A 72,089-nucleotide genomic window follows, 5' to 3' on the forward strand; every position below is an offset into this window, starting at 1 on the left:
ACAAGCAAACAGACATCGCACTCAACCTACATTCCCATGCAAATCAAATGCACAAAATTACTAAATATCCACTGGGAAACCCCAACAGAGACCTCTATTTCACTATGAAATAGCTTCTTCAGAGGGATTTCTTAACACCATAAATGAACTAATAAAAGACCCAATAACTACTGTGAAACCCCACTGTTTAAATTTAATCCTCAAGACATATAAGATTCACATTCCAATAAGGATTAATTATACAAATGCACTTCAATAAGACCACCTGAGGTTTTAGCTTCACATAGTGCAGGCAACAGCATAGCTCAACCCAATTGAAAAATTTGCTTTAAAATTCCAAAATTATGTGAAGATGCCAACTAGACCATCTCCCAACTCACGTCAGAACCTACATTAGCATACTGATGTTCCTTATTTTATTATTTTTTTTTTTTATTATCCATATGAGTAGGTTGGTTGCCCTGGCTAACAGGCCATACCCAGGATTATTTTTGCATTCCTTGACTTAAAATAAGAAAACTGCAAGTTTATATTATACTTCACTACTGTCCTTTTCCCATTTAATGTTCTGGTGAATTCACTGTCTAATACTAGTAAAAAGGTTAATTACTGTTTTATTCTAGTCCGATTATTTTATCTGGTCTGTGGTGCTCCAAGTGAAAGATTGTTTGGAAAGAGCACAGAATTGTGGTATCGGGTAACCAAGACCACATGTCATCCCCCACTCAGGCTAAAAACCCAAAGATAAACCATATTAGCAAATTTAATTTCTCATGGGGTACTCCCCACTGTCAAACATAGAGGTAACTTATAGTCTAGACCAAGAGGGTTGGGGTTCCACATTTATTTTATTTAATTGATAATCTGCTATTCAGGCACTTCAAAGCAGCTTTGATTATTGTTTCAGGAAACAAAGAGATTTGTGCCTGCTTGTCCTGAAGGTATGCATATGGGAGTGGGAATGGGAGTGGGAGTTGGAAAGTTTGAGGGTGAGAGTGTGGGAGTGGGAGTAGGGTTCTGGGGTGGGAATACAGTGCTGTGAATGGGGATGGGGTGGTAGGTGGGGGACTTTTCAGCTTCTCCAAGCTGAAAAGTCCTAACCTCTTTATAGTCTTTCCTCATAGGGGAGCTGTTCCACTCCCCTTATCATTTTGGTAGCCCTTCTCTGTACCTTCTCCATTGCATGCCACAGCTGGCAGCCTTCATCTACAGACCCCACTTATATCACTTCTCAGGAGCAACTCTACCATCCATATCCATCCTGCAGCTGTTACCCCCGCCACTGCCCTAAGTGTCCATGCCCATTGACAGCACTGCAAGTAGTGGAGGAGCACCAGTCTAGGCCAGTCCAAGGCTGCAGAGGCACCTTCAAAAATTGAGGGCACCCTAGTAAGCTTTAAAGCAGGGGTCCCCAAACCTTTTACACAGGGGGCCAGTTCACTGTCCCTCAGACCGTTGGAGGGCCGGACTATAAAAAAAACTATGAACAAATCCCTATGCACACTACACACATCTTATTTTAAAGTAAAAAAAACAAAACGGGAACAAATACAATATTTAAAATAAAGAACAAGTAAATTTAAATCAACAAACTGACCAGTATTTCAATGGGATATGGGCCTGCTTTTGGCTAATGAGATGGTCAATGTCTGGTTCCATATTTGTCACTGCTAGCCGTAACAAGTGATGCAAGTGTGCATTAGTTAGTCTAGATCTGGTTGGAGATTTCAGATGTTTCATTCTGGAAAAAGTCTGTTCACAGACATAAGTGCTGCCAAAGATGATTGCCATTTTGAGTGCATGGTTCCTGAGATTAGGATATGTCTCAGAGGGGAGAGATGCATAGAAATTAGGCAAGCTGCTTGACTTGAATGCGTCTTTCAGAGAGTCACAATTCTGCAGTTCAGCCAATTCCATTTGGTAAATTGTCTCCACATTTTCAATGTCAATAGAAAATGGGTTACGGAAAAGCTGTATGTCCTGTTCATGGAGATGAGGCTCTTTAAATCTGAATTGGAACTCCTTTTGCAACTTTTCCAGTGAACCCACACATGTTTCTTTTGGGAATGCAATCAAGGGTTTTTCCGCTAACAGATTTTGAGTTAAGGGGAGATGGCAGAAATGTTCCTCCTTCACTTGTTTGATAAGGAGGCCTAATTTTACTTCAAATGCTTTCACATGTGATTGCATATCACAGATGAGCTTCCCCTTTCCTTGAAGTTGCACATTGAAACTGTTAAGTAGCTCTGTTACATCTGTCAGAAAGGCGAGGTGCCATTTCCATTCTGCATCATTGAGCTCTGGTACTTCTTTGTTTTTTGAAAGCATAAAAGCTGTAATCTGTGGAAGTAAGTCATAGAAATGTCTTAAAACTCTCCCTCGACTCAGCCAATGGACTTCTGTGTGGTACAGAACATCTTCATAGGCAACATTTAGCTCAGACAGAAATTCCTGAAATTGTTTGTGGTTTAGTGCATTAGCGCTAATGAAGTTAACACAAGATACCACAATTTTCATAACAGAGTCCCACTTCAGTGATTTACTACATAGCGCTTGTTGGTGGATGAGGCAGTGTATGGCTATTGGATGAGAATGGTGACGTTTGTCCATCTCTTGGTTAATGCGAGCAATTACTCCTTTCTTGGACCCCACCATGCTAGGAGCACCATCAGTTGTCACACTGGCTAGTTTAGCCCAGTCCAGCTCCAAATCCTTCACAGTTTGGGAAACCTTTTCATAGATATCCTCTCCTGTAGTTGTTCCTTTGATGCTTTGCAGTGCAGCAAGCTCTTCTGTGACTTCGAAATTGTCATTCATCCCACGAATAAAAATTAGAAGTTGTGCAGAATCACGAACATCATTGCTCTCGTCGAGTGCCAAGGAAAAATAGGAAAGTTTTCTTGCGGAGTTTTGCAAATGCTGATTTCAAATTGTCTCCCATTTCTTCAATCCTTTGTGTAATTGTAGATCCTGAAAGACTAACTGTACTAAATAAGTCTGCCTTTTCTGGACACATCTCTTTGGCAACAGAAAGAAGGCACTCTTTAACAAATTCTCCCTCCACGAATGGTCTGCTAGTGCACACTATTAGCTTGGCAACTTGAAAACTTGCTCACAGTGATGAAATATTTAGCTGCTTCTGCTTCACAAAAGTATTTTGCTGAGTTGTCAATGTATTTTTCAGTTTTAATATTTTATCTTTTCTCACATCTCCGACCAATCATATTTATCTTTATGTTGAGTTTGAGACGCAAATTGTATTCTTTGAACACAGACACTATATTCTAGCATATCAAACACACAGCTCTTTCCTTGTACTGCATGAAAAAGTAATCATAAGTCCACTGTTCTTTGAATATCCTACATTCCGAGTCAATTTTTCTCTTTCTTGACATCATTGTTTCCTAGGGATTCAAAATTGCTATTAGTAAAATACCAATAGATATATATATATATATATATATATATATATATACAGCCCTACAAAAACAATATACCAACAATAATTTTGCCCACACAGAGGCATAAAGACTGCACTGCCCATCAATGCAGCCTGATCTGTGTCCATCAATGCAGCCTTCCTAGTTCACATCATTTCAGCCTCACCAGTGGCCATATTGGTGGAACTCCACTTTTACCTCAGGCTCACACTGGTGCAGTGATGTGGGGCGCCGCAGTCGCAGACCAGATGTGCGTCATATGACGTGCTTCCGGAGCCGTGACTCGTGCGTCCTGCATCACCGGAAGTAGTACTGTATGTGAGCGACGCCGCGTTTTGCAGCGCTGCCACATCCAGTACTCCAGGAGCACAGGATGCAGATGCATCCTGTGCTCTTCTCACTGACCACCAATGAAAGAGTTGCCCCTTCCGGAAGTGCGGTGGGGGCCGGTTAAATGGCCTCAGGGGGCCGCATGCAGCCCGCGGGCCGTAGTTTGGGGACCCCTGCTTTAAAGCTTAGTTCTATATGCACAACATCATCTTTTGCTGTAAATAAATGCACCTTCACTATTGAAAATGTCTTTGAATCAAAGTGTTTCTTTCCACTACAGCCTGTAAGCAAATCTGGTGATGTATCTTCTGCAATTCCTCAGTGCTCAGGTTATATGCCTTCTCCCCCTCCTGCACTTCAAGATGATTATCTAGTCCATCTGGGGGAGGCAGATCTCTAGTTTTGGCAAGGTTATGAAGCATAAAACAGGCTAGAAAGATCTCACAGACCTTAGTAGGTCTGTGAGATCTGTCCAAGCAGCGGAAATGTGTTGTGAGCAGGCCAAAGATTCTCTCCATGACTGCTCTGCTTTGCTACTGAGTTCTGTCATAGTGCACATTTGCTGCAGTCTGTGGGTATGCCAGCAGGATCACGAGCCAGGTATTGTGTGGATATTCTCTGTCACTTGTAAAGGAAAAGGAAGAGAAGAGCTGAGTGATATATCCAATGGTGGTAGGCAGAGGGGATGTTCCTAGATAGAAACATAGAAATACATAAACAGAAGCTCGATGACTGAAAAATAACATATGGCCTATCTAGTCTGCCCATCTGTCCAACTAATTTAGCTTTCCAAGTCCCATCACTCCCTTAAAGATCCCCTATATGTATCCTATTCTTTCTTGAATTTATTTACCTTTTATTTCCACCACCTCTACTGGGAGGCCATTCCATGCATCCACTACCCTCTCTGTAAAGAAATATTTCCTAAGATTACTCCTGTGTCTACCCTCTTTCATCCTCATCCCATGACTCCATTATTCTAGATCCTCTTTTCCTTTGAAATGTTGCAGATTTTGGTATCACTGGCAAAAACACAAACCTTTCTCAATATAACCCTTCTACTATGTCACTCATAAAAATATTGAAAAGAATCAGTCTAAGGACTGATCTCTGAGACATGCCACTAGTAACACCTCCCTCTGCAGGACTTAGGAAACCAGTCCCTTATTTCCTTTAAAAAGTCCTGGCTTCAGAATAAAACTAATCTCCAGGTCCCAATTTGGCTCAGAGCAAGCTCTTAAATTAGCAGTGTGACATTAACTAAGAAAATCTGACATGAAACCAGTGTCCTCTTTTAGGTGGTTTATTTGTCTCAAGAACAAATCTAACAGAAATCTAAAAAACCAGTTTGCTCTCCATATCCTACATAAACAATTCATTATATATTTTACATTTTCATTACCCATATACACAGTCAATCAATACATTATTACCCATTTATTTGCAACATATTCTCATGACATCTTCACCTCATAGAGCCAATCAGGCAGGAGATGTATTCCTTCATATAAAAATATACTGATTAGTGTGCCCCTTTCCTCCATCTTAGATCTTATCCTCCATTTTAGATCCAAGGACAGGCTGTCCTTTTGCCTTCCATCTAAGATGGAACATCATGTAATGTTTTTCACTCTTTCCACAGAAAAGCATGTTATCTCCTATGAAAATGGGGAACAATTTGTTTTAATTTATGCTCTAATACTCCAGGTGCAGGCTTAAAATAATGACATTTCATTAATTATGTTAATTGCTTTTATCCAAATCATCTGGAAAAGTAAAAATGCAGTAAACAGTTTCAAATGTTATAGGAGCAAAAACGAATGTACTAAGGTAATATGCTGCTTAGTGAAAATGTATCTTGTTTCAACTATATAGATATAAAAGTAGAGAGGAAGAAAAAAGAGTGAATAATGTTTCAGAGATGAAAAGTAAATAGACAAACAGAATGACATTGAGAAGTGGCAAAGCAATAAGGGATGAGAAGAGCTAGTGAATCGAGGAGAAGAAAGGAATAGCTGATTATAAACCAAGGAGCTAAGATAAATGAAAGAGAGGATTATGCAGAAAAACAAAGTGCACACACCACTTATCATCATAAGTAAATGCAAAGCTAAGTGACAGTGAACTAATACAAGGCCCATTGACTTGCTAGAATATTATAAATGTAGTCCTGACCTTAGTACAAGAAAGAGTTTATGTCATCCTAAAGCCCTAGAGTGATGAAGCAAGTAGGAAACGCTAGTAGGACGTTAGGAAGACATCCAGTAATTACAGAGAGGGTCTGAGTTCATATCAGAGATAAAAGGGGGAAGGAGCAACAGGGAGCTTGTTCCACTGCTCTAAAAGAAGGAACAGAGAGCAGTAAAACTGTTAATTACCTAGAAATGTGTAGAGTTTAAACCTCAACTACCAGAAGGGATGTAGTGCAGTGTTTGCCAAAAAAGGAAGGCGGTAGTCATTCTGAAAGAGGGAAGCTGACTGTTCTATTCAAAACTATAAATGGATACCAAGAGGAGAGATATAGAGATTCTGGAATGATGTAAGTAAAAGATATTTTCATTTCTGGTCCCTGAGGCAGATCCTGCTGCTTCTAGCAGTTCTACACGTGACTAGCAACAGTGAGGTCAATATTCAGTAAGCCAGCAAGTGGACAATTTATCCAGCTAAAGTTAGCAGATAACCTTTCACAGATATTCAGTGGGAGTGAATATGTGGCTAAAGTTATCTGAATACATTTCTCAGGATAACTTTAATTTTAACAGTTATATGCTGAATATAGCAGGTTAAATTAAAAAAAACAAAACCCTCTGGAGGTGAGCAGTCCTGATCACCTACCCCCCTATTTACCCTCAAATTAATAACTTTTAAAATTTGGACTCATAAAGACATTTAAATGACTGATTCTGGACACACTCCTGCCTGCCCCACTGGTAATCCCTACGCCATCCTCCAAATTCACACAGAACTTCCAAAACCCCAAGGACAATTCGAGAACAGCCTGTGTTACTCTTATAGCAATGATAGTAATATACACGTCTAACCTTGCTGTCGTGTAAGATTCTGACAGCAATGTTAGTAGGAGACATTACTAGCATTGCTTTCAGATGAATTCACGATGCCACTAAGCACACGATCAGATTCTGTTCTGGCCCCTGGCTCATCTGTTATGTTTAAGGAAGGATGTGAACCCCTGGGCTGAGATAAGCGATGTCTACACCCACAGGGAGGAGCCCCATGAGCCTCACCATCATCAGGCATAGTCTCAGTGGCGTGGCACCCAGCTAGAAGTAGAGACTTTATTAAATAGGAAGGAATGTAATGTCCACAGTTTTAGCAATATGGAAGTACCGTCCTGGGCAATGGGAATTACCCAGAATGAGACACAGTGGAGAAGATCTGCTAGTGGCCAGTGGAGCGGGGTACCCCGTGGATCCCCTCTGGTGAGCGTAGGCACCTCAGGACACAGATCTGGTAGTGGCTTGTGGAGCAGGGTATGCCGAGGAAGTCTGTACAGTTGATATTGGTAGCGATGCCGAAACCCGGAAGTGGTTCTGTGCAGATGGTGAGCAGGAATACTATAGAGTAGGAAGGATGAAAGGCTCTCACTGAAGAAAGGCGGTAGTGGCCCGAGGATCGTGGTATGCCAAGTAGGGTCCTCAGTGTAGTACAGAAATGAAGATGTCTGTAGAAGTACTCAATGATGCTTCCTGGAGCAGGGTAAGATCTGAGAAGCAGATCCAGCAGCAGACAAGCAGAAAGGCCCCCCGAGGAGCAGATAGCCAGGAACACAGGGGAGCCCCCAAGGAGCGGGTACTCAGAGCATCCAATTGCCAAAGCTGAAACAGGAACAGGAAGTCCTTGAATGAGCAGAGTACAGCAAGACGGAACTCTGTGCTAACTCGAGGAAGGCAAGGGGTGGTTCGATTAAATACACAAATGGGTTGATGTCATCGGGTGGGGATGCCCCCAAGGTTCCCACTATGACATATTCAAATAAGGCCCTTGCAGGTGCACACGTGCCTAGGTAACTCTGGGTCCAAGATGGCGTCCGGCAGCGCCCACACTGTCCCGGGAATTCCGGAGAGGTCGGCATGAACTGGCAGAAACTGCCATTCTTCCTAGACTTGATGGAGCAGGGAAAAAAGAGGTGAGCATGAGAGGTCGCAGCCGTCTGCGACCGACAGGCATAATAGTATCTTTGTTGTTTTGGGGGTTTGGGGAATGGGTTACAAAGATGGTTATGATATAGTTTACGAACACAGTTATCACATAAAATAAGTCACTCACAAAGAAAATAACCACTAAGTAAAACTGAAGATCTCAAAATTAATAATATTCAGGGGGTTTTATAAATTATATACAGCCCCAAAATGGAAGGACCCCCTTCAGAATAAAATCCCTGTTTCTGAAAACAACCAATTAAAGTTATTTTTATTTGCACAGTCCATTCAGTCATTACTCTATCAGCAGCAATATTCAGTTTTTCTACTTAGCATGAGCTCCATCCAAACTGTTGCCCACAACAAGTTATCCAAGTTCTCTAATCAATAACAGTTTTCAGGTATTCATTTCAAAGATCCAAAATGCCTCTCAGCATACTCTACAATCAACATCACAGAACTACACTCATCATCCTTGTGTATCTTTTCAATGAAATGTGATACTATTAGTGCAATGAGAATCGCATTTAATGCTGTTTATGTGAAGGTCCTTTTTTTGAAAGATTACTTAGTTTTGACAAAATATCACATAGAGTCAGGACATTAAATAAAATATACAACACTTTTTAAATTACATTGCATAAATAATTTAAGTGAATATATTTTGTATAATATTACAGAATAAACAAAAACAAATTTATTAAAACAAATTTTACATACAAAATAATATAACAATAAATAAATGAATACTTGTATGAATCAAGTATGAAGTAATACAAATTTTACTTGTCAGACTACATAAATGTAAAACCCCAGAACTACAGAACCCCCATGTAAGTTTGCTTTGAAAATTGGTGTAACAAATATTTGCTAGTTAACTTATGTATGCTGTTACAAAATTATCCTAATAGATGGCAATTTTCAAAAGCCACTTACCTAGGAAAATGGCTATTTAATCACATAAAAGGGCTTTTTGAAAATTGTTCACCCTGTTTACTAGCAAAAGTATTCACGTTGTTCCATAATGCACTAACTTTTACCATATTTTCATGGAGGCACTTGAGATAGGGTTAGGACAGGGGAGGCAATAAACATGCATAGCTTTGAATTTTCAAAATTATGCACATTGAGGTAGGTTTTATAAGCCTTGCTTATGCAAAAACAGCCACATCAAGAAAAGGGGGCAGTGCATACCAACGCACAACACCTGATTTTCCTTGCCAGGCAGGAGAGAGGGAGTGAGAGAGAGAGAGAGAGAGACAAGAGAGAAAGACTTTATAGGCTCAGCCTGACATTTAAAATATGCACCATTGTAAGGGAGGCACTTAGATTTGGGGTGAGTTTTCGGGAGGGTTAGGATTTGGGGGGGGGGGGTCATATTACCGAAACATTCAGAGGTATTCATTGTAAAATTGACATCATTAAAGAATTTTAGACTTTATAAGCAATGAAAATTCTAACAAGAGGAGTTGATTTGTATACTGCAATCTTTGCATTGAATAAATCAACTCCTTTTTATGGCTTATAAGGGCTAGAATTCTATAATGATGTCAATTTTAAAATTAATACTTCTGAATGTTTCTGTAACCACCCCCGAAACCTCAACTCACCATCCAACAATTCACCCCGAATCAAAGTGCTGCCCTTACCATGGTGCATATATTAGAAATGTGAATTGTGTGCCTGATCGTCTTAACGATCGGGTTCAGCTAGAGGGGGGAAGAAATCTGATCGTGGGTGATGTGGGTGATGTGAATCGGAATTGGTTCCGATTCACATCGTTATTTTTTTTGTAGTGAGGCCCGACCCTTTAAAATTAACCCCTTACCTTCCCCCACCCTCCTGAACCCCCCCAAAACTTTTTACGATTACCTGGTGGTCGAGTGGGGGCGCGGGGACCGATCTCCCACTCTCGGGCCATCGGCGCTATTTTGGCTGCCACTCAAAAATGGCGCCGATGGCCCGATAAAAAAAACCTCCACCCGACCCTTTAAAAACGACCCCTTAACTTCCCCCACCCTCCCGAGCCCCCAAAACATATCTGGTGGTCTAGTAGGGGTCCCGGGAGCGATCTCCCATTCTCAGGCCATCGGCTGCCACTCATAAAGATGGCGCCGATGGCCCTTTGCCCTTACCATATGACAGGGTATCTGTGCCATTGGCCGGCTCCTGTCACATGATAGGAGCACTAAATGGCCGGCGCCATCTTTAAAGATGGCAGCGGCCATCTTTACGATGGTGGTGGCCATCTTTAAATACGGCGGCAGCCATCTTTAAGATGGCGGCGGCCATCTTTACGAAGGCAGCGGCCATCTTTAAAGATGGCGCCGGCCAGCTAGTGCTCCTACCATGTGACAAAGCACACAGAAGATCTGAAGACTGACCACAAAACTGATGGAGAAGACAAAGACCAAAAGAACCAAGGAAAAAGACACTAGAACTGAAAATAGGAATGAAGACCAGGGATGCAGGAAGCGAACACTGTGATCAACTCACTCTACAAGGGAGATCTGTTGCTCAGGCACTGGAGGAGCATCTGCAGAGGCCTTTTTTAAGCCTGAAGAGTGATGACATCAAAGGGTATCTCCAGGCTACTGGCTCTTTAAAACTGAAGAGAACAGGCACATGCATGTCCTAGAAGGAGTGGGGCCAAGTAGTGTTGGCAGTTCCTGCCCTGAGAGTTGTTATTGGCATGATGCCATGTTGCAGTGGGGCATCTTGCCATGTCAGAGAGAGAGGAAGCCTGGCAGCACCAGGGGATAATGATGGAGACCCAACCTGAGGGGTAAATGTGGAGATCCACAGGTTCCACCATGGACTGCCAAATGTAACAAATAGATAAGCAAACAATAGAAACAAATGACGTATATGCCCAGAATGACCATGCTCCACCAAAACTGTGATAAAGTCTCATATCCCCTTACCTTTCCTACTTTGCCATCCATCCCTACATACTAACATAGTAACATAGCATTGTGGACAGAAAAAGACCTAATGGTCCATCCAGTCTAACCAGCAAGATTCCCATGACGGCAACTTTTGCACTGTGCAGGTTACCCCCAAGTGTCCGCCAAGGGCATTAACTGAAGCTTCATGTAGTTTACCTCCATGTGTCTGTTAAGGGTAGTAACTGCTACTCTGTGCAGGTTTCTCCATGCCTTATGTTAAGAATAGTATACTTACAAACAAGACCACACAACTTCTCAAACCCATAACATAAGAACATAAGACTTGCCATACTGGCTCAGACCAAGGTCTATCAAGTCCAGTCCGTCAAGTTTTCAAAAAAATGTAGCAAATTGTAAGGCAAGACTTCCCTTGGCTAAATTCGTGTTGGTTTTGTCCCATTAAACATCAGACTCACTGGTCTGTAGTTTCCTGTGTAACCTTCTAGTCTTCAGATACCATAGCTAATGTTATTGATAGATTACAAATCTCCAGTGTCAGGTCTGAAATTTTATTTCTCAGTTCTTTTAGCACTCTGGGATGTATACCATCTGGTCCAGTGATTTGCTACTCTTTAGTTTGTTAATTTGCCCTAGTACATCTTCCAGGTTCACTCTAATTTGTTTCAGTTCCTCTGAAACATCACCTTTGAATATCATTTCTGGCATGGGAATATATCTTTCGAATCTAATGTAATTAATTTAGAACAATGGCTCACTTCCTCAAATTCTTAATGAAATAAGAAATTGTTTGATATCTTTGAGGATATTTGCTCAAAAGCAATAACTTAGACTTTATTTTTTATCGAACAAACTCTCAGGGATGGTATCAGAAAAGGTGCTCACAATCTCACAGGCTCTTGCCCTATACAGGGCTACAACCCTTCTCATGTATCGGCACTGCTAAATCGCGTCATCTACCATTTCCCTTGAGAGCGTTCAATTGTTTTTTACTTTTATCCTGTTTAGCTTTTTATAGAATATAACACCCAATAAAATTTATCCTTAAAAATAACACCCCTCTATTAAGTGAATTTGCGTGATAGAATTACTTATCTTTTTGTTTGCGTTCTCATTGTTTGTTGTACCAATATTTATATTGCGCTCTCTGTCAGCTGTCTACTATCCTCCCGCTTGCCCGACATTGACAATGTTTTGGCGCGACGAATGCGCCTGCTTCAGGGGCTTACTGCTCAATACCTAAAAAGACAAGTTTTATATTCATTGTGTTAAAATTCTTAAATTAATTTTACTATTCAAGTGATATTGCTAACAATGGTACTCACTCTTCAGCTTCGCGCTATCTCACCCGATCCTTCTCGGCATTCAAATATGGCGCTTAGACGCTTTCTCTATCCTCTTACCGGAAGTTAGTGTTTATATCCTGTTGTTAATTAAAGCACCTATCAATTGGATTTCACAGATATACCGACCAATCTACCTCTTTGTTAAGACCAGCTGGCACTACCGTGTTCAACTTAAAAATCCACTTTTGCTCGCGCTGTAATAGGCGCAAGTAGTATAGGCGGGAGGGGGCGTGGCTACGCCCCCATTCACTTCTATGGGGAGTGGGCGGGGCTTAGACCGGAAGTGAACGCTGATTGGCTGCGGAAGGGGTGGGGCCTGTGGCGGAAGGGGTGTGGTTGGGGGCGTGGTAGAGGGTGGGAGGGGCATGGCTACGCCCCCATTCACTTCTATGGGGAGTGGGCGGGGCGTGGGCGGGGCTTAGACCGGAAGTGAACGCTGATTGGCTGCTGTCATCCTTATCTCACCTGTCAATCAGTTTGATTGATCGTGTACCCATTATACTACTGGCGCAGGTTTAAATCCCCTCTTCTTTCATCCGGTTCCATTACCTCCAATACCGTACACTTTAAACTTGAGAAATTATGAGATTGTTCTAAACAGTGCTGTACCAACGGGGCTTCTAATTTATTACGTTTAAGGGCACTTTTATGTTCTATCAAACGAGTTTTCAACTGTCTGGTTGTTTTCCCTACGTATAATAAACCACAAGGGCACCAAATAGTGTACACCACACTATTTGGTTAATTTTCTTATTGGTTTAAACCAATAAGAAAATCTACTTGCAATTCCATTTTTGTGGTGTACACTATTTGGTGCCCTTGTGGTTTATTATACGTAGGGAAAACAACCAGACAGTTGAAAACTCGTTTGATAGAACATAAAAGTGCCCTTAAACGTAATAAATTAGAAGCCCCGTTGGTACAGCACTGTTTAGAACAATCTCATAATTTCTCAAGTTTAAAGTGTACGGTATTGGAGGTAATGGAACCGGATGAAAGAGGAGGGGATTTAAACCTGCGCCTATTACAGCGCGAGCAAAAGTGGATTTTTAAGTTGAACACGGTAGTGCCAGCTGGTCTTAACAAAGAGGTAGATTGGTCGGTATATCTGTGAAATCCAATTGATAGGTGCTTTAATTAACAACAGGATATAAACACTAACTTCCGGTAAGAGGATAGAGAAAGCGTCTAAGCGCCATATTTGAATGCCGAGAAGGATCGGGTGAGATAGCGCGAAGCTGAAGAGTGAGTACCATTGTTAGCAATATCACTTGAATAGTAAAATTAATTTAAGAATTTTAACACAATGAATATAAAACTTGTCTTTTTAGGTATTGAGCAGTAAGCCCCTGAAGCAGGCGCATTCGTCGCGCCGAAACATTGTCAATGTCGGGCAAGCGGGAGGATAGTAGACAGCTGACAGCGAGCGCAATATAAATATTGGTACAACAAACAATGAGAACGCAAACAAAAAGATAAGTAATTCTATCACGCAAATTCACTTAATAGAGGGGTGTTATTTTTAAGGATAAATTTTATTGGGTGTTATATTCTATAAAAAGCTAAACAGGATAAAAGTAAAAAACAATTGAACGCTCTCAAGGGAAATGGTAGATGACGCGATTTAGCAGTGCCGATACATGAGAAGGGTTGTAGCCCTGTATAGGGCAAGAGCCTGTGAGATTGTGAGCACCTTTTCTGATACCATCCCTGAGAGTTTGTTCGATAAAAAATAAAGTCTAAGTTATTGCTTTTGAGCAAATATCCTCAAAGATATCAAACAATTTCTTATTTCATGGGAATATATCTTACATCTTCCTCAGTGAATACTAAAGCAAAGAATTCAATTAGTCTCCTTGCTATGGCTTTGTCATCGCTAAGTGTTCCTTAGGGATGTTTCCTGTTTTCTGCTTTCAGATCCTTTTTCCATTTCTTGAAAGATGTTCTTTTAGATATTATATCCGCTCTCAACTTACCTTTCAAAAATACCAGTAGTTGTTTAGCCTTCTTTCCACCTTTTCTAGTGCATTGAATACATCTGTTCTGGGCTTCCAAGATGGTATTTTTAAACAACAACATTGCCTGAGCTAAACTCTTAACCTTTGCAGTTGCTCCTTTCAGATGTTTTTCTAACCAGTTTTCTCATTTTATCATAGTCACCTTTTTGAAATTTAAATGCTGTGGTAGTACATTTCTTTTTTGCGCTCCCTCCAGTTATTAAGTCAACAAAATTACCGCAATATTTTTACGTGCTGAGCAGCCTTCCTGCTAATTCAAAAAATGCTGCTTTTATGCTCTTTACTTTTGTACTTGGCCACAGAAGCTTTATCACGAATGTCTGTGTATCAGTACCCCAGACCATAAAAGTCGGAGCCATGCATTGGCTGTCTTCAGAATCCAATATCCTTTTTACCCTGCCCCTTCATCAAAGCAGAGAGTAATGTTGCAGTTGTGTCTAAAACATCAAGCCTATTTTTAATGTTTTATTATTTTAATTAGCTTTTTAAATCACTATATTTTATTTTAATTCATTGTTTTTTGTGCATTGCATATTTTATGGCATATTGTTATTTTAGTTTATTTTCATGTTTTATTATAATTTATATGTATGTTCCCTTGCAAATTGCTAGGACCTATTTTTACTGTTAGGTGATTCATAAATTTTAATAAATGTAAATGTAATTGATTAAGGGTAGTAATAACCCAATCCTTATTTATAAAGGTACTAACTAATAGGGATGTGAATCGTTTTTGAACAATTAAAATTATCGTCAGATAATTTTAAAATCGTCCTAAATCGTCAGAGTGCACGATACAATACAAATGCCCCCGATTTATCGTCCTAAATCGTCCTAAATCGTTAAATAGGGCACGGGAATTATTTGGGGGAGGGCGGGAAAACCAGCACACCAAAACAACCCCTAAACCCACCCCGACCCTTTAAAACCAATTCCTTACCCTCCCCCACCCTCACAAACCCCCCCAAAATGTTAAATTACCTGGTGGTCCAATGGGGGGGTCCAGGCGCGATCTCCCGCTCTCGGGCCATCGGCGCCATTTTGGCTGCCACTAATTAAAATGGTGCCGATGGCCCGATAAAAAAAACCCCATCCGACCCTTTAAATCGACCCCCCTTAGCCTCCCCCACCCTCCCGACCCCCCCAAAACCTTTTAACATTACCTGGTGGTCCAGGGGGGCCTCGGGGGACGATTTCCCGTTGCCAGGCATCAGCTGCGCTAAAAAAAAATGGCGCCGATGCCCCCGGCAGGCCCCTGTCACATGGTAAGGGCAAAGGGGCATCGGCGCCATTTTTTTTTAGCGCAGCTGATGCCTGGCAACGGGAAATCGTCCCCCGAGGCCCCCCTGGACCACCAGGTAATGTTAAAAGGTTTTGGGGGGGTCGGGAGGGTGGGGGAGGCTAAGGGGGGTTGATTTAAAGGGTCGGGTGGGTTTTTTTTTTTTTAGCGGCGCTGGCCTCCCTAAAAAAAAAAATTAGCGATGTGAATTGGAATCGGAAACGATTCCAATTCACATATCTTAACGATCAGATTCCCCCCCCCCCCCCCCCCACAGCCGAATCTGATCGTTAAGACGATCTGGCACACGATTCACATCTCTACTAACTAATGTTCTGTGCAGGTTACCCCATGCACACCTTTCTTCATTATCATTCTCAAGCCTTTAGGAAACCACCTTCAGATCGGCAGACACTATCACCCAATGTCCCTCTCCCAATCTGTCTTTTATCCCCCACTAGCTGTACCCGGCCATGCGTTGCAGTGGCAGAGCCAGGTTAAGTGGAAAAGAAAGAAAAGAGAATGGGGATAACCGTCCCCTGACCCCCCCAAACATGGACGCAAGAACATCCCCACGCCTCCCCCCTACAGGCCCGCCGATACCTGTCAAAAATGGTAGTCGGTGAGCGGGCGTTCGTTCCGGCATGGAAGTATTAGCGCCGGGCCCTTGGCAGCCAGCACTGAAACTGTCTCCAATGGCTGTTAGAACTTACTCTGTCAGTGGGGTGGAGCAATGGGAGCGGTCGTCTCGCTCAGATAGTAAGGGCGAAGGTGCGCTGGTTGCCAGTCCAGAAAATGGCGTCGAAGGGCCCTCGCCCTTACTATGTCACATGGGCTACTGCCGCCATTGGCGTTCCCGAGTGTCCTAGTAAGGGACAGAGCCGTCGGCGCCATTTTGATTGCTGGCAGCCGATGGCCGTAGTATATGCGATGTGTCACGGAGTGGTGTTGCCCCCCCCCCCCCCCCCGCAGGAGCAGCCCGAACTATTCTGCCGTTTTGCATGCATTCTGAGGGTGTGGGCAGTAAGTAGAAAAGTCATGGGTGTGGGGGGTGTGAGGAGGGTCTTTTTGTGTGAGTTTGTAGGGTATGGGAATTGCAAACATGTGGCATGTGAGTGGCCTCCCGGTGTAGCATGCTGGTATTTAGTGGGTTTTTGTGTGTTTTGGGAGGGTGTGTGAAGTAAGTACAATTGGCATGTGTGCGGGGGGGGGGGGGGGGTGTGAGGAGGGTGGATTTGTGTGTGGTCGGAGGGTGTGTGAATCCCAAACATTGGTCACGTGTGTGTGGGGTGTGAGCATTTGTGCAAGGTGTAAGACCTTGCGCTTACATCCAGCAGATGTCGCTGTTTTGTGGAACCAAATTTTAAAACTTTTTTACCAGCCCCCAGTGTGACATATATGTAATGTAAGTGTAGAAGATCCTTGCCGTATGTGAGGTGAAGCTTGTGTCCAAATTTGAAAGCAATCGGTTCACGCGTTGCTGTGGCTGAGCCTGGTTAAGTTGAAAAAACAGAACAGAGCAGTATAGGTTACAGTTTGTGTGTTTTTTTTTTGTTTTTTTTTGTACTCCAAATGAACAGCACCAGCAAAGAATAGTTTAAATATGCAAGCACACCTTCCTGGCTCCCCCCCCCCCCAACCCAGCGAAATTGAGTAACCCACGCTACAGCCCCCCTCTCGGGAGATGTGGAGAATGAGTGCCCCCCCCCCCGTGAAAAACGCACGGCGGAAAATAAGAACGGTCCCCCACTGTGCTCCTCCCTGGCTACCTGTGTAAACTGCCAGCCGGTGGCAAGGGTGTGTGCTAGGGTTTGTTCCGCCGGCTGCCATGTCGCAAAACCTCACCGGTGAAAGGGATGCATCAGGATTCGTGACCTAGTAAGGGCAAATGTCCGCTGAGGATATGGCGCCGACGGGCTCTTGCCCTTACTATGTCACATGGTGTACCGACGTCATTGTTGTCTCCATATAGCATAGTAAAGACAAGATCCGCCGGCGCCATTTTGGTTGCTGGCATCTGACGGCCCTACTGAATGCGATGTGTCCCGGACCGTTCCTGTGGTGCCGGCGGAGAAGCACGGACCTGTTTCAGGTGTAGTGTGTGTGATCGGAGTGCAGTGCGTGGGTGGGTGAAAGAGGGTACTTTAATTTAAAATCGGAGGGTGTGTGAAATGTGTGGCTTCCCAATGTAGCAGCCAGGAATTCATGTTTTGGTGTGTTTTGGGAGGGTGGGTGAAGTAAGTGACATGGAGTTTCATCTACTCCACCCCATCTATGTTCTTGTCAACCAGCAATGGTTTTTCTTCAGGGTCTTTAGTGAACACCAAACTGAAGTATTTGTTTAATATTTCTGCCATTTCTTCATCTCTCTCCACACATTGTTCCTTGTCACCTTTCAATTTTCTATTCCACTTCAGAACTTCCTTCTTTCTCTGATATATCTGAAAAATGTTTTGTCACCTCACTTTACCTCTTTGGAATTCCATTCCTCCACTTGACCTTTTGCTTTCCTGATTTCATTCGTCATCTCCCTCAGTTTCACCAGGTATTCTTCCCTGTGTATCACTTTTTGGGATCCTTTTTACTTCTTGAATGCTGTTCTTATTGCTTTTATTTTTTTTCATCTTATTCCTTTGAGAACCAGATTGGTTTCTTATTCCTCTTACTTTTGTTTACTTTTCTAACATATAGATTTGTTGCCTTTGTAATGGCTCATTTTAATTTGGCCCACTTTTGTTCCTCTTCACCTATTTTCTCCCTGTCTTCCAGTTTTTCTTTCAGGAACGTCCCCATTTTGACAAAGTCTGTATTTTTAAAATTCAAAACTCATGTCTTTGTGTGACTTCTCTGTGTCCTATTTGCAATATCAAATCATACCACTTGACCTTAGATTTCTTGATCCTGAAGAAGCCTTCTTGTAGCATGTGGGAAGGTGGAATGCATTTGCAGTGAGGAGCAAATAAAAAGGCCAGATAAGGAACCTCATTTCCTTTTTATCTCATTGTCAGTCAGTCCTTGGCACACTTTGCCTCCCTGGGAAACCCATCCTTATGCCTCAATCTTATTCCAAGCATATTGGGTCAAGGTCCAAAGCTAGGATGACCCCACCACCACCACCTTGGGTAGCCATTCATGATCATGAAGCCAGCAGGGAGAGTATCAGGAAATTGGACACTCTCTCAGAAGAGGTGGAAGGGGGACTAAAAGACAAGCATTCCTATCTAGTGAATGTGACAGAGGTCCAAGGTCAGAATTCTCAAGAATTCAAGGAGGGAAAGCCTCCTGAGGTTCAATGGGGAGCATCCTGAGAAGTTGGAAAATAAGATATTTTCAGGCAGAAGAGGTGGTTGTAATTCTTCACCTGATCAGGAGAATTCTTGGAAAAGTGTTCAGTGAGATGGGATTTTGACCTTAGTGGATGTCTGAGAAATGAAAACCTGCTCAACTGAGGAAGGCTCCTGAGGATTTACTGTTTGAAAGAGGATTAAAAAACAAATCCAAAACAAACTATACATCTGCTAAAATATTATTTTTGTATAATGACCATCATATAAATAACCCAAACAGATTAAATCAGTTAGGATCAAAAATTTTTATAATCATAGGTCCTGTTGCACTGGGAGTGGACCCTTGGCCTGGTGCAGGATTGGTAAGGTCCTCCGGTCGGACCCGGAGATCGCCTGCCACTAGGAGGCGGAGCACAGGGGGAGACAGAGGCTAGCTGGAGCTTTGCCAATAGCAACCCGGGGTTCCCTCAGGTTGAGCCCGTGGTTACCCAGGCCGCCTGGTCTTAGGTGGGCCTCGTAGGGTCTCCTAGAGAGATAGTTCAAGGGAGTGCCCACCACGAACAAGGGTGCATGGACGGTATCTAGATAGGCAAGACCAGAGTTTGCAGGAGGCCAAAAGAGAGTGTCCGAGTGTATAGTGAAGATCAAGGCCAGAGTATCAGTCCAGAATGGTCAGCCAAAGCAGGGTCGGTAACAGAGGTCAATCTGGGTGTAGTCAGGTCAAGCAGAAGGTCAAGTTCCAAGTGGTAGTCAAGAGTAGTCGGAGTTCCAGGCAGAGGTCAGGGCAGGCAGCAAAGAGTAGTCAGGGTTCCAGGCAGAGGTCAGGTCAGGAAGCAAGCAAGAGTAGTCAAAGAACAGGCAAAGGTCAGTACCGTGAGATCAGTTCGAAGGGTACTACCAGGAATGGAGAGACGAAGGAACAGAAGACTCTGGAACAGGATACGCTGGAACAGGAGACACAGGAGACGCTGGAACAGAGAGACTGGAACAGATACTGGAACAGGAGACACAGGAGCAAGACACTGGAACACAGGAAGGCAAACTAGAGACACCAGAGTGTACAACCCGATTGCCAAGGCCTTGAGTTAGGGGCCGGGCTGAGGTATATACCTTGCATGAGTGACATCAGAATTGGGCACCGCCCAATGTCTTCCCATGCTTGGCTCTTTAAATTAAGCTGAGCTCTGCGTGCATGCACTAGGGGGTGGGGCTGACACCGAGGAGGACGCCAAGCCCTGGCGCGAGGAGAACTATGATGCCAAAGACCGTGAGGGAGCCAGGGACGCCTGTGGAGGATGCAGTCAGACAGAGCAGGAACTTGAGGCAACGCTGGTAGAGGGTCGCGCCAGGTAAACAGGCCCGGTCATGGAGCCAACACAGCCGGGGAGCGCAACAGTACCCCCCATTCTAGGCCTTCCCCTTACTGGCCTGGGCTTTTCAGGATGGAGACGATGAAATTCAGCAAGGAGATTCTTGTCATAGATGTGATGGGAGGGCTCCCAGGAATTCTCCTCCGGTCTGAAGCCCTCCCACGACAGGATGTATTCCCAATGACCTCTGTATTGGTGAATGTCCAGAACTTCCTTGACTTGAAGTATGTCCTCAGGTTCAGCCTCAAGTTGACTGGGAGTGGGAGCTCTTCAAGAGGTCCAGAACAACACCAATGGTTTCAGCAGGGAAACATGGAAGGTGTTATGGATGCCCATGGATGCAGGGAGTCGTAGTTGATAGATCACAGCTCCAATGCGTCAAATTATTGGAAACAGTCCAATAAACCTGGGGGTGAGTCGCTGAGAAGGGAGTCTCAGCCTGATGTGCTTGATGCTTAGCCAGACCTTCTGGCCTGGCCAGAACAAGGGTGCAGTGCGACGATGGGCATCAGTAGAGCGCTTAGCTCGCTTGGCGGCTTGGAAGAGGGTCGCGCCAGGTAAGCAGGCCCGGCCACGAAGCCATCGTGGCCAGGAAGTGCAAGAGATACCCTAAGATAGTTTGGAAGAATGTTTATACTCGTGTGCCATTTGCTAATTGAGATCTTTTACTATCTTATAAGTCAAGAGAATCAGATCTCACATATGTATTAAACTATACAGATAAATCTTGATTGATAGGGGCTTCCATTCACCGACACTGGCATGTTTTGACTGATGATTTTAAGTTCCTTCCATTACAGCTTACAAATGGTGTAGAAATTTTAGTGAGATGGTAGTTTCCTCATATTTATCAGTACATCATCCAGCCATAAAACCATAGAATAGGCATACTACACATGGATCTTGTGCAATTTGTTCACTGAATATTCATGTAAATACTCGGTGTCATCACTGATAAGATTTCAACTTGTAAAGGGATTACCATCTGTTTATCTTATTTTGTTATGTATATGACAGAGTGCCCCTGTTATCTTATTTATGTTGGTTGGATGAAACGTCCAATCAACACACATTTTACAGAACATAAGAACTGTTTATCTATGGGAAAGGTATAAGTGCCTATGGAATTGCATTATATGGATAAAGGTATTTGCTTTCAGACCTGTTATGCTCAGGCTTGTGGACCCTTGGCCGACAAGAGGGTGGTATAACTTTCGGAGGGTCCGTAGGCTCTCTCGTCGGGTGGCGAGGCAGAACAGGAGGCAGGACCAGCAGACCCTTGGCACTGGAGGCTGAGGCGAACACGGAGGTGATGAAGAGGCGAGATGAGGCGCTGTGTCTTCCCCACTGGTGGTCTGCGGTCCCCCCGGGAGGAGCCCGTAGGGACCTGACCGCTGGGACTTAGGTGGACCTAGGGAGGTCAGGGTGACGGTGCAAGGGCCAACTGGAGCTTCGCCCTGGAAGCCCGCGGTCCCCCCAGGAGGAGCCCGTAGAGACCCGGGACTTAGGCGGGCCCTTGGAGACGGTAGTCTTGAAGAGGTCCTAGGTCGAGTGTCGTCGCTCACCAGTCCGAAGTCGTACGCCAGAGAATCACCACTTGCCAATCCGAAGTCAGGAACCAGAGAATCACCGTAAGCCAATCCGAAGTCAGGAACCAGGAAGACGAAGCAGGAACCAGAAGCCAAGCTCGAGGAACTCACCGAAGCAAGCAGACTGGACAAAGCTCACAGGAGACGTTGCCAAGTCGAGGAATGAGCAGAGGAAGCCTCCTTAAATACTTCCTCTGCTCTGGATAATTGGAAGCAGGTGAGTATCATTGAAGGGATCAGGTCCCTTTAAATCCAGCAGGGGGGCGTGGCCTCGCGTCTAAAGATGGCGGTGGCCATCTCGGATTTCCTCCGAGGAGGAAAGCCAGCAGAGCACCATGAGGGAGGAGCAGGGACGGCTCCCCAGCGGGCGACAAGAGTGCGGACCATCCCTGGGGTGATGGCCACCGGCCCCAGGGAGCATTTCAGAGGTTGCCGTGGCGGGTTACCGCCACGGTGGAGGTAGGGGGCCGCGCCCGTGGCCGTCCACGGGCGTGGGACACAACAAGACCTACGTTGGACCATAGAGAAAGTGGCACCATTACCTGGAGGGGAGGGGGGGCGGTAATCTAGTGTTTCTTTACAATTTTCAGGACCAATTTTGGATCTTCACCTTGTGCTTGGTATCACCCAAAAGAAAGTTGAATGGAATATTCTTATTTAAAAGGTCTTTTTATATATTAAATCCACATCCTTTGTTTTCAGGGATATTGTGGTTCAATGATATTGACCTCAAGTTTGAATATTAGTGGTGTGCATCAATAAAACTTTCATTTCATTTTGTTTTCCTCCCTTTTTTGTGTGTGTTTCATTAGGAGCTTTTGTGTATTTTTAAATTTTTCATTTAGTGCAAACTATCTCAATTTAATGCGTACTATTTCAATTTACTATGCATTATTTGAGTTGTAATAGTGAACAGTAACTCAAAAAGTGTGCATTAAATCGAGATAGTGTGCATTAAAAGGAAAATTTAAAAATACAAAATTTTGTGAATTTTTTATTATTTCAGTTTAGAAATGAGATGAAATAGGCAATGTTGTTGATATTGCCTATCTCATTAAAAACAAAAGCACATCCCTAATGAATATTTAGTCAGGCATTTTATTACCAATATTCCATCAGCAGTGCTAGATCATTTTGTGAACCAGTGAGATTGAGACAAGCTGTCATTGGATGTTTTTGAATGGCAATAGCATTATTAATGCTTCTATTTGTTTCCTCCATTTAGAAACACTGTGGAAATTAAAGTCTGTGATTTGGTGCTTGTAAGAGTCTGCAAGATTGAGGACCTAATGCTGTTTCCCTGACACAGAGTCATTTTGAAATATGAATTATTCATGCAGGAATCTGGTCATTATGTAAATTGGATTTCATTGCAAGTTTTTTGAGTGACTTTCCTGCAAGATAAACAATTTCAAAATAATTAATTCTGCATTTACAGTGCATAAGAATACATCTTGAGTGTGAGATATGCACTCATATTGGGGATAATGTCACATGTGGTATTATAAAAACTAAAAACTGGACTCTGGATCTATGATTATTTGTAACCCCGACTGATCAACTCGGCTTTATTATATAATGTCACTCATTATAAACAATATTTTAAATGATTTGTAGTTTGGATTTGTTTTTTTGGGGGGGGGTTTCTTCCTATGTTTTTATTAAATTATTACATATTCTTTTGTTATCCATTCCTGAGATTTGTTTGGGGTATTTTTATTGAAAGAGGTGTCAGCCAGAAGCTCACCAGAGTTGGAGAAGATACTGAGAAATAAAGAGGAGGGCTCTTTTCAGAGAAGGTACCTGGGAAGACCCAAGTGAGGAGGATTTATCTTTTAAGAACTGACATGTTTGGGAGTGCAGCAAATTCCTGCTGAAAGTGATTTTAGATTTTGTTTAACTGCCTAGTGCACTACTCATTAATGTGTCAGTCCTTTAGGATTTTATTTATCTTGCCATTAGTACCAGTAAAGAACTTTTAATTTTTTAACAACAATTTTGGTGTATGAGTGATGCTTTTTAAGAACATAAGAAATTGTCATGCTGGGTCAGACCAAGGGTCCATCAAGCCCAGCATCCTGTTTCCAACAGAGGCCAAACCAGGCCACAAGAACCTGGCAATTACCCAAACACTAAGAAGATCCCATGCAATGACTATTCCCTAAGTAAACTTGATTAATAGCAGTTAATGGACTTCTCCTCCAAGAACTTATCCAAACCTTTTTTGAACCCATCTACACTAACTGCACTAACCACATCCTCTGGCAACAAATTCCAAAGCTTTATTGTGCATTGAGTGAAAAAGAATTTTCTCTGATTAGTCTTAAATATGTTACTTGCTAACTTCATGGAATGCCCCCTAGTCCTTCCATTATTCGAAAGTGTAAATAACCGATTCACATCTTCTCGTTCAAGACCTCTCATGATCTTAAAGACCTCTATCATATCCCCCCTCAGCCGTCTCTTCTCCAAGCTGAACCACCCTAACCTCTTCAGCCTTTCCTCATAGGGGAGCTGTTCCATCCCCTTTATCATTTTGGTCGCCCTTCTCTGTACCTTCTCCATCGCAACTATATCTTTTTTGAGATGCAGCAACCAGAATTGTACACAGTATTCAAGGTGCGGTCTCACCATGGAGCAATATAGAGGCATTATGACATTTTCCGTTTTATTAACCATTCCCTTCCTAATAATTCCTAACATTCTGTTTGCTTTTTTGACTGCTGCAGCACGCTGAGCTGACGATTTTAAAGTATTATACACTATGATGCCTAGATCTTTTTCCTGGGTGGTAGTTCCTAATATGGAACCTAACATCGTGAAACTACAGCAAGGGTTATTTTCCCTATATGCAACACCTTGCACTTGTCTACATTAAATTTCATCTGCCATTTGGATGCCCAATCTTCCAGTCTTGCAAGGTCCTCCTGCAATGTATCACAATCCGCTTGTGATTTAACTACTCTGAATAATGTTGTATCATCCGCAAATTTGTTAACCTCACTTGCCATATTCCTTTCCAGATCATTTATATATGTATTGAAAAGCACTGGTCCAAGTACAGATCCCTGAGGCACTCCACCGTTTACCCTTTTCCACTGAGAAAATTGACCATTTAATCCTACTCTCTGTTTCCTGTCTTTTAACCAGTTTGTAATCCACGAAAGGACATCGTCTCCTATCCCATGACTTTTTAGTTTTCTTAGAAGCCTCTCATGAGGGACTTTGTCAAATGCCTTCTGAAAATCCAGATACACTACATCTACCGGTTCACCTTTATCCACATGTTTATTAACCCCTTCAAAAAAATGAAGCAGATTTGTTAGGCAAGACTTCCCTTGGGTAAATCCATGTTGACTGTGTTCCATTAAACCATGTCTTTCTATATGCTCTACAATTTTGATCTTGAGAATAGTTTCCACTATTTTTCCCGGCACTGAAGTCAGGCTCACTGGTCTATTGTTACCCGGATTGCCCCGGAACCTTTTTTAAATATTGGGGTTACATTGGCCACCCTTCAGTCTTCAGGTACAATGGATGATTATTTTAATGATAGGTTATAAATTTTAACTAATAGATCAGAAATTTCAGTAACCTAGGATGCATACCATCCATTCCAGGTGATTTGCCACTCTTTAGTTTGTCTATCTGGCCAACTACATCTTCCAGGTTCACAATGATTTCATTCAGTTCGTCTGACTCATCACCCCTGAAAACCATCTCAGGAACTGGTATCTCCCCAAAATCCTCATTAGTAAACACAGAAGCAAAGAATTTGTTTAGTCTTTCTGCAATGGCCTTATCTTCCCTAAGAGCCCCTTTAACCCCTTGGTCATCTAATGGTCCAACCAACTCCCTCACAGGTTTCTTGCTTTGGATATATTTTAAAAAGTTTTTATTTATGAGTTTTTGCCTCTATGGCCAACTTCATTTCAAATTCTCTCTTCGCCTGTCTTATCAATGTTTTACACTTAACTTGGCAATGCTTATGTTTTATCCTATTTTCTTCAGATGGATCCTTCTTCCAATTTTTGAAGGATGTTTTTTGACTGGGCTGATGAGCAGAAGATCCCTAGTGCGGAAATATCCTAAGGAACTTGTTAGATGAGTTCCCCACGTGAGAACCCTGGTAAGTCATGGGGCCTGTCTTTGGTCATGACTATCCTAGGGTACCCCTTTGCTCAAACCAAGCTCAGGACATGGGCTACATTCATAACTTACACCCTGTTTAGCAAAAGGTAAAGTTACACATGAATAACAACCTAACATTCAAATCTAATTTATGTGGGTATCTTGAGTTCAAGAATCAAGTTTTTTGAATGTACTGAAAATGACAGGGAAATTTAACTCTTAGGGCTAAATTTCAAAAGCTTGTGCTAAAATGCTCATATATGCGAGTATGTAGACCACACAGGAGCAACATGGATTTAACAGCCACTAATTATGCATGCATATGTGCATGTGCTGGTTAAAAAAAGGGGGGCAGAAAATAGTCAAGGCATGGGCATTTCAGGGTGGGACCAATGGTTACACTCAAGAATCCATATTTTAAAACGCGAGACTGCAGCGTGTAGTGGCTTGTTAGTCATGGCCTGCCTCTGATGAAGTGTAAGCCTGCAAAAATTACTTTTTAGACCTAACACAACAGGGTGAGTAAACTGGAAGACATGCAGGCTGAAAAACCAGAGGAGTCTGGATGACTTTGAGATAAACTGAGCAAACTGGTGTTATGATAATGTGTATTTTGTGAATCCTTGGGTGCTATAGAGATGGCCACGCCTACAGGGAGGAGCCCCGTGAGGAGCCACAGCACTGGGCTAGACTCGTACATACAAAACACAGGCAGGTTCTTTATTATACAACTTGAAGATCTCCACCAGAAGTGGCAGTAGTGAGGCAGTCTGTGGTTGTAATTAGAGATGTGAATCGTGTGATCGATTGTCTTAATGATCGATTTCGGCTGGAGGGGGAGGGAATCGGATCGTCACGGTTATGTTTTTTTAAATATCGTGTAAATCGTAAATCGGGGGAGGGCGGGAAAACCGGCACACTAAAACATCCCTAAAACCCACCCCGACCCTTTAAAATAAATCCCCCACCCTCCCGAACCCCCCCAAAATGCCTTAAATTACCAGGATCACACCGGGACCCCCCAGAGGGGGGGTCCCGGTGTGATCTTTTACTCTCGGGCCTCCAGTGCGTTGTAGAAATGGCACCGGCACTACCTTTGCCCTGTCATATAACAGGGCAAAGGTAGCGCCGGCGCCATTTTGTGTTTTGTCCCCCAACATCAGGAGTGTAGGAGATCGCTCCCGGACCCCCGCTGGACCCCCAGGGACTTTTGGCCAGCTTGGGGGGGCCTCCTGACTCCCACAAGACTTGCCAAAAGTCCAGCGGGGGTCCAGGAGCGACCTCCTGCACTCGAATCGTTTTGCCGTACAAAATGGCGCCGGCCATACGCCGGCCATACGCCGTATGGCCGGCGCCATTTTGTACGCTACCATCTCTTTATGGCGCCATTTTGTACGCTACCTTTGCCCTGTCATATGACAGGGCATAGGTAGCGCCGGCGCCATTTCTACAATGCACCGGAGGCCCGAGAGTAAAAGATCACACCGGGACCCCCCCCACTGGACCCCAGGTAATTTAAGGCATTTTGGGGGGGTTCGGGAGGGTGGGGGATTTATTTTAAAGGGTCGGGTGGGTTTTAGGGTTGTTTTAGTGTGCCGGTTTTCCTGCCCTCCCCCTTCCCCTCCCCCTTCCCCCGATTTACGATTTTTGACGATAAATCGTGGGAATTCCTATTAAATATCGCCTCTAATGATTTTTGACGATTTAAAATATATCGGACGAAATTTTAAATCGTCAAAAAACGATTCACATCCCTAGTTGTAATCTCAGGGACCTCGGCAGAGGGAGCCCTTCTCTCCTTTGATGACGTCAGGAGGTTCCGCAGCATGTCTCCCAGTGAGGAGATACTGTGGATGAGATAGACTGAGAGTTAGAGTACTCACTAGGTGTTAGCTGTTGATATGCGATTCCACCAGGTATGTTGTAGAAGGTACAGGCAGTGAGGCAGGGAGAGCAGGTCCTCGAGGAGCAAGAACCTGTTCCCTGTAAGGCACCTGAAATAAAGAAGATGGCCCCCTGAGGAGCGGGTACCCAGGTTAGCATATACTCCGAAGGACAGAGAGAGAGATCTTCCTGCGGCAGCACGGAAGCAGCAGAATTGCGTAGACAGGAACGGATTAGAGTCCTGGCTAATTCAGGGTGCTAGCAAATGAGTGAAGGTAATATACACGGATGGCGTGATGTCAGCATAAGGGAACGCCTTCGAGGTTCGCACCAAGGGTGGTACAAAGATGTGGGTTGCATACGCCTGCGCGCACACCCTAGTAGGTACCTGGGAGGAGCAATGCTGGGAGGCTGCACCATAGCCGTTCTGGGGACGTCAGAGAGATCGGCTTGACGACGCTGCGGTAGTCATCTTTCCCAGGTAAGTGGGAGGAGCCGTGAATAAGGTGAGGCAAACGGGGCGAAGCCATGGAGAACCGACGGATGCAACAGTACCCCCCTTCAAAGAGCATCTACGCTGTTTCCTACCAGGTCTTGGTTTTTGAGGATGCAAGTGATGGAAGTCCTGTAGCATCTCTTTATCCAGGATATAAGACATTGGTGTCCAAGAGTTTTCTTCAGGGCCATACCCTTCCCATGACAGGAGGTATTCCCATACTCTGCCTCATCTTCTCACATCGAGAACTGCGTCTACTTTATATTCGATGTCTTCTTCTGCATCAATAGGTGTAGCTTTTGGTATCTTGTTGGAGAACTCACTATGGATCAATGGCTTCAATAGTGAGACGTGGAATGCATTGTGGATCTTTAAAGTAGATGGTAGCTTCAGACTGTAAGTAAGATTGCCCAGTCATCGGAGAATGGGAAATGGTGCAACGAACCGAGGAGCGAAGCGAGCTGAAGGCAGTTTAAGTCTTAAGTGCTTCGTGGAAAGCCAGATTTTATCACCAGGCTTGAAGTCTGGAGCCTTGCAGTGATGAGCATCATATCCTTTTTTTGCTCGAAGTCCTGCTTTAGTAAGTGTCTCTTTTGTCTGAGTTCAAAGTTGTTGGATATCTTTGGCAGTAGATTGAGCTGCCAGGGACGACACAGATAAACGGAACTGGCAGTAGTGGCAGTGTTAGTTGTCAGTAGACCACATCGAATGGTGTTGATCCAGTGGATGTTGTTATGGAGAGAGTAATCAGTGAACCCTTGGGCTGGCTGAATAGAGGCAAAGTCTATTGGTTGTTAAGGAGCCGGGAGGCGGACTCAAGCTGCAGCGAGTCAATGAAGTCTTCGCCCTGGAAACTCGAGATCCCCCCAGGAGGAGCCCGTAGGGATCCGGGTCGCTGGGACTTAGGAGATCTGGTGGAGTCTGTAGGTCAAAGCTGCTGAAGATAGGAAAATTGTGAAGAAGTCCGTTGGTCGTGGCAGGCTGAAGACAAGGAGAATCGTGAGGAAGTCCATAGGTCGTGGCTGGCTGAAGACAAGGAGAATCGTGAGGAAGTCCGTAGGTCGTGGCTGGCTGAAGACAAGCAAATCTGGAACCGGAACTGGAATCAAGGCACAGCTGAAACAAGCAGGAACCAGAGCTGGAAGCAAGGCACGGCTGGAACAAGCAGGAACTGGAACTGGAAGCAAGGCACGGCTGGAACAAGCAGAACCGGAGCTGGAAGCAAGGCACGGCTGGAACAAGCAGGAACCGGAGCTGGAAGCAAGGCACGGCTGGAACAAGCAGGAACCGGAGCTGGAAGCAAGGCACGGCTGGAACAAGCAGGAACCAGAGCTGGAAGCAACTAAGTACTCAGGAGAGCGACCTCGTTGCAAAGGCAAGGTAGGAGAGTCAGACGCCGGTTTAAATAGCTAGCCGGCGTCTGACATCAGGAATGGGGCGGTTCAGCACTTCCGGATGCTGGACCTTTAAGAGCCCTCTCCTCGTGCGCGCGCGTTCCCTGGCAGGGGGAGGAGTCAGGCTCGGCCTTCGGCGGCATCTCCACGTGGGGAGAGCTGCTGCCACGTGACCAGGTAGGCCCCAGGAATAGCGGATCGCGGCGGACCCGGAGGAGCCGGTGGAGAGGTAAGGACCCGGTCGCTAGCCTAGCGACCGGGACAGCAACAGATGTTGCTGGATGAGAATTAATGGCAAATTCTGCCCAGGGCAACAGTTCATTCCAATAATTCTGGCGAGTGTTCACTTAGACACGAATGAACTGTTTGAGGGTCCTGTTCATCCTCTCTGTTTGTCTGTTGGCTTGTGGATGATATGCGGAGGTGAAGTCGAGAGAAATATCGAACTTCTTACATAGTGCCTTCCAGAAGTTAGCCATGAATTGGGCTCCTCGATCGGAGACTAGGCAAGCCATGCAGGCGGAAGATGTGCGTAATGAGCTCCATGGTGGTGGGTAAGCCTGAGAGAGCCACAAAATGAGCCATCTTCAAGAACCGATCTACGGTTACCCAAATAATGTTGTTCCCTCCTGAAGATGGTAAATCGACCACGAAGTCCATGGCAATATGTGTCCAGGGTTCTACTGGCACTGGCAAGGGTTGGAGTAGACCCCATAGATGACCCGGCGGAGTTTAGCACAGTTTGTGCAGAAAGCGACGTAGGAGAATGTGTCTTCCTTCATGGTGGGCCACCAGTAATAGGTGTGAAGTTTAGACAGTGTTCTACGTTGAACAGTATGTCCTGAAAGTTTTGAGTTGTGGGCCCAAGCCAATAACTTCTTTCTGAGGTTCTTGGGTACGATAGTCTTTCCTGCAGGCACTGAGTTGGTAGCTGCCAATAAGACCTTCTCTGGGTCAATGATGTGATGCGGTTCTTCAGCTATGTCCTCGGAGAGGAATGAGCAAGATAGAGCATCAGCTCTGATATTCTTATCTCCAGGGCGGTACTTGAGCACAAAGTTTAATCTGTTGAAAAACAGAGACTATCTCGCTTGTCTATGATTCAGGCGCTGTGCGTGGCGGAGGTACTCCAGATTCTTATGGTCTGTGAAGACCGTTACTTGATGTTGCGCTCCTTCGAGCCAAGGTTGCCATTCTTCGAATGCCATCTTAATAGCCAGAAGCTCCTTATCTCCTATTCCGTAGTTTCTTTCTGCAGGAGAGAAGTGGCAGGAGAAGAATGAGCATGGTTGTGGAACTTTCGAATCACCAGCCTGGCTTAATATGGCCCATACGCCAACGTCTGAGGCATCGACCTCCATGATGAAAGGCTTGGAGGGGTCTGGGTGTCAAAGACACGGCTTGCTGGAAAAGATATCTTTTAGTTTCTGGAATGCAGCTATAGCTCTGGAGACCAATTAGCAACATTGGTACTTTCTTTGTCATAGCTGTAAGCGGTACTGTAAATGAAGAGTAATTCTTGCTGAAGGTCCTGTAATAGTTGGTGAAATCTAAGAAGCATCTGAGAGCTTTTAACCCGGTGGGTTGTGCCCATTTCTTGATACTCTCCAGCTTCTGTGGGTCCATTTGGAAGCCTTGATTGGAAACAATGTAGCCTAAGAAAGGCATTGACTCCTTGTGAAATTCACATTTGGATAGCTTGGCATAGAGATGGTTCTCCCGGAGTCTCTGTAGTACTCTCTTAACATCCTCCTGATGAGTGGTCATGTCTTGCAAGAATATCAGTATGTCATCCATGTAAACAACAACACACTTATAGAGGAGATCCCGGAAAATGTTGTTCATTAAATTTTGAAAGACAGCCGGGGCATTGCACAGGCCGAAGGGCATCACCAGACACTCAAAGTGACCGTCCCGAGTGTTGAAGACCATCTTCCACTCATCGCCATCTCGAATGCGAAGTAAATTGTAGGCTCCTTTCAGATCCAGTTTGGAAAAGATTTGAGCTCCTTGTCGTCTGTCGAATAGCTCCGAAATCAGAGGCAGGGGGTAACGATCCTTTATTGTTATTTCATTGAGGCCACTGTAGTCTATACATAGACGTAATGTATCATCCTTTTTGCCCACAAAGAAAAAGCCTGTGCCAGCAGGGGTCTTGGATGGTCTTATAAAGCCTTTTTGGAGATTTTCCTGAAAATATTCGGACATGGCTTTATTTTCTGACATGGACAGGGGGTACACTCTACCCTTGGGTGGCTCCATATTAGGCTTTAGATTAATAGTGTAGTCATAAAGTCTGTGAGGCGGAAGTACATCTGCAGCTTCTTTTGAAAAGACATCTTGGAAAGATGCATATTGAGGCGGCAACCCCTGCATCACTGAGGTAGTAGGCATACAGATTAATGGAACTATCTCCTTCAGGCATTTATCATGGCAATCTGGGCCCCATCTAGACAGTTCCAGTGTAGCCCAATTGAATTGAGGCATGTGCTGCTGCAGCCAGGGTAATCTCAGTACTATAGGGTGCATGGCCTTCTCTAAAACAAAGAAGGAGATGGTCTCAGAATGAAGGGCACCAGTCCATAGACACACTGATTTGGGGCGTAGTGTTACTTCACCTGGTAAGGGCTCTCTATGGATGGATGAAATAAGTAGTGGAGGCTTCATAGTGGAAGTGGGGAACCGTAGGTGCTCCACTAATCATTGTAGAATGAAATTGCCTTCTGCCCCGGAGTCCACTAGGGCAAGAGTCTGGTACTCTAAAGGTCCGCAGATCAGGGATACAGGAAGAGAGAGCAGATGAGAAGGAGTGGTGAGACCTAAGAAGAGTCCTCCCACAGGACTTAGGTCTGCCAGTTTCCCGGACTTATAGGGCAATTTTGGACAGCATGACTGGCTTGTCCACAATACATACACAGCCCCAACTTCTTCCGCGTTCTTCTCTCTTTTGAAGTCAGATGGCTGCAGCCTAACTGCAGAGGATCTTCTTCATCAGCTGCTGGGACCGGAGGAGCAGGCCTGGATGTGGACTTAACTCGAACTTCGCTCAGACAGGGTCTCCTGGGAGTCTTGGTCTCTTGAACCTTGTCGCGAAGTCGGCGATCGATCCTTGTTGCAAATTTCACAAGTTCAGCCAAGGTCTCAGGCATCTCACGAGCAGTGAGTTCATCTTTCAGATGAGAGTTCAGTCCTTCAAAGAAGAGGATCTTCAGGCATCTCAGGTCCCAGGATAATTCAGACACCAGTGTCTTGAATTCGATAGCGAAGTAGCTAGTGGTTTGTTCCCTTGCTTCAGGTGAACCAAAGAAGATCCTGTGATGGTATATTGGGCAGGATCATCGAAAACTGACTTAAACAGTTCGAGAAATCCTTCAAGGTCATGAAGGATTGGATCCTCGCGCTCCCACAATGAAGAGGCCCAAGTCAATGCTCATCCGACTAGATATGACAGAATGTAGGTAGTCTTGGCATAGGCTGTGGGAAAGTGGCCAGGTTGTAATGCAAAGTGCATGCAGCACTGGTTAATGAAGTCTCTGCATCTCCATACCTGTCCCGAGAAGCAGGTGGGAGCTGCTAGAGGCACAGTAGTCTTGACCGTCACCTCAAACGGTTTAGCTTCTTTACCTGAGGTGGAAGGCGAGTTCATCTGTGTGTGCAGTAGATTAAATGCAGCGGTCAGTCCTTCCAGTGCAGTCTGCGGTTCAGTGATCTGCTGAGCCAGGCCTGGAATGGCCTGCAATGCAGTGAGCTGAGCCGGATCCATGGAGTTAGCAATATGTAATGATAACATGTGTTTTGTGGATCCTTGGGTGCTGTGGAGATGACCACGCCCACAGGGAGGAGCCCCGTGAGGAGCCACAGCACTGGGTTAGACTCATACACACAAAACACAGGAAGGTTCTTTATTATACAGCTTGAATATCTCCACCAGAGGTGGCAATAGTGAGGCAGTCTGTGGTTGTAGTCTCAGGGACCTCGGCAGAGGGAGCCCTTCTCTCCTTTGATGATGTTAGGAGGTGCTGCAGCAGTGAGAAGATGCTGTGGATGAGATAGACTGAGAGTTAGAGTACTCACTAGATATTAGCGATTCCAACAGGTATGTTGTAGAAGGTACAGGCACCGAGGCAGGGAGAGCAGGCCCTCGAGGAGCGAGTACCTGTTCCCTGTAAGGCACCTGAAATAAAGCAAAGGGCCCCCGAGGAGCGGGTACCCAGGTTAGCATATACCCCGAAGGGCAGAGAGAGAGAGCTTCCTGTGGCAGCAAAGAAGCAGCAGAGTAGCGTAGACAGGAATGGATTTGAGTCCTTGCTAACTCGAGGAGCTAGCAAATGAGTGAAGGTAATATACCCGGATGGTGTGACGTCAGAATGAGGGAACGCCCTCAAGGTTCGCGCCAAGGGTGGTACAAAGACGTGGGTTGCACGCTCGCCGCACACCCTAGTAGGTACCTGGGAGGAGCAATAGCAGGAGGCTGCACCATAGCCTTTCTGGGGATGCCAGAGAGGTCGGCTTGACGACGTTGTGGTAGCCATCTTTCCCAGGTAAGCGGGAGGAGCCATGAATAAGATGAGGCAAACGGGGCGAAGCCGTCGAGGACTGAAGGACGCAACAACTGGTGGACTACTTGGTAACACTGGGAATATCTTTCGTGTGAGCATCCACTTACCTCTGCATGTTAAATTCGACTAAGTCCTAAGGAAGATACGTAAAGTACATTTGCTTGAGTAATGGCTTAAAATTAGAAGCACACATGCGCAATAGGCATATTTTAAATTAATCGCATACAATTGCATGCATTAATTAATTTTACGGCATATGTCCGCTCGTGCGCCCATGTGCACATGTATGGGTGTCCACACGCTTGTTTTAAAGTTACCGTCCCTATATTTTGCATACATTATCCCATGCATGACGACCTGCTGCTATAAAATCTGATTAATCATAGTATACAATATTTTGCATTTTCCCCTTTAATTGCTTGGAAGGAATCTCAGCCAAATGATGAAAATATGTATTAATCATAGAAATTGGTTAAGAGGATTTAGGAGCAAAGCGATTCCTGTCTTTTCTGCGTATAATCAAAATAATTGCTTAGACAAAAGTTTTTAGAAACTTTATAGCCAAAGCAATACTGAATATCCCGCACAGTTTAGAGGCCAGGATTCTTTCAAATGTTTTAAAAATGTCTACGTGTGAGTATCAAACTGAAATCTTCGAGGGCTACAAAATGATCCCATTTTCAGGAAATCTCTACTTAATATGCAGGAGATATATTTGCATACAATTGAGGCACTGCATGCAAATATAGGGCCGGATTTTTAAAATTACGTGCGTGCATAGATTTTTGCGTGTAACCCGGCGCGCACAAATCTACACCCAATTTTATAATATGCACGAGCAGCTGCACGCATGTTATAAAATCTGGGGTTGGCACACGCAAGGGGGTGCACACTTGTGCACCTTGCGTGCACCGAGCACTAGAGCAGCCCCGATGGCTTTCCTCATTCCCTCCGCCCTCCCCCCCAACCTTCCCTTCCCTTCCCCTATATAACCCACCCCCCAGCCCTACCTAAATTTCCCCCCATCTTTATTTTTTTATTTATGCCTGCCTTTGGGCAGGCGTAGGTTGCGCGCGCCGGCCAAGTGCCAGCGCGTGATCCCCCAGCATGGTCGCTGTGCCGGAGGCCTCGGTCCCGCCCCAGCCCCACTCTGCCCACTCCCTGCCCCTTTTTTCAAGCCCCGGAACATACTTGCTTCCCGGGGCTTGCACGCATCGCCGGGCCTATGCAAAATATATTACGCGCGTAACCCTTTTAATATCCGCCCCATATAGCATACAAATTCATTAGGAATATTCAGAAAATTAAACCAGTTTGCAGCTGTAGTTTGACACTTTAAGTCAGGGGTGGCCATGTCCAGCCCTCAAGAGCCATAAACAGTCTAGGTTTGCAGGATATCCACGATCTTTATGATATCCAGGAATATGCATGACATAGATCTGTATGCACTGCCACCATCGTACGCAAATCTATATCATGCATATTCATTATGGATATCCTGAAAACTTGGACTGTTTGAGGCTCTTGAGGACCAGAGTTGGCCGCCCCTACCTTAGGTCTAAGTAAAACCCATTCTTTGCAATATCAATCTTATGGCTCATAAACTTGATTAGGGTAATAGCCTCCAGCATTTCTCCGACCCCATATTCAATATTGGGCAAGTCCACAGGGTTTAAGAACTCTTCCGTTGGCTCAAGAAATTCAGACAGCGTTTGAATGTACACATTCTGATAATAATTTATTAAATATGTGGTGATTATTTCTATGAAATCCCTTTCTCACCTTTTATTTGTGTTACGTGTGCCATCCGCGGCAGACCCACGGCACGGCCCCCGCACCTCTCTGCAGTAACTCCAGCACCTGGTTCCTCGACCCTGGCAGTGGTGGGCCACCAGCTCCATTGTCGGGCCTCCCCTGGTGCCTCCGGCTCAGCTACAGTCCCTGGCTTTCCTGTTCCAGCCACCACTTCCATTGCTCCACGTCGGGCCTCTCTGCATGGCCCATGGAGAGATGCTTTCCCTTTGCAACAGGTCTCCTCACTGATCGAATACTCGTTGCCTCCTAGGAGATTCGTCTCACTCCCGTGTTCCTGTTCCTCGCTGATCCTGGATCCTGACTCCTTGCTCCTACGTTCCTGCTCTTCGCCTTTCCTCAGATTGCCTACACGGACCTTGACTCTGCTTTGCCTGACCACGCCACTGACTCTCTCCAAGCCCGGACCTCTGCTTCGCCTGACTATGTCATTGCCTGTCTCCCGACCCAGACCTCTGCATTCCCTGACTACATCGTTGCCTCTCTCCAGACCCGGACCTCTGCATTGCCTGATTACATCGTTGCCTCTCTCCAGACCCAGACCTCTGCATTGCTTGACTACGTCGTTGCCTCTCTCCAGATCCAGACCTCTGCATTGCTTGACTATGCCGTTGCCTCTCTCCAGACCCAGACCTCTGCATTGCTTGACTACGCCGTTGCCTCTCTCCAGACCCAGACCTCAGCATCATTTGACTGTGCTTGACTTTCCATGATCAGACCTCAGCCTTGCTTGCCACTGCTTCCAGATTGCTGCCAGCTCTGACTCAAGCCTGTTCCTCGATGCCTCTTCAGCCTACTTCCTGGACTTGGTCTATTCAGGCTTTGACCTGCTCTTGCTTGGGCGCCCCCTGTCTGCCTTTGATCCTTTGGCGCCTGAGTCTCCAGGACACTACCTTGTCCAATGTAAGACTATACCATCTCCCTCCTGCTATCTCTGGAATAATCTCAATCACCTCATCGACCACATTGAGAGGCCCACCTAAGTCCAGCCGACCCCAGCACCCAAAGTCTCAACCCGCGGGGAACAAGGGCTGGTATTGGTGAAGCTCCAGCTGGCCTCTGTTCATCAGCCCACTCCGCCTGCCGACGATGGGGACCCATAGATCCCTACCTGTGGGTTGCGTCAACCCCACCTCGGCCCAAGGATCTACCTCCTTCGCAAGAATCTGAGTAATTGCTCTCTGCATCTGCTTATCTTTTATATTTCTTATGCCTTCCAGTAAACAAAGTCTACTTGTTTTATATATTTCAGGAGTATATTTGTGTGAAACAAATAGGAAACTCATAATTTGTTTATGGTTCTAAATACCTAAAAACTAGATGATACTATAGCAAAATAAACCACAAACAAGTTAATCTGGATATCAAAGTGATAGTCTGCCTTTAGATTTTGTATGCATATATACATGCACTGCCTCCATTCATAAAGTAAACCACTCAGTCTCACAGCTCAGTCCCTAAAGCCAAACTGCCAGTAATTTAAAAATCCAATATTGTTCTCTTTTGTTCAATTCAGCCTCCAAATCAGAGACCACCAATGTGAAGAAACCTGATCGAATATACATCATATCTTGAAAATCATGATGTTGAGAACACAGTGATGCAGCATCAGTGCTTGCAATTTGTCTGTGTGGATAAAACTGTGATGTTCCCTCCATGAGTCTCATCTTGATTGAATGTTTAGTGCATCCTACATAGATCTTTGCACAGAGGCATGTAATGCCTCTGTGCAAAGATCTATCCGGGTAAAACAAATAAGCATGGGTGTAGCTTGCTTATTGCGGCGGTTACTTCCCCTACTACCCATAACTAATCAAGCTTGATATTTCACTTGGTTGCAGCTCCATCACTGCTCTCTACATTAATGGTGGGGGTGGAAGGGAAATAGAACCAAAGAGCTAAGAGAAACAGATAAGTATGAGAAAAAAAAATGTGAAGCTTGCTGGGCAGACTGGATGGGCCGTTTGGTCTTCTTCTGCCGTCATTTCTATGTTTCTATATGTTTCTATATATATAATGTGTTGTAAACTACAAATTGTGAAAGACAATTCATGATATGCTTGAGATTGTATATATGCCCTGTAAAAGGATGAGACCATGTCACACCTGTATCAGCCTATCTGCAAAATGTACATAAGCAACATAATTGATGACCTCTGACAGGTTCTGATGTAGACTGAACTACAGGTAATGCTGATCTTACCATGTAGACCCCTCCTAGAAAATTATATGACAGGCAGTTTGATGGAAACCAATAAGGTGAATTTTAAAAGCCTAATGTGCGTATTAATTAGGCGATGTGCGATGAAGTTGGTTTTGTGCCTGCTCAGTGGGTTTTGAAAGCCGCCGAGTTACACAACTCCTGCAGCGCACACATCTCAAAAGTTTTCAAAAAGAGGTAGGGCTGGGCATGGGTGTGGTCTGGGCAGGTCATAGGCATTTCGGGGCATGAACCAAAGATGTGCATGTAAATACTAGGGATGTGAATCGTTTTTTGACGATTTAAAATATCGTCCGATATATTTTAAATCGTCAAAAATCGTTAGGGCCATGATACAATACCAATTCCCCCGATTTATCGTTAAAAAATCGTAAATCGGGGGAAGGGGGGAGGGCAGGAAAACCGGCACACTAAAACCCCCTAAAACCCCCCCCCGACCCTTTAAATTAAATCCCCCCCCCCCCCGAACCCCCCCCCCCCCAAATGCTTTAAATAACCTGGGGATCCAGCGGTGGTCCAGAACGGCGGCGGTCCGGAACGGCCCCCTCAATTGAATCCTGTTGTCTTCAGCCGGCGCCATTTTACAAAATGGCCGCCGCAAAATGGCGGCGGCCATAGACAAAAACGATTCGACGCAGGAGGTCGTTCCGGACCCCCGCTGGACTTTTGGCAAGTCTTGTGGGGGTCAGGAGGCCCCCCAAAAGTTCCTGGGAGTCCAGCGGGGTTCAGGAAGCGATTTCTTGCCGCGAATCGTTTTCCGTACGGAAAATGGCGCCGGCAGGAGATCGACTGCAGGATGTCGTTCAGCGGGGGTTCCGGACCGCCGCTGAACGACCTCCTGCAGTCGATCTCCTGCCGGCGCCATTTTCCGTACGGAAAACAATTCGCGGCAAGAAATCGCTTCCTGAACCCCGCTGGACTCCCAGGAACTTTTGGCCAGCTTGGGGGGGCCTCCTGACCCCCACAAGACTTGCCAAAAGTCCAGCGGGGGTCCGGAACGACCTCCTGCGTCGAATCATTTTTGTCTATGGCCGCCGCCATTTTGCGGCGGCCATTTTGCAAAATGGCGCCGGCTGAAGACAACAGGATTCAATTGAGGGGGCCGTTCCGGACCGCCGCCATTCTGGACCACTGCTGGATCCCCAGGTTATTTAAAGCATTTGGGGGGGGGGGGTTCGGGAGGGTGGGGGATTTAATTTAAAGGGTCGGGGGTGGGTTTTAGGGGGTTTTAGTGTGTCGGCTCACGATTTTAACGATTTTCACGATAGTTTACACACCCAAACGGCAACAATACGATTCCCTCCCCCTCCCAGCCGAAATCGATCGTTAAGACGATCGAGGACACGATTCACATCTCTAGTAAATACTGATGTGACCCGGTGCGCACCGAAGTTCCCTGACCTATAACTTTACTTCTGCTATGGATGCCATGTGAATTAAAATTTAAAGAAAACTAGGTAGATCTGCGGTGTTTTAAGAGTCAGGGCTAACTGGGGGGAGTGAAGCCTATCAAACCAGGGGGGGTTAGAAGACCAATCTCTTAACTGGGCAAACTGGGGACGAACTGGTAAAACTGGGACTGGCTCAGCATGCACCCCTTTTAAAATTCTCCAGTTTATGTGGTAGAAGTGGGATTTATGCATACATACACTCGCCCACTTAAAATTCAGTGCATATGCGCGCAAGACCTGGCTACTTTATAACATGCGCGCAAATGGACACAAATTTTATAAAATGACTGTGTACCTGGACGAGGGCCGATGTATGCACACAAATGTGCACACGCACTCCAGTTTGAAAGTTACTATCCCAATGTAAAGCCAATACTTTAGAATGGCCATGGCAATAGCTACTTCTTGATCAATTTATCTGCTTAGCGGTCTGTTGATATTCTAAAAGTGGAATAGCGTGCACTCTTTTAAGCCACTGGATACAGCCTAATGAAGCTGAGCCAAAAAAATGAACCCCTAAGTTGGTATTGGGTACTGAAGGCAATGGAGGGTGAAATGACATGCCAAGATCATAAGGAGCATCAGCAGGAGTTGAATAACCAGGCAGCCTGGACACCTTTCGGCTCTAATCCACCCCACCCCAGCCCTGCTGGACTCTACCAGTTACACACAAGGAAAACAAAACACATAATTTGGATGCAAAGGCTGCAGCCATTTATTAGAATCCTTTATATGGGAGTCTAACCAGGTGCCGAGTCCAGTCCATAACGTTTACAGAAATTGTGGCTGGGAAGGTCCCAATACTTTAATCTCCGTCCACATGGAGCCACAGGGTCCTGTCCCTAGCAGGCCCCTGGAACAGGTGTTGTGACCGCCAAACACTGGATGGGCTCCCCAGCTTGGGCTGCCACAAAGCAAGCCCCCTGCTGGAGCCCATCCACCGGAGGGAACTTAGCTCAGCTTCCACAAAGCAAGCCATGCCGGGGCTCCTCCTCATGATACATATTGGCACCTCCCAGCTAACTTCTAATGCCTTTGATTTACAAATGCTGTCCTAGACTTGGTCACCATCGCTGTGACAAATTAACAAGTTAGGTGTAAACCCAGCTATCTAACAAATAACTCTATCTACACAAGGTGGGGGGGGGGGGTGGGGGGGGGACAGCTCCATTTGGGGCCGAGGAGGAAGAGGCCGGACCACGGGGATCCAGCAGAATTAAATGGGCCCACTGGCCACCTTCTCCCCCGACGTCACTTCGTGCACTAGCCTCAGCAAATCAGGTGCCCCAGCGTTGGGGGCAGATTCCGATGAAATCGCTCCCAATGCGGGCCAATCCACTGGGTGTGACATCATCAGCGGTGCAACAGTGTCACAGCACCCCTGTGGCGCCAGCAGGACAATGCCGGTGCCATTTAGAGCAGCACACAGAGGGGATGGAGGTCGGACCTTCCTTCCTCCGACCTGAGGTGAGCCATCAGCACGGCAGGGCAGCCACCCACACAGATGCATTGGGCACCCGGTTATTTACAGCACCTGCACATCCATGCGGGGGGGGGGGGGGCACCCATTTCTGGCTTCCTTGGTTCACTGCCTGCTGCTCTAAGCACTAGACTACTTCGCTCTATTAGGGGGAGTTGTGTTTTTCTTCCCTTTATCCAGGAAACACCTAGTTTATTTGTTTTGCAGTGGGAATATTATATCTATGTTTATTGGTTAAATCCTAAAAACAGAAGCACTAAATACAGGCAACAGTTTACAAATTGTATACAGAGGAAGTGATATAATAAGATGGATCTCATTTATGTGAAAGTGCAACAGACAAAACCTGAACACATACTGTAGGTTTTTTGATATGTAATCAAGTAGATCTTAATTTTAGCATTTTTTAATGAATTTGGTGCCTGGATACATAGTCATACCATACATTTTAATTACATTGGCTTAAGCCAATTACTGTAGAATAAGATGCATTAATGAAAGTTTTCCTACTGAGAAAGTAAGTTACTTTTTTCTTTGTATATAATACAAAGACAATCTGATCATTATTTTCGGGGGTAGTTAGAGAGAACAGATGGTACAGAAATGTTTTGGAATTATATTATTGCAAGATTGCCAACTAAATCAGGGAAATGGAAAGAGTGTTATCAATTCTATTTGTGTCACTACTATTTTACTTCCCATGCAACTTTTTCCGTTAAATATGACAGTACTTTCAATGTAATATTTTAGTACCCAGCGGCATCCCCAGGCTACTTCTAAGTTAAATATTCAAAACAATTTTACAATACATAATAAATTTTAGAAAAAATATATTACAAAATGCATTACAATATTTGCAAATGTATCAAAGTATGACGTTATAATATTCTTAAAAAACAAATATGAAGGTAGTCACATGGAATTCAGCAGAAAAGGCTGAGAAAGAGCACACTAATCAAAGATTCATATTTGGAATGGGAGAATTATGAAAATGACATCAAGGATTTCATAAAAAAAAAAAAGAAACAAGCTTTCAGATGAGAACTGAAGAAAGAGTGTGGAGGAATGGGGGCAGAATCCAACTGTGAGTGCGGAGACAATTAGAGAGTTTGGAGGAAAATGAAGAGAATTTAGTGATACCAGAATAGCGAACAGATGGAAAGTTTAAAGAAGTACTCAGGTAAAAAATTGAGAAGGAGTGATGTAACCAGTTTAACCTATGAATGATTTTAAAGAGAACCAATTTTACTCTGAATGCAGAAAAATATATGGCATTAGCAATGGAGGAGAGAAAAAATATGATGATCGTGTTTTTGGAGTGAAGAACAATTTGAGATAGGGTAACAGCATAAGATTTAAGGCAATCCAGCAAAAGGGTACTTTTAGCATTATCTATGACTGACTATTGATAGGAAATCAGAATATTATTACTTTGAAAATTAATATATTAATGAAATTTAAATGATAAAATGAGAATAAAGGTATGGACAACTATGTTTTTAATTCCCATGACAGCTTTGAAGATGGCATGAAGAGGTAATTTTGAAACAGCCTACATGAATTTGAATGGTATTATATGCATCAATTGCATAAATTTTCATAGACAACTTACACATTTAAGTACAGTTTGAAAATTATCCCAGCAAAGCTCCTTGTAGAAATAATGCCTACTAATTTGTGTGGGGAGTTTTTCCAAGAAAATGTATGCCCTAGGAGGATAATGTTTTTAAGAATTGCACACAGTCCCATTTACATGCATATATGACTGCACATAGATCTATCCTAGTATTTTATAGGGATGTGCATTTGTTTAAAAGGAATGGCCAATCCGCAACATATATGCCCCATGCATTTAATTCGCTGGCCCCCAAAAATGAATGAGCACATCCCACAAATGAAACATATGTCATTAGTTTCATTTGTTTTCATTTTCCCATAGAAAAGCATTGGCTGAGGCTTAGAATGGTCATTTGGAGTCTCCATAGCAACCAGCCCTAATGCCTATGAATCATGTTTGAGGTCAGAGAATAACTGGGATCTGTTGTCAAGGAAACCAGACTGTCACAGTAAGGAAACGTATCAGAGTGAAGCATTTTTCTAAATCAGTGAATCACTGTTCTGTCTATTCTTCTTATAGTATGTGCATATTGTTTCAGCTTGCATTTAGATCTGTCTTTCATTGGAGAGACAATATATGCTCTTAGCTGTTGAACTGAGCTCTGTTTATTACACAGAGTATTCTGAATCAACAGTGCACTTTTGCTCAAGATTTGAAACATTCCATTCTTTCTAATCCTTTTGGCTGCTGTCTTGCTGTGTTCATTTTCACAGGTTTTTAATTTTTATTTAACATCTCACTGTTATTGCCACTAACCAAGAGGATGGTTTGTGTTTTCCAGCCCCTTCTCCCCTCCTTGGAAAAGGCAAGCTGCTGGCTGCAGTGATTTAATTTAATTTTAAACCTGTTGCTGTGAACTAGTGTAGTGCCAGCACTAGTAGCTAACAGTGCCACAGTATTCAAGATAGAAAGGCTATTTTAACTGTCTAGGTCTGGGTCTGTGTGTATCAGAGTCAGTGCATCCACAAAGAAAGCAATCTGTGCCAGTGACCTCCACAGCTAGAGTCAGCCACTTTGTGACTTAATTTTGTTACTGCATTTAGGGGTAGATTTTCAGAGCCCTGCTCGCCTAAATCCGCCCAAAACCGGGCGGATTTAGGCGAGCAGGGCCCTGCGCGCCGGGAAGCCTATTTTACATAGGCCTCCCGGCGCGCGCAGAGCCCCGGGACTCGCGTAAGTCCCGGGGTTCTCGGAGGGGGGCGTGTCGGGGGGCGGGCCCGGTCGTCGCGGCGTTCCGGGGGCGTGTCGGCAGCGTTTTGGGGGCGGGTACGGGGCGTGGCTACGGCCCGGGGGCGTGGCCGCGCCCTCCGTACCCGCCCCCAGGTCGCGGCCCGGCGCGCAGCAGGCCCGCTGGCGCGCGGGGATTTACGTCTCCCTCCGGGAGGCGTAAATCCCCCGACAAAGGTAAGGGGGGGGTGTAGACAGGGCCGGGCGGGTGGGTTAGGTAGGGGAAGGGAGGGGAAGGTGAGGGGAGGGCAAAGGAAAGTTCCCTCCAAGGCCGCTCCAATTTCGGAGCGGCCTTGGAGGGAACGGGGGGAGGCAGCGCGGCTCGGCGCGCGCAGGCTATACAAAATCGATAGCCTTGCGCGCGCCGATCCAGGATTTTAGTAGATACGCGCGACTACGCGCGTATCTACTAAAATCCAGCGTACTTTTGTTTGCGCCTGGAGCGCAAACAAAAGTAGGCTGTTCGCGCTCGTCTGAAAATCTACCCCTTAGTGTATGGCTATGCTACTTACTAATCAGATACATAATCATATTAGAGAATTATATCATTCTTTGCTTTTTCGTATGCGTGCATGCATGCACCATACAGTACACTAGTCAGTAGAGCAAAATACTAAAATATTACTGTAATACATTCTGTTACGATTCTGCTTGTGGAACAATCCCACAAGCAGTCTTTCACCTTTTTTCTTCTGCCAGCCTTCTGATGCTGAAGTCCCCGTGTGGCCTGGAGGCCGCCGACGCTTGCCTTCTCGCAGCCTGGAGGCCGCTGCCAGTTTTGCTGCTTCCTGCAGAAGGAGAGCACCGTCCTGGTTCTCTTTGCGGCCAGGGGGCCACAGCTGAAGTCGTCTCTCTTTGCGGATTGAAGCCGCCACCATCGCCGTTGCCTCCTCCACGGCAGGAGCCACCTCTACTTTCCTCTTCTTGCAGCCGGGAGGCCGCCCCAGAGCTCCTCTTTGTGGCCTGGAGGCCGCCGTTGGTGCTTCATGCGGCTGGAGCTGCCCTCAGTTCTCTCTTCAGCGGTTGGAGCCATCCCCAGCTTTGTTTCATGGCAGGAGCCGCCTCTGATACTTCAGGCCTGCTTCCTTCCTCACAGCATGGCTGCTGTCCTTGGTCCTGCCTTCTTAGGCACAGGGCTGTGCCTCTCCTCAGCATTTAAAGGGCCAGCCCTTCTGGCTCCTCCTTGTGATGTCATCGAGGCATTTCCTCTTCAGCCCTACAAAAGGGATCATCCTTCAGTCAGTCTTCGCCTTCGCAAGGAGTTGGTCATGGAGTCGGACTTCTCCTGGATCTTCAGTTCCAGCTCTTCATTCCAGGGGTCCTCCGTGATCCCTCTTTACTTCTTCAAGGCACTCTGTTCTTCGCTAGTTCTCTTTGTCTTCATCCATGGTTCTTGAACTTCCGTCATTGTCTTCATTCAATGTTCTGGCCTCTTGTTGGATCCTGTCTTCTTGTCTTCAGATGTCCCGATGTCTCCATGTCTTCAGATGTTCTGATGTCACCATGTCTCCTGATCTCTTCTCATCTTCAGGTGTCCTCATGTCTCCCTATCTCTGGATGTCCTGACGTCCCCTTGTCTTCAGATGTTCAGATGTTCCAGTCTCCTGATGTCTTTGTTCGTCATGTTCCAGTTGTCCCTGTGGTCCTCCTCTCTAGATGTCCCCTGATATCCAGATGCCATAGGTGTCCTGATGTCCCGGTGTCCATTCCTTTCCGATGTCCTACATTCCAACCCTGATGTTCCAAGACTCGTTTCTGATGTCCTTTGTCAGGTTCCGATCCTGAAGTACCATCAGTCCTTGTTATGGGTTCAGCTTGCTCACCCTGGACCTCGTCTTCAGCTGACCTTCCTGGGAGTAAATCCATTTCTATCCAGTGTCTGAGTTTGGTGGCTGGAGCCCTCTTCCGGCAGGCTCTGTCTTCAAGCACTACCCGGATTCCTCTTAGTTCCTAAGCCTCTGTCTTCTTCTGAGTATCCTTATTCTTGTCTGAGTCTTCCCCAGTTCCAAATGCTCATCGGAGTATCCGGAATCCTCGCCTGACTCTCTAGAATCCACTTCTGATCTCCACCTATGTCTGAGCGTCTTGCGTCTGAGTTCCAAGCCACCTCACGTCCTCATCTCATCTGAATCTTCAAGTGTCCTCATCTCGTCTGAGTCCCAACCTCCACGTGTCCTCATTTCATCTGAGTCTCCGAGTTTCCTCGCCTTCTTCAACCCGTCAGCCTAGTCTAAGGCCGAGGTCTTGTCTTGATCCAGGTTCCAGTACCATCGTCTGTCCTTGACTTCAGTCCATCCTGCCGCATCCGAAAGGGCTATCGAGTGGCAGAGGACTACCCCAGAGACCAGCATTGCGTTGTTGGGTCTCTACTGGTGCGTGCAGGTTTGGCAAAGGTTTGGGCGGTGGTTAGCCTGCTCCTCCCATGCTGGGACACATCTTTGCTTCTGCGGCGCTTCTATGGACCTCCTTTCTGCAGTCGCGTTGTGGTCCATGGGCACACATCCCCCCGGAATCGGGATCACTCCCTAGCACTCCCTTCTACAGATTCCAAAGATACACACAGAAGCACCAATACAGTGCACTCAGCTGAGCTTACAGGTTAACCCGTGGTTGGATGGGCATCCACAATCCCTTATGCAATAAGGGGATTAAAGCATCCAAAATGCACGTCCAACCCCCCGCAAAGCTAATAATGCTCATCACAAATAAATTCATGTTGATGAGGCTATTAACTATTTCCCCTAATGCAAAAAAAAAAAAAAAAAGTGCATCCAACACGCATATTTTTACCCTCAAAAATTAACCCCTGCCTGGAGCAGGGGTTAATTTTTGAGAAGCCCAAAAAGTGTACAGATAAGCAGAAAATAATGTTTTTCTGTACTTCAGATGACTTAACATCGTGGCAGTATTAAGCCAGGGGAACACAAAAGGAGAACTGTAAAAAAAAAATATTTAAAAGAAAAAGTGTGCCAGTGATCAGGTTAGGAAAAGGGACCCTCAATTAACGAGCTTCCATTTTCCTAACCTGTGGCTGTGCACAAGTTAGGAAAAGGAACACTCATAAAATTGAGCATCCATTTTCCTAACCTGCTGACAGCCACCTCTCCTGAGCACCTGCTGCTGAGGAGGTGCTAGGGGTGCACAATTTCCCCTAGCACCTCTGTTTTACCATGACAGCCCATTTGTATATTGCATCAGGTTCCCCAGAAAGGTCAATTGGCGCACATTAGGAGAGCAGGTGCTCAATCATGAGCGTCCATTTTCTGCATGCCAATATTGCATCTGCCCCAGAGTGATCACTTTATTCACTCATACTTCCACTTCATTGAAAATAATAAAGATAAAATCATCTTTTGCCCAACATTTCAATGCCAGTAAGCAGGCACTGCAGCTAATAAAATCCCGTCAAGTCATGGAAAGGTACTAGAGTCCATGGCAAGCTCGCTTTTGTTGGTAGGGGATTTGTTTGCAAGGCAACAGTGAGTCCCCAATCAAAATAAAGAGGGATTTTTTTTTTCAAATCCAAAACATCAGCAGGAGAGGCAGGCATATCAAGCCACAAGAAATTGAAATTTGGGGAGGATATGCCAGCACCATCTGTTTCTCTGCCTATTGTGTCAGAGGAGAGGGGAAAGGCAGGCACTAGCAGCAGCAGCAGCAAGGTACCAGTGCCTTTGGAAGTAGTCATGGAAGTTGTAAAATCTGAAGTACCAGCAGTGCAATCCATTGGTGTAGCAGAGGCGGCAAAACCAGTTTTGCATCCTCTTCCTCTGAATCAGAGTGTAAAGCATCTTCCTTTAAAGGATTTGCTGAATCAGAGATGGTAGAGGCATTAGCTGAAGACTCTGTATTAGGAGGATTAGTCAGTATAGTGTTAGCTTCCATTTAACTGACAGAGTAGAGAGAGGCAGGAATTGATGTTGGTGAGGGAGAGCAGGTTGATTTGACAGTGCAGGAACAGAGGATAAGTGAATCCTCTGCCTCAGTTTCTCAAGCTCCATCTGTCTCCACTGCCATTTCAGTGCCAGCATCATCCACCCCCAAGGATGCAAACAGAGGCAAGGGACTATGAAAAAAAAATCTATGATCTAGAGCCATTTTCAAATGAGGGAGGACTTGCGCATTGTGCAAAGGACATCAGCGGAGGGAGAGAACTGGCCCATTTAAGTAATTCTGGGATGATTATCATCTGAAGAAGCAGCATCCCCTTCAATAAGCATCTGGTGATGGCAGTAGCAGTAGGCAGGGGCAGGGGGCCCCTTCAACAAGCCAAGGGACACTATTTGATAAGGGGATGAGAGTTTCCCAAGCTGCTAACAAGCCTTTGGCTCCTTGTACTAGTCAGGAGGCAGGCCAGCAGCAGCAGTCCTTGGCTTTACCTAAGAAGTAACAGCCCAAAATGGAGGAAATGGGGTAGTGTTCAGTGGCACTGTCATGGGGAAAGAGGCAGACAGCATCCAAAGTGGTGTCTAGGACTGTTGGTGAAATGATCACTTTAGATGATCAGCCTCTGCAGGTAGTGGAAAATGTGGGTCTCAGGTGTGTGCCCCAGCTGTTAATGCCAAACTATAAAGTTACCTCCAGTACCACTTTCAGCAGAAAGGCGATCCCCAATTTTTACAAACATTGCTATAGTTGCCTGCAGGTGCTGCTGGCAAGGCACAGGGGAGCAGGGTGCATTTTGCAAATGACATCTGGACATCGACAAACACTTCACATTCCTTCTTCTCTCTGACAGCAAATTGGTGGACTTGGCTGAGGTAGGGGCAAGCAGCAGCTCCACAGGGGGCAGAACAACAGGATGCAGTTGGGCTTTGAAGCACACTCACCTGGTGGATTTTGCCTATACCTCTACTAATATTTTAGCAGCTATTAGACAACTACTGGATGGCTGGCAGGTGGATGAGAGAGCCAGAAGTCTTAAATAAAACAGAGTTCTTTGTCAGAGACAATGGCTCTAAAATGTAAAGGCAGTATCCAACAGTAATAGAGGTTCCTCTCTTAACCAGGGGGGAACCATGGGGGAACCAGGCTCCTTTAAAAAGGAGATAGAGCAACTTTTAAACTAAATCAAAGGAGAATGCCAACAGTCGTTCAGCAACACATGGTTCAGAGAGAGGTAACTTCGAAGAATACTAATCAAGCATTAGAGATAGGGCATCCCAACACAGAGGTTTCAATAATAAAATAAGTAGTCCATGTACCTATAATTAAAGTCTCACCTGAGCTAAAAGATTCCAATTTGTCCCTCTCAACTAAAAAGAAGAATATTAATACAAACAAAAAACACACTTTGAAATGTTTGAATGCTAATGCCAGAAGTCCAAAAAGTAAGGTGGGAGAGTTAGTAGGGATGTGCAGAAGGAAAAAAATTATTTTGATTTATTTTTCATTTCGCCAGGACCCAAATTCATTGCATTAGTTTCATAGTGAGAAAAACCAATTCATTGATTACTTTTATTCGTTTTTCCCATTAAAGTCAACGGGGGAAGTATTTGCAGCCTATTTTTGGCTACAGAATTGGGGTTTTCTTATCAATTCTGATGAAACTTCTAGGGAGCAATCATCAGAGCGAGAAAAGAGCTCCAAGGTACTTAGACTGTGGCAAAGTGGCACCAAAGTGGCATAAATAGCCTAAGGCACTGTAAATTCTTGTAAATATACTGTACATTAGTTCACAACTATTATAATTATTGTTTACTCTCTCTTTCGCAATACCTTTGCTCTTGTAATGCCTTGCAACTTTAATTGTTATAGTTACTGTTCTATGTAAAGGCTCTGCCTACCATGTTTTGAGTTAAATGTACACCGATACGATGTGCAAACGGTTATCGGTATATAAAAAACGTTAAATAAATAAATAAAATAAATAAATAAAGTGGCAAAGGGGTACCAGGAATGGCAAGAGTGCTTTAACAGAGGTGCAAAGCAGCAGCGAGAGTGTTAAAAACACACCACAGCTCCAAAAGAGAGCACCGATAGCAGTTACATGAACCCTCGAAGGCAGCACGACAGGCAAAGTGGCAAGACACGGGGCATCCACATCCTACAGCACAATGAAGGGGGAACATAGCAAGCAGAAAGAGAGTCAGAAAAAACCACAAGGTGCCGATAAAGGGTCAAAGCAGCAGAAAGACTAGCACCATCACACTGAGGAACCATGATAGTGGCAAGAACACCCCAAGGAGTAGAGTGAGTCATCTAGTGTATGGCAGGAAGGCAGAGTGGCAGAAAGTTGATAGGGGCCAAGACAGGCTGTCAGAGTGGAGGTAGTCTGGTTCCAGTGGTTTTTATAGGGGCAAGACAGGATGGCCACGGGAAGAGTTCCCTTTCCTTTGTGCAGGAAAGGGCTCCATAGAATGGGTTCGCCTCTAGAGTGGGGTGTTTCTGTTGGCGACTAGTGAGCTCTTGCTGATCTTTTAAAATCTGGTGGACATAGCAGATATATAAATGAGAATTTTTTTTAAATTTATTTTTATTAAAGTGTCAAAGATAATACATGACTTATAAATTGCATTTCTATAGCATATTTAACATTTAGTTTCCGTCCATTTGACTTAGATAGCCATAATAATAATGATGATAATAATAATGGAAACCTCCTCCATGTCGAGGCAGAAGAAATTTCCATGTGAACAGCAGTTCAACATGGGTCGGCGGGCATTGAGAGATAGGCTGGCTACACCCAGGGAGAGTTCCCTTTCCTTTGCGCAGGAAAGGACTCCCTGAAATGGGTTCTCCCCGAGAGTGGAGCACGAACCTTCAAAGTGTGGCGACGTGGAGGAGGTTTCCATGTAAACAGCACTTCAACATGGGTCAGAGGGTGCTAAGAGATAGGCTGGATACACCCGGGGAGAGTTCCCTTTCCTTTGCACAGGAAAGGGCTCCCTAAAATGGGTTGACCCCTAGAGTGTCGCACAAGCCTTCAAAGCATGGCGATTCGACATGGAGGAGGTTTCCATGTGAACAGCGGTTCTGGTTTAACATGGGTCAATGGGTACTAAGAGTTAGGCTGGCTACACCCGGGAAGAGTTCCCTTTCCTTTGCACAGGAAAGGGATCCCTAGAATGGGTTGGCCCCAAGAGTGGAACACGAGCCTTCAAAGCGTGGCAAGCTGACGTGGAAGAGATTTCCATGTGAACAGAGGTTCTGGTTCAACATGGGTCGGCAGGTACTAAGAGATGGGCTGGCTACACTCGTGAAGAGTTCCCTTTCCTTTACCAGCGGATATGTCTGCAGGCCCTCTATGGGCTCTTGGAGATACCGTATCACTGACATTTGTGCTGGTGTCTCCTTTGCTTGGGTGGGCTGAGAGTCCTTCTTGCCAGCTGCTTTCGCTCTAGCCCATTCCAGAAAAGATGCTTTTTTAAAGACAACATGGCTTTGGCGTACTGAAATGGAGGAGGAATTACTAGCTGTCACTGATAGAGTGCTGCTCCTGCTTGGGCTTGCAATACTCTCTGAAGTGCCCGCTGTTTCTTCCTCTGCTTCATGCCTAACATGTCTCTGCCTATGGTGCACCTGTTCATGGATGTTTCCTAACAGCAGGTCCTTCACAAATGTGAGACAATCGGACTGTAGGGCGAGTTTCCATTTCACACGGGGATCACAGAATGTGGCGAGCATGTATCTGCGGTCTTTTAGAAAGGTTGTAATCTCTCTTGCACCTGCTTCTGCAACAAGTCCAGACAATGCAGCACCACTGCTGTCATTCCCTCTTCCTGTTTTAAGCCCTCCAAATTTTCCTCCAGAAAATTAACTATAGGGATGATGTCAGCCAAGGTGGCACTTCTGGAACTCAGCTCCTCCATGGCATCCTTGAAGGGCTGCAGGATTTTTACCAGCTGACTCATGACTAACCAATCATGATGCCCTAGTGGATTCTGCACACCTATGTCCATTGCCGCAGAAAGTTCATGAAGAAGGTGTCTGCTGCTCCACTAACCTCTGCAGCATCATATAGGTGGAATTCCATCGGGAGACAGTGTCTTGAATGAGATGCTTTGAGGCATCCTCAAATCAGTCTGCTTTTCACGAAGAACCTGCCTGCCTTCACACTTCTGTGGAAGTGCACTGCTATGTTCCTGCACTTGTGTATTAACATATGCAGGTATTCATTCTCTTGGTGATTGGACTCCAACCCCAGAGCTGACTTCAATACCAGGTGCAGAGTGTGTGCAAAACATTATATGTTCTGAAAGCCCCCGTCAGATATTTGACAAAGTCCCTCATGAGAAAGTTCTTAAGAAATTAAAATGTCATGGGGTAGGGGGCAGTGTCCTATTATGGACTGCCAACTAGTTAAAAGACAGAAAACAGAGAGTAGGGCTAAATGGTAAATTTTCCCAATGGAGCAAAATGAATAGTGGAGTGCCCCAGGGATCTGTTCTGGCACCACTGCTTTTTAATCTATATAAATAAAAATGTAAATGTTTGTTTGTTCAAAATCTTAAATCTCCGAAAGTTCTTCACCGATTGCTTTGAAATTTTGACACAATGTTGCATTCGAATATGCGTGTGTTTTTATATACCTATATTATATAGATGTCACACCTGTGACAGGTAAAAACATGCTTTTTTTGGAAAAACAGCGCCATCTGTTGGACGTAAAAGCAACACATGCTATCTACAATATAAATGGGCTCTGACCAACGGACCACAAATGCGCAGTAGAGAGCAGCTCTACCGCGCATGTGTGGACCATAGAGCTCTGTGCTACGTGCTGGGTGTCACAGAGGGGAGGAGGAAAGGGCAGACAAGCCGCCGCTCCAAGAAACGGCTCAGCCTGTTCCTCCGCCGCTGGGGAAGGGGGGAGGGAGTAGGGACTGCTGTACAGTTACACACGGGAGGAGGAAAGGGTAGAAGAGTCGCCGAGCCAGTCCGTCCACCGCCGGGGAAGGGGGGGAGAGAAGGAGAGCAGAGCAAATGCGCATTGTGAAATTAACATATTAGAAATGTGCGCTTTCTCTTTTCTTTCTTTTCCATTTAACCAGACTGAGCCACAGCAACGCGTGGCCGGGTACAGCTAGTATACTTATAAATGACCTGGAAATGGGAACAGCAAGTGAGGTGATCAAATATACCAATGACACAAAATTATTCTAAATTGTTAAATCACAAGAGAATTGTGAAAAATTGCAAGAGGACCTTGCAAAATTAGAAGACTGGGCATGCACATGGCAAATGAAATTTAATGTGGAACAATGCAAAGTAATGTACTTAGAGAAGAGTAACACAAATTGAAGCTACACATTGCACTGTTCCACATTAGGAGTCAACATTCAGGAAAAGGATTTAGGCATCATTATTGATAATACATTCAAACCTTCTGCTCAATGTTCAGCAGCAGCCAAGAAAACAAATATAATACTAGGGATTATTAGGAAAGGAATGGAAAATAAAATATCACAATACCTCTTTATCGCTCCATGGTGCAACCTCATATTGAGTATTGTGTGCAGTTCTGGTCACCACATCCCAAAAATATATCACAGAATTAGAAAAGGTACAGAAAAGAGTGACTAAAATGATATTGGGGATGGAATGATTTCCCTATGAGGAAAGGCTAATGAGTTTAGGACTCTTCAACTTGGACTAGAGATGGCTGAGGGGAGATATGATAGAGTTTGTGAAATAATGGGTGGAATGGAACTAGTAAACAATGCATGTTGTGATGCAAATGAGAGGAGTTTGGGGTGGAACTCACAGTTTTGCAAACTCATAGCTTGGCTTTAACTACTTTATTGCAATGTTTTTGCAACAGGGCCCTTCTACAACATATGTGAGAGAGAGAGAGAGAGAGAGAGAGAGAGAGAGAGAGAGAGAGAGAGAGAGAACCTAGCCATAATGCCTGCATCCTAGGTAGATATTTATATCTCTATAGGAGGCCCACCTAGTAACTCGAGGTGAGGTTTAGGTAATAGTGTAGGGGTTAGGGGCCACTTTGACATTCAAAGTGAGACGTATGAACAGAACAGTGCTCTCTTGTGAAGATTTTATGAACTTTGGAGTGAGGAAACTCACCCAAAGATGAGATTTGTGCAATGTTCTCTCAACCTAGCTTGATGGACTTTCTACCTGGGTAACATCTCTCTTTCTCTCTCTCTCTCATTGCAGAAGGGCCCTGAGTAGCTAGGCTGGCTCTCCAGGTGTAAAAAAGTTATCACTATTAGCATAAACTGCCTATTACCATAAAACAGACTGCATGTGATAGTTAGTGCATTTTTATAAATCCAGGCCTAAGTTACTAGGTAATACTATTAAAACAAATAAGAGAAAATATTTGTTTTACTCAACGCAAAATTACACTCTGGAATTTGTTGCCAGATGATGTGGTAAAAGCTATGGGGCAGATTTTCAAAGGCTACGCGTGTAACATACACGCATAATCCGAGAAAATCTGCCCTGCACACACCGAGTCTATTTTGCATAGGCTCGGCAGTGCGCACAAGCCCTGGGACGTGGGTATATCCCGGGGCTTGCAAAAAGGGGCGGTCCGGGGGCGTGGTGGTGGTTCGGGGCAGTTCGGGGGCGTGGCTGGGGTGCGGCAGCGGTCCGAAGGCACTCCAGGGGCGGGGTCGAGTGCTCCGGCACAGCAGTCTGTGCCAGGGCATGGCGCGCCAGCAGCCCGCCAGCATGCGCAAGTTACGCCTGCCTTGGGCAGGCTTAACTTTTGGAGTAAAGGTGTGGGGGGATTTAGTTAGGGATGGGGGGTGGGTTAGATAGGGGAAGGGAGGGGAAAGTGGGGGGGCCGGAAAAAGTTCCCTCCAAGGCCACTCCGATTTTGGAGCGGCCTTGGAGGGAACGGGGAAAGCCATAGGGGCTCCCCTCAGGCTCGGCACGCGCAAAGTGCACATGTGTGCACCCCCTTGCGTGCGCCGACCCTGGATTTTATAACATGCCCACGCATACGTTTAAAAATCTGGCCCTATTAGTGTAGCTTTGTTTAAAAACAGTTTGGACAAGTTCCTGGAGGAAAAATCCATATTATTAAGGTGGAATGTCAGATATCCACTGATTATTCTTGGGATAAGCAGCTTGGATCATGAATTTTGCCAGGTACTTGTGGCTTGGATTGGCCACTGTTAGAAACAGGATACCGGTCATGATGGACCCTTTTTCAGACCAATATGACAAGTCTTATGTTCTTATGTTCATATTTCACCAGGGTTTAGTCCTGATGTCATTAAGAACATCCAGAAATTGAGGATATTGCAGCACGTCACTGTTATTGGGTGAGTTTACTTCACATTGTGCAACAGATGAGATAGAACTGTGTGCCCTCTCAGTATCAAAGACTTTGTTGAATCGGACACCCAATATTTTAGCTATTTGTAGTTCTAGAAATAAAATCTTATTTATTCATTCAGCACCTTTAAGAATGCCTAAAATTCTAACATTGTTTTTGTACTTTTAATTTGATATGTCCTCAATTCTCAATGAATTGACTTGTTGCACTTGTTTTAGTTTGAAGCTATTATCAAGCCACTCCTCAGTTCTGTCCACCTATTCCTGAAAAGTAGCTTAGCATTCAGATTTGGAGTGTCCTTTTTGATTTCCTTTTTGATTTCCTTTCCATGATTGGCTTGAATCATTTCTTTAAAGCACTGCAGTTGTCTATTATTGATCATGATACCTGATACTCTGTTTTAAGATTATATCATTTTCACAGAAGAATGTAACTCATAATTAAACCTTTTTAAGTCTCAAAGAAATCACAAATGTCATCTCCTTCTTGTACCATAGTTTCCAGACAATGTATAGCATAAGTAGATATACTGAACATGCCAAAATACTAGTATAAGGGTGTAGAATTGCCAACTTGGAGTAAACACAGAGCGTTTCCTTAAACTGTCATTTGTCTTGTGCTCTTGAGTGTCCTCCAATATCATTGTTCATCTGTGTTAGTCTATGTTGTGGGTAACAGATTCTGAAGACTAACAAAGCTGTTTGTCTTGACAAATTTGAAAATCAGTCTCACACTTCAATGCAATTAGCTTGACAACATGCTAGCACTGACATCTGTGCTCGCCAGTTCTATATAGGTATTTGCCAACTATTGCAGTCTTCTGAATTATGTTTCCCTAGATAAATTGAAATCAAATAGAATAATAATTTAAAAAAAAAACCTATTGGCAAAAGCACAAACTAGAAGAACAATCCACACGAAAAATGGAAAGCAGTAAGTCATCCATTCAGGAAAATAGAGTTATGCATACATATTTGTAAAATGGGTCATCCAATCATTCAGAAGCTTATACTGTAGATGCCAGAAACTGACTAAAGATGTATTGTACACATAGAATCATATTTTATTTCCTTAGATAAAGTGCAAAAGGTACAAACAATCACAAAATAGCATATCAACCTTAAAAACCATGTAGGGTGCTATAAAATAAAATCCAGAGTAGTCCACAATGATCTGGGTTGGAAGCAGGAAAATCAGTGAATCACATCTTAAAGCTATGCAAAAATAAAAGTTGACTATGTTTCTTGCTAACAGTGATTTTATGTTTTAGCTTCTCACCTTGGATTCTATTTCTATTACCTAGAATAAACTGAGCTTTTACATGGTTTACATTTTTATTCTCTCAATTTTAAAGATTTTTTTTTGTTATATCTTTTTTTCCTTCTTTGAGCCTTCTTTTTGATTAAGTTATGATATTCCTGATATGACTAGTTTATTTCACATACAAATTCTAAAAGAAGAAAGAACAATAGAAATGATGAAATAAAGGTTTTGTTAAAAAAATGTAGCTATATATTCTGCTTAGGAGGAATTAAACAATTTGCATTTCTAAACAGAATTTCTTCAAAGACATTTAAATCAAGCTACAATAATAATTACAGTAGTAAATAAGATGGATTTTCGGAGATAATGAGGTTACTCACCTGTATCAAGTAAGTAACCTCATTATTCTCATATATGGGTCCTCACATATGGCTGATATCATTATACATAATTCACATCCACTCATACCACATTCATCCACCAATGACAGTACAATACAATAATACTTATTGCACATATCCCTATAATCTAAAAATACAATGCTCATTTCATTTTTATTTACTAACCAGCAAGCAGTTGGGCTTGGTTGGAAGCTTATGTTAAAATCATTATGTTATGGTGTTGTTTTGGAGAACCATTATAGTCGATGGAACCGTGGTTTGTTGATGGAAGAATAAAGGTGGTGAACGGCTGTTAGTTAAAATCATGCAATGGAGGAGCTGAAATGGATGTATAAAAAAAGATATTAGAAGTTAAAAGAGGCTGATGAAGATTGACAGCTCGAATAAGAAGTGAAATTGGATGTTCCCTCTATGTGTGTAAAGAACAACAGAAGTTAACAGGTGATTGGATGTTCCCTGAAAGTGGAAAGAAAGAAAAAAAAATCATTATATAGTGACCCCCTGAGGAAACCATCGGGTGAAACAGGAGTCTCTTGTCGGGAGTTTTTCAGAAGCACAAGGAAATAATTTTTGGGAGATCTTTGAAAAACAGGGTAAATTTAGAACAACAAAGTAAATGTAGTGTAGTAGTAGTAGGGAAAATCTTGATAAAACATGTGAGTGGTTATGAGAAAATAATCAGGTTATATAGTAGGAAATTGCTGGTTAGTAAATAAAAAGGAAATGAACATTGTATTTTTAGATTATAGGATATGTGCAATAAGTATTATTGTATTGTACTATCATTGGTGGATGAATGTGGTATGAGTGGATGTGAATTATGTAAATGTTTTTAATGATATGTTTGTAATAAAAGAATAAATATTGTTGGAAATAGAAGCAGATATATATTGTATGATTATTCATGTATGAACAATACCTGTAAATTACCCATATACTGTAATTTATACTTGACCATTGAGGTCATTATACAGAATCTAGCAAGGAACTTTGATTTCAAAGATTCTAAAGCTTTCAGTATGCTCTACTGAGCATGTGCAGCTGTAGTCATCTCCCTGCCTCCCAGGTAGAGCCTCTCAATCCATGATATAGCTAGGGCATGGAGAAACTAACTTCCAGGGGAGGTGGGATGGTATCTTGAGAACTGACATCATACCATCTATTGGAGAACTGTTACAGTTAAATAATCTCATTTTCTCCAAGGTCAAGCAGAATGGCAGTCTTTATATATGGATAAATCCCAAGCTACAGGTTGTCCAAAAACTAGGAAAAGGAGAAAAACGAATACAGCTAAAGGTACTACTTGAGTGAATGGCAGACTTTCTACCCTCCCTCCCTCTTTATTAATTTACATTTTTATTAAAGACTACCTGTACCCAGCCACGCATTGCCGTGGCTCAGTCTGGTTTAATTTCACAATGCGCATTAGCTCTGCTCCAGCCGTCCTAACTCCCTCCCCCCCTTCCCTGGCAGTGGACGGACTGGCTCAGCAACTCTTTTACCCGTTCCTCCTCCTGTGTGTAACTGTCCGGCAGTCCCTATTCCCTCCCCTCTTCCCCAGCGGCGGAGGAATGGGCTGAGCTGTTTCTCGGAGCGCGTTGCCATGGCTCATTCTGGTTTAATTTCACAATGCGCATTAGCTCTGTTCCGGCAGTCCCTACTCCCTCCCCCCTTCCCCAGCGGCGGAGGAACGGGCTGAGCCGTTTCTCAGAGTGGCGACTCACCTGCCCTTTTCTCCTCCCCTCTGTGACACCCAGCACGTAGCGCAGAGCTCTATGGTCTGCACATCCACGGTAGAGCTGCTCTCTACTGCGCATTTGCGGTCCGTCGGTCAGAGCCCATTTATATTGTAGATAGCGTGTGTTGCTTTTACGTCCAACAGATGGCGCTGTTTTTCCAAAAAAAACATGTTTTTACCTGTCGCAGGTGTGACATCTATATAATATAGGTATATAAAAACACGTGCATATTCGAATGCAACATTGTGTCAAAATTTCAAAGCAATCGGTGAAGAACTTTTGGAGATTTAAGATTTTGAACAAACAAACATTTACATTTTTATTTATATAGATTTTAGAACACAACTGGACCAATTAGGCTATAGTCCAAATACATATTAAAGAGTACAAAGAAATCCCTCTTCCCCACCTCCCCCTTCACTCCCTCCCACCCCTCATGGATTCAAGAACTTATCTTGGAAGTTCTATCCCAAATTTGAAAATTAGATCAGTGTCTCTCAAATTTTCACATATTTCTCTGCATCTGATATATATGTAACAATCTTTTATATACTGCTAACTTGGTAGGTAGAGTTTGAAGTTTCCAATGAGCTTCTATTTCACAATGGTCTGCCAACAAAATTTGAGATGTCATTTTGTCAACGAATTTTGACTTTCACTCAACCAAAGCAGAAAATAGAAATATCATTGGATCTCTGTCCAATGCAAACTTGGTTATATCTAGTTTGGTTATCTAGTTAATTATCTAGTTAATCCCCAAGTTCCATGTAAACCGGTCTGATATGAATCCCTTCATGAAGACCGGTATAGAAATACGTTAAATAAAATAAATAAATATCTATTATCAACTTTAATATCATGTCCCAATAAGTTACAATCAAATGGCATCCTCATCAAATATGCACCATAATTTCCTTTCCCCCGCACTCCCTCCAACATTTATCTGACACAGGCCTGGATTCACCATTCTACCGCAGAATGGTGAATCCAGCGAAAACTGGGGGTGGGGGGGTGAAGGGGGGTGAAGGGGGGCGAAGAGGGGGTGGGCCTGCGAAAGCCAGCAGCCATCACATCTCTGCGGTGTGCCCTTCTGGCTGCTTTCGCACCAAATGTGACACCATAAAAGGTGTAGAAATTTGGCATGCTACTGGCGATGATAATGTGTCTTACTTTATCGCCGCCAGCGAAGACATCGCGGAGTCCGCTCCAACACCGCCCTGGCTCCTCCCCTTGCTGCCCCGACTCCGCCCCTAGCAAGCTATCACATGCGAAAAGGGACTTTTCACATGCGATAGCTGCTTATCACACAAGATAAGCAATAGAAAATGACCCCCACAGTTGGATACATTTGTTTCAATTTAGCTGATATATAATACCATTTCAAATATACCTTAAATGAGTTTTCTGTAATTACGCTGTGATGGAATCTCTTGATATTCTTCTCCGTATTTCCTTCCATACCTCGTCATCTACTGTGCATTCAAGATATGTTCCCAATCTTTTTCATACTTTAATAGACCATCTGGAATCCTACACAAAATTTTATATAGTCTTGAGATAAATCCTTTAAGAGGCAGCCCCTTCAATAAGCAATAGTTTTCAAAGACAGAAGATTCCTTACCCATCCATTGTTTATCCATTTACTGGTGTATATAATTTCTAAACTGCATATGTGCAAAATGATCACCTGCATCAAGTTGAAATGTGTTTTTCAAATCAGGGAATGTCACCCACCCCTTGGGCCCCAGCAAATGTCACAGTCGAGTAATCCCCTTCTTTTCCCATTGCTTGACCCATATATTCCCCATACAGACTGCAAAATCTCTATTATCATATTTTTGTTAATGGTGAAAATTTCCCCATGAAGATATCTTTCCCTTCAGAGATTCCCAAACTGATAAAGTCCACTTTGGTCAGGGAATTAGTATTTTCCCTATTTCTACAACCATTTGTATCCAGGAACATGCATAAAGTGGAGTCTTCTCGAAAAAAACACACTGTTCAATGTTCACCCATTGTTTCCTCATATTGACCCCCAGACCATCCCATCCCTTAGACAAGTACATCATATTTTTAGAAATCCGAGAAGTCTTTTTCTGCCAAATGAACTCTAAGAATTTCCTTTGGATTTTCCTCAAAAATTATTTTGCGATGGATATGGGAATTACCTGTAATGGGTGAGGTAATGCATTCATTTTCAATAACACTATTCTCGCTGGCCAAGAAAGATTAGATTTGCCCCAGTTTTGCAGATCCAGCATCAAATCATTTATCCAAGTGGAATAATTCAAATGAGCTAAATGCCTAATATCCCTCACTACCCTCAGCCCCAAGTATTTCTGATTTACTCATGTTTTCCTTGAATCCAGAAACCCTCCCATATTGTGACAATTGTGCCACCAAAACTCATAGAGAATTTAGAGGATTAGATAATGTAAACATTACTTTGTCAGCAAACGTATATTTTGTCATCTATTTGAACCCTTTGTTTATCCTTTAGATTGTTTCTGCTAAAGGCTCCATTACCAAAGGAAATAGAAGCACAGACAGGGGGCATCCCTGTCGCTTATTTATTTTATTTTTATATTCTGCTTTTTGGTACTTCAAAGCAGATTGCACTCAGGAACCGTAGTTATTTCCCTGTCCCCAGAAGGCTCAAAATCTAATAGGGTCGTTTATGAAATCATGCTATGGCATTTTCGCATGCGTTAAGGTGTTTTCGCATGCGAAAAAGCCTTAATGCGTGCGAAAAATGCCTTAACGCATGCAAAAACACCATAACGCAGAGTGCGATGCGAATTTTTAAAAGGAGAGGGATTGGGGAGGAGTCTGGGGTGGGATTTCTGAAAAAGTGGGCTGGTTTCGCGAAGCCATAATGCACAATATCACACAGTTTTAACACCGAAAATAACTACATCTCTTTCAATTGTGTCAAGCAGTGCGATATGCCCATAGTGCAATTTGCGATTTTTTTGCAAATTCTGTTTTGGGCATTTTTAGGGTGGGGGAAGAGACAGAGATGTGGGGGTGAGAGAGAGATACAGAGCACCTCTAGGGTGGCATTATAGTAAGCAGCTATTTATGCTACCTGTTACCCAGGTAGAGAGTCCCTCAAATTAGGTTGAGAGAACATTGTACAAATCTCATCTTTGTGTGAGTTGTCTCACTCTGAATGACATCAAATCTTCATAAGGGTGTACTGTTCTGTTTGTTCATCTCACTCTCCATATAAAAGTGGCCCCTAACCCCTACACTACTACCTAAACCTCACCTGGAGTTACTAGGTGGGCCTCCTATAGTAGCATAAATAGCTGATTACTATGATGCCACTCCAGACGTGCTCTTTCTCTCTCCCTCCCTCTCCCTCTCTCCCCCTCCTCCCCAATGGTGAAACGAGCACTTTGCAGCTAGGAAAATGCAATTATGCAGGTATTACCGCAAAGTGTGAAAAGTTAATGCACTTTGTGGTAATACCTATGCAAAGTGCACATTGCAATAATTAAGAAATTACCATAAAACATGCTCCTTATTCTACCACATGTGATATTTACAGCAATTTGATAAATCTAGGCCTAAGTTTATACCTGAGGCAACTGAGGGTGAAGTGACTTGCCCAAGGTCACAAAAAATAAAAGTAGGGTTTGAACCCTGTTCTCCCTGGGTCATAGTCTACTACTCTAACCACTAGCCTTCCATACCACATATTCCTCTCCAATGGGATCATTTCTGAATACCCCTCATTTACTTTAATATGGACCTGCAGTGAATCATATAACTTCTGGATTCATTTGTGAAACTGACCTTCTATCTCGCATTTCTCCAGTACTTTAGACATAAAATTCCAGTGGACACTATCAAGGACTTTCTCAGTATCTATAGCTAATAAAAGTGTAGTTTGATTCAATTCTCCTGAGGCCCATGTCAGGTTCAATACCTTTCTGATATTATCAAAAGAACTTCTCCCAACTATAAAGCCGGACTGATCTTCATGCATCAAAGATGGTATAACCTTAGCCATTCGGTCTGCAATTATTTTTGCTAAGATTTTCATATCAATTTTAAACAGCGATATGGGTCTGTAAGACCCATAGATAGTAGTATCTCTACCCTCCTTCAGCAATACTGTAATGCCTGCCATATGCATTGAAGGGCGTAGTATTCCCTCTTCTAAAAGGCTATTGAATATTCTCTGCATTGATCCCACTAGGTTATTCACAATTTGTTTATAGAAACATGCTGAATAGCCATCTAGCCCAGGAGATTTGTCTAATTTTAAATTTTTAATTGCCAAGTGGATTTCAAATTCTGTAATATTTTTTAACATATTTTGCTGTTTTGGGTGTCAAATACGGAAGTGCCCCATCAGCAAGTTAGGCCTTTATATCTGTATTACTAATTTTATTTTACCCCAAATATAAATCTCTATAATATTCCCTAAACATTTGCATTATTTGATTGGTATCATATATCAAACTACCTCCCTTATTTCTTATCCCATTTATCTGTGTCTGTGCCACTCGTTTCTTTAATTTAGAATCTAATAATTTTGATGCCTTATTCTTATTGTTGCGGACGGAATGGTGGACCCTTGGGCCAGCCTGGCGGAGGGTGACGGATGGATAAGAGAACTCCGCGGAGATGGAACAGGCTGGGAAGCGGTACCAAGATGGATGCAGAGCTGGGGTCTTCATCCTGGAAGCCCGAGATCCCCCCAGGAGGAGCCCATGAGAACCGGGACGCTGGGACTTAGGCGACGGCAGCGAGACTTGAAGAGAAGACTGACCAGAAGTCGGGGCAGGCAGCAGACACGGAGAGTCAGAAGCAAAGCCGGAGTCAGGAACCAGGGAAACAAGCCAAGAGGAATCAGGAACTGGAGCAGAATCAGGAACAGCCGGATCAGGATCAGGATCAGGAATAGCAGGACCAGGATCAGGAACAGGAATGCAGCAACTAGAGACTCCTGAGAATGAACCTCATTGCAAGGCGATTTCCCTAGTCAGACACCGGGTTTAAATACCCTACCGGCATCTGACATCATCCAGGGGGCTGGCCGGGACTCCGAAGGGCTGGACCTTTAAAAGGGCCTTCCTCGTGCGTGCGCATGCCTACGGAGGGAGCGGAGCCATAATCGGGGCTCGGTGGCGTCTCCCTCATGGAGACGCCGCCGCAGAGAGGCCTGGTAGGCCTGAGGAACGCCAGACCCCATCGCAGGCCACGGCAAGGATGGGAAGGTAAGGACCCGGTCACGAGCCTAGTGACCGGGACCGCAACAGTACCCCCCTTCTTACTCCTCCTCCTCAGAGGACCAGGTTTACCGGGATGATCAACATGAAATTGACACAGGAGCGACTTATCCAGGATGTTACGGGCAGGCTCCCAGGTGTTGTCCTCAGGACCACATCCTTCCCAGGCCAGCAGATACTCCCATTGTCGATGATGAAAGCTGACGTCCAGAACCTCTCGAACTAGATAAGTCGGATCATCTTGAGCAGGCGGGTTAATGGGCTCAGGTGACCTGCGATGATACCTGGAAAGAATTACTGGTTTGAGAAGGGAGACATGAAAGACATTATGAATGCTTAGAGTAGTGGGGAGGCGAAGTCGATATGACACGAGACCCACTTGTTCAGCAACTCAAAAAGGTCCACAGAATCTAGGTGCTAATTTCCAAGAAGGAAGTCGAAGGTGAATATTCTTGGTACTTAACCACACTTTGTCACCTGGTAGAAATACAGGTGCAGGTCATCGGTGGTGATCCGTGCAAGACTTAGCTCTGTTCGCTGCTTTAGAGAGTTTAGCTTAAATGGAGATTCAGAGATCTTGCAGTTGCAGAGCGGACACTTGAGCTGCTGGTGAGGGAATAGTTATTGGCAAAGGTAATGGTGGCTTGAGTTGCTTACCATAGACTATGTGAAAGGGTGACTTTCCAGTGGCCGAGTGAATCTGGTTATTGTAAGAGAATTCGCCCCATGGTAGTAACGCTACCCAGTTGTTCTGTCTCTCATTGGCAAAGGCGCGAAGAAAAGTCTTTAGAGAGCGGTTCATGCGCTCAGTCTGGCCATTACTCTGGGGATGGAAGACTCTGGAGAAACTAAGTTGAACCCCAAATTTCTTGCACAGAGCCCTCCATTAACGGGCTATGAACTGGGGTCCTCGATCATAAACAATGTCCTGCGGAAGACCATGAGTTCGAAAGATGTGCTGTGTGAATAGCAGTGCTAACTCCGGTGCAGATAGCAACTTGGGCAGCAGAACAAAATGGGCCATCTTGGAAAAATGATCCACCATTACCCAAATGACTGACTTCCCATCCGACGAAGGTAAATCCACTACAAAATCTGTGGCTATATGAGTCCATTGTTCCGTGGGTACAGGCAGTGGTTGCAATAAACCCCAAGGTTGGCCAATACAAGGTTTTTGTCTGGTGCAGGTGGGACAGGAACTAACGTAGCTGCGATTGTCCATTCTCACGTTTGGCCACCAATAGTAGCGGTTTAGCAAGTCTAGCATCCTCTCCTGGCCAGCATGACCGCCAGAAAGGGAGTCGTGGGCCCACATTAAAACTCTCTTTCAGAGACGCTTTGGGACTACTGTCCTTCCCAGTGGACTCACAGTCACAGCCACTATGTTGATTCTTGCTGGGTCCAAGATGTACTGGGAATTAGAAGCCAAAATGTCCAATTTATGGATTCTTTATTATAGAAACGAGTGTCTTTAAAAAGCCCGACTCTGGCAGAGTTTCACCCTCTTATAGTGGGGCTGCGTCAGGGGCTTGAGTTCATCAAATAAGAATTCTGAATGCACAGATTAAGTATAAGGGAGATGCATCTGATGGTCTCTAAGATATTATACCAGGCAATGTTATGCTGTAATCGTTTTGTATGCCAGACAATGTTGTGCTGAAATCTGGAGTGCTAAGGAGTGCAAGAGAGACGGAGTTACTGTGACTATATTCGCTACGTGCAGTGCTTTCCTTAGTGATTAAAATGATACAAATTGCTGTTAACACTGCTGGCGACCTTTTGTTCATTGACCGCGGCAATAATATTTTTCACAACCAGATTTCAGCACAACATTGTCTGGCATACAAACCGATTACAGCATAACATTGCCTGGTATAATATCTTAGAGACCATTAGATGCATCTCCCTTATACTTAATCTGTACATTCAGATTCCCAGGCATCAGCTGTTCTAAAAAAAAATGGCGCCGATGCCCCTTTGCCCTTACTATGTGACAGGGTATCCGTGCCATTGGCCGGCCCCTGTCACATGGTAGGAGCACTGGATGGCCGGCACCATCTTTAAAGATGGCGCTGGCCATCTTTATTCATCAGCCCATATACTCATGTGACAGGGTATCCGTGCCATTGGCCGGCCCCTGTCACATGGTAGGAGCACTGGATGGCCGGCACCATCTTTAAAGATGGCGCTGGCCATCTTTACTCATCAGCCCCTATACTCATGTGACAGGGTATCCATGCCATTGGCCGGGGCTGATGAGTAAAGATGGTGCCATCTTTAAAGATGGTGCTGGACATCCAGTGCTCCTACCATGTGACAGGGGCCGGCCAATGGCACGGATACCCTGTCACATGGTAAGGGCAAAGAGGCATCGGCGCCATTTTATTTTAGAACAGCTGATGCCTGGGAACGGGAAATCTCTCCCCGAGGCCCCCCTGGATATCTCCTCTCCCCGAGGCCCCCCTGGATCTCTCCCCGAGGCCCCCCTGGACCACCAGGTAATTTTAAAAGGTTTTGGGGGGGTCGGGAGGGTGGGGTCAATTTAAAGGGTCGGGTGGGGTTTTTTTTTTAGCGGCGCGGGCCTCCCTAAAAAAAAAGGGGTTGGGAGGGTGGGGGAGGCTAAGGGGGGTTGATTTAAAGGGTCAGGTGGGGGTTTTTTTTTATCGGGCCATCGGCGCCATTTTAATTAGTGGCAGCCAAAATGGCGCCGATGGCCCGAGAGCGGGAGATCGCGCCGGGACCCCCCCCCCCCCCCCCCACTGGACCACCAGGTAATTTAACATTTTGGGGGGGTTTGGGAGGGTGGAGGAGGGTAAGGAATTGGTTTCAAAGGGTCGGGGTGGGTTTAGGGGTTGTTTTGGTGTGCCGGTTTTCCCGCCCCCCCCCCCCCCAAATAATTCCCGTGCCCTATTTAACGATACAATACAAATGCCCCTGACGATAAATCGGGGGCATTTGTATTGTATCGTGCACTCTAACGATTTAGGATGATTTTAAAATTATCTGACGATAATTTTAATCTTTCAAAAACGATTAACATCCCTACTGCTGGCAGTGAAGTGGGGGGTGATCACAGATGAAGCCTGAGGAACTGCAGCAAGGATTTACTCATCCTCTGTTCCTGCACTGTCAGAGTGGCCTGCTCTCCCTCACTAACTTGTCCTCCTGCCTCTCCCTCCTCTGTCAGTGAAGTGGAAGCTAATTCAGTACTCACTAAACCTCCTGAAACAGGGTCTTCAGTTAATGCCTCTCCCATCTCTGCTTCAGGAAATCCTTTGAAGGGAGATTCATCAAGCTCTGAATCAGAAGAGGATGAAAAAGCAGATCTTATATCTTCTGCTGCACTAAGGATTTGTGCTGGTGGTTTAGGTTTCAACATTTGGACCCTTCCAAACATTTATTCACCAGTGCTTCCTTTCCTGTTTTAACAGTTTAAACATACTAAATACAGTGCCTTCAGAGCAAACTAAAGATGTGTAGAAAGCCCACAGAGGTAATGTTGTTATAGAAGACATGTCCCACCTGACTAAGGGAAGATTACATGGAGCACAGAGGTCTGGAGTTCCTAAAAGATGTGTGTGTGTGGGGGGGGGGGGGGGGAGGGGGACAGACTCCAAGGACTCCAAACACATATAACATCTGGAAAGACAAAAAGAATTGTGCTTTCTCATAAAAGGATGGCAGGGAATTGTGAAATTAAACTGCTTAACATAGCTTGCTTTGAGGGAAGGCATTTAACTCCCAGTTATGAAGACACACCTGGCAGGAGCCAGACTACTGTGTGGCGAATATAGAGGGGTTTAGGTTTCCTCATAGGAGATAAATGAGAAATGTTCCAGCACTGGGAGGTTCCCAGGGAGCAGTATCAATGAGGAGTGACAGGAAGGTTCATCCCCTAAAGGTAGGCCAGCAGGCTACCACTATATGAATGGGTGGAGCTCTGGATTTTTGAAAATAGGAGAAGAGTCAACATCTTGAAGGTGGCTGGGTAGAGGCGGCTAAGAAGCTGCACTCTGTCTTGGGCTACGTTTGCTCCTCAGGAGAGAAGTGTTCTCTTCCATACGTGGCAAAGGGCCAACTCAGGGAAGATTCACCCTTAGAGAGAGAATTTGTTTTGCTCAAGAAACAAGAGGTAGATTTTCTAACATTCTCCTGGGGTTTGAAGAGTCAGAACGTCTGAACAGGGATTGGTTCTTTCAAAGGCAGCCATCAATCAAGGGATCCATCGATGAATGTTAAATACCAGTATAGCTCTCAGCTATACCGGCATTTACAATTAATTAGGGATGTGAATCGTTTTTTGACGATTTAAAATATCGTCCGATATATTTTAAATCGTCAAAAATCGTTAGGGCCACAATACAATACCAATTCCCCCGATTTATCGTCAAAAAATCGTAAATCGGGGGAAGGGGGAGGGCAGGAAAACCGGCACACTAAAACCCCCTAAAACCCACCCCCGACCCTTTAAATTAAATCCCCCACCCCAAATGCCTTAAATTACCCTGGGGTCCAGCGGCGGTCCATAGCTAAATCGGGGGAAGGGGGAGGGCAGGAAAACCGGCACACTAAATCCCCCTAAAACCCACCCCCGACCCTTTAAATTAAATCCCCCCCCCCAAATGCCTTAAAGTACCCTGGGGTCCAGCGGCGGTCCGAAACGGGCCGAAAACCGCCACACTAAATCCCCCTAAAACCCACCCCCGACCCATTAAATCCCCCCCCTCCCGAACCCCCCCCCCCAAATGCCTTAAAGTACCCTGGGGTCCAGCGGCGGTCCGAAACGGGCTCCTGCTGTTGAAGCGTGTTGTCTTCAGCCGGCGCCATTTTGCAAAATGGCCGCTGCAAAATGGTGGCGGCCATAGACCAACACGATTCGACCGCAGAAGGTCGCTTCCGGACCCCCGCTGGACTTTTGGCAAGTCTTGTGGGGGTCAGGAGGCCCCCCCAAGCTGGCCAAAAGTCTCTGGGGGTCCAGCGGGCGTCCGGGAGCGATCTCCTGCCGCGAATCATTTTCCGTACGGATAATGGCGCCGGCAGGAGATCGACTGCAGGAGGTCGTTCAGCGAGGGTTCCGGACCTCCGCCATGGCCCCTAAAATTTAAAATATCATGGGTTTTGGAGGAGGAACTCAGCAGCTACTGGGCACTATATTTTTAATCAATATTGACTAAGCTGGCCATCAGCAAAGTTACCTAAATAACGTATGCCTTACCCGGGGTGTTTAATCCCAAGGGTATACAATTACAGTTTTAACCTCTGGGGCTTCTCCAGCTAGTTGACTTCTTCCTAGCTCAACTCTTTATTCCTTTGGGGGGAGGGGGGATTCTTTCTATATGGGGAAACTTTTGTCTGTGGCCCAGATAATGAAAGAAACTTTAGTGTGTCCCTTGTGTGTATGCTGTGGCATACCCTGGAGGGAGATGCTGTGAATAAACAAACAGGACTAGGTGTTAAATAATAATTAACTGATTGGTTAAAGGCAAACAAAAGTCCATCATTAAATACTTGTGCAGTTATAGATGATATGTTTACAGATAGAGGGGCAAATGCAATACAGTGCACTCAGCCTGGAGCAGGCGTTAATTGCTGAGCACGCCTTAAACTATTACAGAAAAGCAGAAAAAAACTGCTTTTCTGTACTGCCTCCTACTTAATATCATTGTGATGTTAAGTAAGAGGAAAAAGTAAACAAATTTAACCAAAAATAAAAAAGTTTAAAAAAAACGCCAGCAGTCGGGTGCAGGAAACGAATGCTCAATTGAGAAGCGTCCATTTCCTGAACCCCCTGGGCGGAGGGCCGACGCACTCGGGCTCTCCTTAGCAAGGAGGCACTAGGGGCATGCAAGCAACCCTAGCGCCTCCTTGCTAATGAGACCCCCTAATTTAAATATTGCATGGTGCCCCCATGGGGTGCACCTGGGGATGCGTTAAGAAAGCGGGCGCTGACTGTTCAGCGCCCGCTTTCTCTGCCAAAATATTGCATCGGCCCCAGTGTTTCACTGTGGGTAGGTGTCCTTTTCTTTCAGCACACTTGTTTAGCCTCCCATGACAGTGAAAATTGTGGACTCAAAGCTCTCCCGGAGGCTTATCCAGGAATCTTAGGTCAGGGTTTCCTTGCTAGCATAGTAAAAATCCTACCTTACAGTCTAGCATCTTCCCAAATACCCAGCCCTGTGTCCTGATCCCAAATTAGTGGAGATCCAGATGGGGTCTCCTCACTCTTCCTGGACTGTATTAAGCAGATCTGAAAGAGTGACCCCCTTGGGTTAAAAAGTCTTTGGGTGGGAACCTGCTGACCCACCCAGGCTCCCAGAGAAGACGCATTAAAATGCGTTAAAACTTCTTCACAACAAAAAAGTATTTTCCTTCTTGAAAAACAGGATACATTTTGGCCATCAAAAATCTCAGCCAGAAAAATTTGTCACTGGTTTTGCCCACCTAGGGTGTAGAATGGTGCTCACGGGTCTTCAGTCTTTTCAGGGGCGGATTGAGGGAAAATAGTGGCCCGGGGGATTTTTCTCCATACTGGCCCATGGGGACCCAATTACATATACAATATAATTTATATATATATGTACACACCCCTATATTTCGGCATGGTCCTCCCGTATCAACAAAGTACTATTTGTCAAAACTCAAAGAATAACAACCCCACCTATGAAAAAGAATACCACAAATATTACACGAGAATCTAAAATATCAATGCACCTCCTATCAGGAAAACAGAACAGGCTAAGCTACTACAGATCCCTACAGAGAAACCACATGCTAAAAGAATGCTTCATCTCAGTCTTTGCATGTAGAACACAAACTCTCAAATACCGAATAAAGCCACATAAAGTATAAATAGAAATGCGCAGACAAAAACTAAACTGTAAAATGTATCTCGCCAGACTCTATACAGTGCAACAATGGAAAAACAAAAATGTCACCATTCTTCATGAAACAATCATTAAAATCAAGATATATAAATCATGAATCATAATTATAAAATCATACTAATAAAATAATTTCAAAACAGCTGATGAACAGAATATTCAATAATTAAAGACTCAAGCAAATTTTGAAACCTTTACCAAACACCAATAAAATATTTCAAAGAGCAGGCACATCACATAATACCCAATAATTAAAATGGTAGTCAGTCAAGAAAAATGAACTTAAAAAGCCACTTTTACTTACCCTCTCCAGCAGTTCTCCTACTTCTTTCCCTTGCAGGCCACATCAGAAGCAGCAGTAGCTGCTGAAGCTGTCCTCATGGTCCTCTTCCTTAGGGACCACAACCAGTCTCTTCTCTCTCTCTCTCACACACACAAACACACACCAGTCACACCCTCAAGACCAGTTTCAGTCTCTCACACACCAATCATCTCCCCAACCAGTATCTCTCTCTCACATACACAAGCACACCCATACCACCAGTCATCTCCCTGATCAGTCTCACACATACGCATATCACCTCTCTGGCCAGTCTCTCTCAATCACACAATGCTCTCGCTCCCCTTACTTACACACAGGATTTCAATCACACACATGCTCTCTCTCTCTATTTCACTTACACACAAGCTCTTACACACATGTTCTATCTCACTTACATACAGGCTCAATCACACACATGCCCTCTTTTTCACAGCCACAAGCCAGCCAAAAACATGCTCCATCTCTCTCTCGCACACACGCATTGACTCACACAAGCACCCTCCCTGACTCACAAATACACCACACACACAGAAGCACCCTTCCTTTCTCACACACACAGAAGCACCCTCCCTCACACACATCACACACACAGAAGCACCCTTCCTTTCTCACACACACAGAAGCACCATTCCTTTCTCTCACACACACAGACACACACAGAAGCACCATTCCTTTCTCACACACACACAGAAACACACACAGAAGCACCCTTCCTTTCTCACACACACACACACACACACACCCAGAAGCGCCATTCCTTTTACACACACACACACACACAGAAGACTCTGCCGATCTAAGGCCCCCAGCTGAACAGCTGGTCTCCAGTGGCAGCTAGCAGCACCGGTGTTCACTTCTTTGGCCCCCGCCGGCGCCCGTCTTCATTTTTTCGCCCCCACCGGCCACGATTTTTATTTCTTCGGCCCCTGCCGCTTGGTCTCCAGTGGGGGCTGCCTGGGCAGCGCCCATCTTCATTTTTTTGGCCCTCACGGGC

Source organism: Rhinatrema bivittatum, chromosome 1, assembly GCF_901001135.1.
Source record: "Rhinatrema bivittatum chromosome 1, aRhiBiv1.1, whole genome shotgun sequence".
NCBI lineage: Eukaryota > Metazoa > Chordata > Amphibia > Gymnophiona > Rhinatrematidae > Rhinatrema > Rhinatrema bivittatum.